Source organism: Mastomys coucha, unplaced genomic scaffold (genome assembly GCF_008632895.1).
Source record: "Mastomys coucha isolate ucsf_1 unplaced genomic scaffold, UCSF_Mcou_1 pScaffold15, whole genome shotgun sequence".
Lineage (NCBI taxonomy): Eukaryota > Metazoa > Chordata > Mammalia > Rodentia > Muridae > Mastomys > Mastomys coucha.
The window spans coordinates 14101021-14171559 of NW_022196897.1; the positions used below are offsets into that span (position 1 = coordinate 14101021).

At 52.9% G+C, this 70539-nt stretch overlaps 1 protein-coding gene across 1 annotated transcript; it reads right to left on the reverse strand.

The window, feature by feature from the left end:
• Positions 1-5372: 5372 nt before the first annotated feature.
• Positions 5373-52112, reverse strand: Notch1 (notch receptor 1). Its single transcript, XM_031369447.1, has 34 exons — positions 51801-52112; positions 50132-50210; positions 33175-33437; positions 32262-32600; positions 29560-29682; positions 28833-29066; positions 28122-28277; positions 27769-27954; positions 27343-27456; positions 26445-26558; positions 25914-26147; positions 25723-25833; positions 24739-24931; positions 24152-24297; positions 23884-23997; positions 21948-22067; positions 21509-21661; positions 20595-20823; positions 19881-20082; positions 18952-19105; positions 18625-18809; positions 18093-18225; positions 17610-17867; positions 17412-17524; positions 16040-16611; positions 15439-15840; positions 14280-14428; positions 13159-13375; positions 12858-12945; positions 12602-12767; positions 11271-11566; positions 9874-10021; positions 9670-9767; positions 5373-8451 (listed from the first exon to the last, which is right to left on the reverse strand). Exons 1-34 carry the CDS (start codon positions 51859-51861, stop codon positions 7006-7008), a joined length of 7596 nt encoding a protein of 2531 aa, XP_031225307.1. The 5' UTR covers positions 51862-52112; the 3' UTR covers positions 5373-7005.
• Between the last annotated feature and the right edge of the window lie 18427 nt (positions 52113-70539).

The following is a 70539-nucleotide window of genomic DNA, read 5'->3' on the forward strand; positions in this document are numbered from 1 at the left end:
TTCTGAAGTCTAGACCTTCCTGTCTGGAATGACATTTTGAGCCATGTGTGGCCTCCGAGCACCTTTAGCATGGCCACTCCAAGCCTGGGTTTCATCCACAGTGCAGATAATCGTAATGCAGGTGAGAAGGCTCAGTGGGTGAGGATGCCTGTTGCCAAGAGAGCAACCCAAGTTCAGTCCCTAGAACCCACATGGTAGAGGGAGAGACTGGCTCTTATCAGTTGTCCTCTGACCTCCACACATATGGCATGTGTTAGTACACATACACATAAACATAAACAAATAAATACAAGTAATAATACCAAGAATGTGAACTCTGTCTTTTTTCATACTTCGCTTATGTTGACTGCTAGTTAAGTGGTAACTATGGCTTCATTAGACAAACCAAGATGTAGTATTGAAATAAATTCACCTGCTCCTTTGTACTTTTTTGAAGGGTTATGAAGTATTTTGAATGACTTATGTGGCTTCAGTCATATTTCTGTTGGAATGGGCTTCTCTGGATGACCCCAAGAGGCTAAGGAAGCCCTTCTCTCTCAAAAGGATGGGCCCCCTGCATACGGAAGATATACACAGACAGCCAAACAAAGGACACTTGGGGGAGGAAGAGGACTAGCTCTTGGTTTGTTTTTGCTGTTATTTGGTTTGGCTTCAGTTTTTTGAGACAGGGTTTCTCCTTGTAGCCCTGGCTATCCTGAAACTCGCTCTGTAGACCAGGCTGGCCCCCTGCCTCCTGAGTGCTGGGATTAAGGGTATACAACACCACCACCACTACCAGGCTGTTCATGGATTATTTATATCTGGTTGTTTGTTAGTTTTGAAACAGAGGCTAAATATGTAACTCAGGCTGGCCTTGAACTTGTGGCAGTCCTTCTGCCTCAGCCTCTAGAATGTTGGATTTACCATGCTTGCCTGGAACTACTTATATACTTTGAATGTTGAAAAGTAGGACTTAAAGTCAAGCCTGATGGGGCATACCTGCAATCCCAGAACTCAGGAGACTGAGGCAGAAAGATCACAAAGTCTATCCAGCCAGAGGACATAGTGTGCCCCTGCTTACTCACGTATTGCCTAACTCACTGCCCTCTAGTAGTATATACATAATAACTATTCTTCTAAATTGAAAATAAACAACAGTACAAGATGACAGGGGATACTTGGGGAGGGGTGGTGTCTTAGTCAGGGTTTTAATTGCCGTGATGAAACACCATGACCAAAAAATAAGTTGGAGGGGAAAGGAGTTCTTAGGCTTACACTTGACAATACTGTTCATCACTGAAGAAAGTCAGGCCAGGAACTCAAACAGGGCAGGATCCTAGAGGCAGAAGCTGGTATAGACAGAGGTCATGGAGGGGTGCTGCTTATTGACTTATTTCCCATGGCTTGCTCAGCCTACTTTCTTATAGAACCCAGGACCACAAGCTGGCCCTCCCCCATCAATCACTAATTAAGAAAATGTCTTACAGCCAGATCTGCAGAGGCATTTTCTCAATTATGGCTTCCTCCTTTCAGATAACTTTAGTTTGTGTGTCAAGTTGATGTACAACTAGCCAGCACAGGTGGCATTTCATGATGGGGGAAAGGCAGTAGTTCCCTGTGTCCCTGAGAGATTCTGGCATCCAAGAGGTGACCTGAACCTCACCAAGAGGTGATTGAGACTGGATCAATCTATCCAGGTTGCTGTATAGACAGCCCCACACCATTGGCTTTCACGGGAATTTCCTTGTCCTGGAGGCTGATGTCTGTGACCAGGTGCCATAGGGCAAGTTGCTCCAAGACCACTCAGTTGCCTCTGCTCCCATGTCTGTATATGGCCATCTTTTGTGTATGTGTGACACAGGGCTCATCTCCATAACTCTATGCTTGGGATTTGGACCTGGGATATTTCTAATGAGAGACAGCAGGGCCCACTGTCCTGTATTCCCCCTAAACAAAGGAAAGCTGAGGCTACAAGACTCTTTTCTCTCTGGGCTGTCTAGCTGCTGGGTGATCAATTTAGTCCTTACACTGTGTGTGTGTGTGTGTGTGTGTGTGTGTGTGTGTGTGTGTGTGTGCTTGTGTGCATGCGTGAGCTTGTATGTTTAGTTTGTTTTTGAGACAGAGACTATTAGCCCTGGGCCTCTGCCTCCCAAATGTTGGGGTTAAACATGTGCCACAATGCCTGACTCCATCCTGTTTTTTGGGGCTGGGTGTGTCTCACTGGACCTAGTGCTTGACTGATCATTGGCTAGGCAAGTGGTGCTCCAGGATCTTGTCTCCCTCTCCACCCAAGCACAGGGTTACAGATGTGTAGTCATGCCATCCTTCTCCAATGTGGATGCTGGAGATTCCAAACTCAGGGCTTTGTGCTAGTGCAGTAGGAATTTTTACTATTTGAGCCATCTCCCCAGTCTTCGCTCTTTGTGTTTTTAGTTTTTGAGACAGGATCTCTCACTGGGACCTGGGACTCAATGATTAGGCAAGGCTAAGTAGGAATCCACGAATCTCCACCTCCCCACCTCACTGATGCTGGGATTATAGCATGTGATCACACCCAACTTTTTTACGTGACTCAAAATGAGATGCGCAGGTTTATAGAGCAAGAAATTTATTGAAGGCTGTCTCCCAAGCCAATTTATTGATTATTTTATTTGGTCCTGGAGATGAAATCCAGAGCCTTGTGCAGAGTAAACAAACCGTCTACTACTAGGCTACATCTTTAGCCTTTTAAAAGTATTGTTTTATATTTTTTATTTATTTCCAGTGACTTTAGGGGCAGATAGATGCTACTTAAGAGTACTAGGTTTAACTGAGTGTGATGGTAGACATCTGGAATCCCAACACTTGGGATATTGAGGCAGGAGGATGAGGCCAACCTGAGATACCCAGCAAGATCCTGTCACAAAATAAACAAGAACTTGTTGTATCCTTGGGACAAATTTCTGAAAGTTCTCATTTTGCTTGGATTTCTTTGCTAGTTTTAGTAGACTCACAGATTGTGGAATTCTAGCATTGACAGGTCTGGTGCCTTCACAGTGCCATGCAGCCTCTGCCGTAGACAGACAGAGTGCTGGGCTATCCATGCAAAGTCAAACGTGTAGGCATTGTCAGTCATTCCCATTTCCCAGGAACGGCCACTCTGTACCCATTTCCCTGGACCCAGGAATGGCCACTCTGTTCTCTGCCTTTGTGGTTTTACTCACTGAGGACATTTCATAAAGATGAAACCACAGTGGTCACTTGTGAGAAATCTTTCACTGATCCCAATGTCCTCTGAGCTTTGTTCCTTTTAATGGCTGAAAAAATTCCACTGGATGTTTATTAGGGTATATACAAAGAAAGATTGTCTATATAGAGAGAGGTTGTGGGGTTGGTAAGTCCCCAGAGCTGTACCTGGCAAGCTGGAGGCCCCCAAAACAGGGCAGTCTTTCAGTGGGAGTCTGAAGGTGGGAGAGAATGCATATTCTGCCACAGTAGGCAGGATCGATCCCCTCTTCTCTGACCTTTTGCAGTCTAGTCTCTCACTGGAGAAGATTTGCCCACATGGGTAGGCCCTTGCTTTGGTCTGCAAATGTAAATGTTTTTTTTTTTTTTTACACCAAACCAAGTCCAAAAGTGTTCTCAGTGGTCCAGCCATCACAGTTGTGGAGACTGGGCTGCACATGCCATTGTGGATGATGCTCCAGAGAACACCCAGGCATATGGGCCTGCTAAGCCCTTTCTGAGCCATCATTTCCATTCCAGATGGAATTTTGGGGGTGCTAGATCTCTGAGCAGAATTCAGGCTCAGACCTTCCCCTTGAGGGCAAGAATGAGACAAGTTATCACAATTCTGTATGTAAGCACCCCTTCTGGGACCCTGAGCCCCCTTTGCTTTCACAATGTGCAACACTGGGCCAGGCAAGACATCTGAACTAGATGGATTCACACTTGTCCTCAGATGCCAGGCTCAGAGAAGGTATCACATTCCCCATTGTCACTTTGGTTAGAGACTCCTGCTGTGCTCAGAGGTGTGGGCCAAGCAGAGAGGCCCAGGCAGGCAGAGGGAGATCCACCCCTGTGCTAGGATTTCTTCTTAGGGCTAAGATGCCTTTGTAACTGCTGGGCTCTCTGACTAGAAGAATGCTGCTAAAATTCCTTTCCAGGGAGAGAAAACACTTACCCCTTCTCTTAAGGTCCTAGGCACCAAAGTTGACTGGGGCACCAATGAATTTAATGGGCTGACGAGAAGGGTTACTTACTGAGTCAAAAAAGTCCACATTGGGACTCTTTACCTTTGTATTACAAATGTTAATTATGTTTCCCAAAACTGCACAGGAAGGTCTACACATAGCTTTTGGGAGCCTGTCCCCAGTGGGTTCTGATTGGTAAGTAAAGATGCCAATAGCCAATAGCTGGGGAGGACAGACAAAAGTGAACTTTTAGGATTCCAGGGCTGGGGACTTGGGAGAAAGGAAAAGAGGGAGATCCACCATGCCGGGAGAGTAGGGGAGAAGAAAGACACCATGCTTGAGAAAAGTGCAGGACAGAGAGGCATGGCCACCATAGGAAGGAGCTGGGAGAGCACTGCCCAGAGGGCTGCCCCTAGATCAGCCAAGATAGAACATAGAGTTAGTAAGTAATAACTCAGAATTATCGGCAGGAGGTAGATTCTAGCAGCATGGAGACTAGGCAGCTGCAGAGTTATTGTGCTGAATAAGACATAGTAAAATATAAAGACTGTGTGTGTGTGTGTGTGTCTTTCATTCAGGAACATAAACCATTGAGTCGCATAGTAACCTGCTGCCGGGATTTCTTAAATAAATATTAACACAACATTTACCCAGCAGGGATAAGCTTCCCTCACAGCCACATATATCAAGAGTCTCTCTCTCCACTAGTCTCCCTAGACTATACCCTAGTACCTCCCTGAGGTCATGCACAATTAGAGCAGGATTGCATACAACAGGCATCATGGAGTGACTGGATCATCAGGCGAGGGTCCTTTGAGTCCCATGACCTTCCCAACTCTTTGACAGGGAATATAAGCAGTCAACAAGCACAGCTGGGATGACCTCTTGCAAGAAGGCATGGCTGAACTTGAAGAGGTTGGAGGTTATTGGGCTCAGAGGATAGTCATCTATGACAACATAAGGTGCTTTGACTCCTCTGCTGCTCACAGACATGGAGCTGACATCAAATCCACATCCCTCTAAGAGGACTGCATCAACTCTTCTGGAAACGGCCTGCCCACCTTGCTGCCCTGTGCTGTGCAGCTTCTGAGAATGCTATGTCTCCATGAGCAACCTCTCTGTGTAACTGTGGAAGAGAGGGTTTGGATTTGGTTATTTCAGTGCTGGGTGGCCCTTTCTCTGCCATACTCCCCAAAAAGTAAACCAAACCACACTCCCAAGTTTAGCAAAATGTGGACAACCATCAGTATCATTTTTATTGCAAATTAGTTAACAAAAAAAGATGAAAAAATACATCATTTTCATTACCTACAGTTTTGCATGTAGATAATTTTTTTAAGTTTTTTTTCTGTAAACTATATTTTATAAAACACGGTAAGAATTAACATCTTAGGATGTGTCTGGTCATATCTATTAGGCATGGCACAGACACTGCCCGCCCCCCAAAGGCCAGGAGAAGCTGCCCTGAGGAGGTGGGCAGCTACCCCCAAAAGCTCCCAGCACACAGTGTCTGGGAAAGGGCTTGGTGGCAGCAGATGGGCCATTCTGGGTTGTGCTCTTAGGAGCTACTGGTTCGGCAGCTGCAGGTCACAAGGCCTGAGTCACACTGAGCTGAGCCCTAGTCTGACATTCCTCATCAGCTTGACACAGGACAGACTTGTTCCTTTAGATTTTTTAAACAAAATCCATCTCTAAACATGTATTTACAGATACTTATTCTGCCACAGGCGTATACTTGAAACTGCAAGAATCTGCTGTGAGCACTGCCCTGACCCAGGAGGGGTGGCCCAGAAGCAGGCTCCACTCATATTCCAGCACACTCCAGGCAAGTCCCCACCCAGGCCAGTTTGGGGACCAGAGGCCACACAGCTTATATTTTCTTGAGGTCTCAATGCAGGTTATTCTGGAGAGTCCACAATGCACATTGGAGCCCTTTGGCAGTCAGGTGTTAGGAGCCCAGGCCCAGGCAGGGACAGTCCATCCTCAGTTGAATTTGGATGATGCTGTTCAAGGAGGGGTGCACAGAACCGTCCAGGCAGTGTCTTTCTCCAAGAGGCACCACACCCTGCATGGCTTACTGGCTCAAGATGTCAGGAAGGGGACAGTGGGGCAGGGCGGGGGAGAAGTACTCCAAGGCCCATAAACACTACTACAGAGCACTGGAGGCTGCAGATTCATGACTGGTCCTGGGTAATACACTCTGCACATGCTGAGGATGTCTTTAAGCCCACACTGGTGGTTACAGAAAATGCACAAACCACATCATTTGACTTGTTTAGATAAAAAAAAAATAATCCATGTACCCAAAGTTCAAGGTCTTGGCCTGTTTCTAAACACATCTGCAAATCCCAGGTGACACTGGGAAGAGGGGCAGTGCATGTGGGGTGGCGGCATCTGGGGAGAGGGGGGATTCTGGCCAGGGCACTTTCCAGCCTCCTTTCTCCTGGCATGTTTTTTTTTTTTTTTTCGATTTTGGAAAGAAGCAATCAATAAATAAACAGCATTTACAAATCATGAATCCTTGTTCATATTTTACAGACACACAGGGAACTCACCCTGACCAGGAAAATCAAGGCTCTGAGAACTAGTTTATTTTCTTGGAACAGATATGTTTTTCCCTAGTGCCATAGAAAACAATACATATAAATAAAAAGGCAGTGTTTCTGTGGAAAATAAAAGTACATAAATAAATACTAAAAAAAAAAAAAAAAAATGGAAATTCTTGTCCTCTTACTTTGTATAAAAACATTTTTTTTAAAGGCTCCTTTGGTCGCCGCAGCATCCTGAAGCACTGGAAAGGACTCCCAACAGGGCTTGGGAACGGAAGTTGGGGTCCTGTATCCCACATCTCTGTTTATTTAAATGCCTCTGGAATGTGGGTGATCTGGGACGGCATGCTGGTGGGAGGGCTGGAGATGCCCTCAGACCAATCAGAGATGTTGGAATGCGGGGAGGAGCTGGACCACTGGTCAGGAGACTCGGGAGATGGGGTGAGGAAGGGGTGCTCTGGCACCTGCAGCTGGTGGCTGGGGGTGTTGTCCACAGGGGAGGATGAGTAGCTGTGCTGGGAAGGAGGGGTCAGGAACTGGGTAGTGGTCATGGGTGGGACCATGGAGGATGGCAGTGATGTGGGCAGGGCCTGGCTTTCCTGGGGCAGAATGGTGTGCACAGGCAGACTGCTGGGGCCCAGTGGCTGCACATCCGCCTGGCTGGGCTCCCCACTCAGGAAGCTCCGGCCCAGGTGCCCATTGGCTGCTGAGCTCACACTGAGGTGTGGCTGCGATGGTGGCTGCAGGTTCTGAGGCTGGATTTGTAAGTTCTGTGGCTGCACCTGCTGGGTCTGCACCAGGTGGGGCTGTGTAGCCAGCCTTGTGTTGGGCAGGCCCTGGTAGATAATCGGGGACAAGGTACTGGTGGAGAGGCTGCTGTGCAGTGGGCCCATCATGCCATGCTGGAGGCCAGCTGCCTGTGTGCTCAGCGTGCCCGGCGTCACACTCGGCCGTAGTGGGTTGTACTGGCTGGGCACTATGCCATTCTGGAGCCGGGGAAGCCACTCACACTGGCCATTCAAGCTTGCTGGTACACCCACGGTGAAATTCATAGCCCCTGTGCCATTGGTACTCAGCACTGTGCTGGCACTGGAGGCTACAGGCAGGTGGGAGAGGCGTGGCGGGGGTGGCTCAAAGGCCAACCGGCTGCCTCCAGCCAGTGCTGCCATTTCAGGCTTGGCTGCCACATTCAAGTGGCTGATGCCCAGGTGGGTGTCAGGCATACCAGGCAGGTGGCTGAGAGGCATGGATGGAGACTGCTGGAATGGGGAGGGAAGCAGGGGTGGTGAGGCCACATCTGACAAGTAGCCGTGGGGTGACTCGAGGGAGTCCACAGGTGACAGCATGCTCGAGCTGTCCAACAGGCAGCCCTTGCCATCCTGGGACTTTTTCCTCCGTGCCTTGAGGTCCTTAGCCTCCTTGCTACCACAAGCCAGCCCTTTGGTGCTGGGCTTGCGGGCCTTCTTGCCCTGTGTGGCAGACTTGAGGTTGCCCAGGTAGCCGTTGGGCGAGCAGAGTGTGGGAGATAGAGTGGGTGTGCCACCCAGGGCCGTGCCATGCAGCTGTGGGCTGCGCACCAGGTTGTACTCATCCAAAAGCCGCACGATATCATGGTGCATACGCTCCTGTGCAATGTCCCGAGGCAACCGGTCCATGTGATCCGTGATGTCCCGATTGGCAAAGTGGTCCAGCAACACTTTGGCAGTCTCATAGCTACCCTCCCGGGCGGCCAGGAACAAGGGAGTCTCCTCCTGTAGGACATGGACAGGAGGCACATGAGGGAGCTGGGCCTGGTGTAGAACTTGCTGAGTCATCTATGATGGATGGCATGGGGGGGAGGGGCTCTTTGTCTTCTCACATCTGGAGAGACCTATCTAGACCCAAGCATCCTAGACAACAGGCTCGGAAAGAAGAGGATTTATAGTGGGGCCTTCCTATGTTACCCAAAGTGGCTAGGAACACAGCATCATCCTGCCTCAGCTTCCTGGGGCTAGGAAGCACACCTAGCTGGTCCAGAGTCCTTTTTTAGAGACCCTAGATTTAACACCTCACACCCCCCAGAGAAGGTCTGTGGGGTAAATTCATTGGGCTTCCCCTGTGTGGGGTCAGACTGCCAAAAACATAATGAGCTGTGTGCCCTTTACTCTCCTCCCCAAAATGCAGGTACAAATACTGCAGACCTGGGATTCAGGAACCTTTAAGACAAATAAATGGACGTGGGGAAGGTACTTCCTGTCTAAAGGGTCACCAGTGGTGAAGGCATCTCAGCTCCTTCCAGGTCTGTTCTGCCCAGTAGACATAATCGTATACCTCTCTGTGAGGAGTGCGAAGGGCCTAGGAGCCTACAGCACTGTTCACCAGGCTTGGATTGCCTACAGCACTGTTCACCAGGCTTGGATTCTCTTTATATAACCACTGGCACACCCTGTCCAACAGCAACTCCTGGTTCCTGACTCCCGCTCCATTTCCCAGCTTGCAGTGGAGCTAGTAAGAGGCACAAACTCTGCACTTCTGAGCAACTAAGCAGAGACCTGAAGAAGCCACTAGCCCTGCACAAATAGAGACACTGGGAGGCGAGGGGGAGAGATGCAGCCAGCTCAGCAGAGTCACCTCATCCCAAAGGAGGGAGGACGGTAGTGGTGGGCCAAACCAGGGGCCTTGCAGGCCACCCCATCCCTGCCCCTTGGCCAATCCTGAACCCCTAGGGTCACCACACCCACCAGGGACAGAAGGAGACAGAAGTAATTCAAGTATTCAAGTAACAGTGACATAACAGTGACATAGGACAGCTGCTGCTGCCTCAACTCATCTCCAGCAAGAGCATGGGTTGGTTATTTTATCTGCTGCAGTCCCCACATGTGGGAGGAGTCAGAAAAATTCGCTGAGTCCCAGACACTCTAAGTGGTCAATGTATGGGTGCACCGGAGTCCCCATCATGCCCCTGTGGGTAAGGCAGCCCCTCTGCTTACCTTGTTGTTCTGCATGTCTTTGTTGGCCCCGTTCTTCAGGAGCACAACGGCAGCATCCACATTGTTCACGGCAGCTGCCCAATGCAAAGCCGACTTGCCTGGAAAGGAAGCAAGGAGAGCAGGATGGCTTAGGGCTGAGCAGATCTCACTCACGGCCGTGAGCTCAGTGGCTGATGTCCTCAGCAGCTGGGCTGTTGGGCCTACCTAGGTCATCCACAGCGTTGACATCAGCATGTGAGTTGATGAGGTCCTCTAGCATGCCCTCCACGGCCAGGCGCGCAGCCAGGATCAGTGGGGTTGTGCCATCATGCATTCGGGCATCCAGATCTGTGGCTCTGTTCCGGAGCAGGATCTGGAAGGCAGGGATGGATTCAGGCAGAGTGATCTAAATGCAAGCCCATATCTCCAGGAACCAGTGCCTGGACTGGGATCAGCTGTTCCCATGACTCAGATGAACCCCGGAGGAAGACAGGAGCTACATTCCTGGTGTAAGAGAGGCTTGGATTCTTACTCCAGTCCCTAGCGACAATCGGACCCACTGGGACCACAGGTGGCCTCATCTTTTGGTCATGGCTGCCAGACCTCCAGGTTGAGGAAATCAAACTGCATAGCATGGGTGACAGAGGGGAGGGTAACAGGGACGGGAATCCTTCCTGCTCACGGCCCACAGCCGTACTTGGAACTGCTACAGTGGGAGGAGTGGGGTGGTGACCTGGGTAAGGATTCACAGCACTGCCTGGGTTCCTACAAAAAGGTACACACATCTGTCTATGCAAGCAAAGCAGGCCATGTGGAGAGCAGTCAACTTAGCCTGTGGCTGATCTCAACCTCTCTTTGCTATTTTGGAATAGGGTCTTTCTATGAAGACAAGGCTAGCCTTATGTTCACAATCCTCTCAGATTCTCGAGTGCTGGAATAACAGGTATACATTGCCCTGTCCTGTTTAATTTCTTCTGCAGACCGACAAAGTGTGGTTCAAGAAAGAAATGACTAATCGACAAGCTTTTTGATGCCTGGCCTATTCCCCATTGGAGCCTGCTCCAGGGCCGCCTAGAGGATGGGTCTGGTAGCAGGGGTCATTGGCTGGCAACACGCAGGAGCAACTACGAGGGATGGTCCCTGCAGACCCAGGCAGCTAAATCCTTAAATCCACCCTGGCTGGCTCCAGGCTTCTAGGCAAAGCCAGGAGATAGGTTTGCAGGCCAGGACCAGCAGCCTCTAAAGCTCTCCTTTCTGTCGCCACGGGCTATGCCTGCAGTCACAGCTGAATGGGGTGGGGCTAGGCTGCAAAGATTATAGTACTGGGGTGGAGACCTCAAGTTAAGGCCATAGCCTTGAGACTGGAGGGTCTTACTGAGGGCAGGGAGGCCCTGCCTCACCCTGTAGGTTCCTCAAGACCATCTCCAGCCAGCCTGCTCAGAGAACACAAGTGGAGCTTGACGCCCTCTGTAACCTGGACTTTCTTCAGAATGCAGTGTGGAGGTGCTAGCTATCCCTGCCCAGTCACACTCGGAATTAGAGACTGTAGGACCACTGTCCTGGTCTGACTGGCTACAGACCACAGACAAGGTCACTGGCCCCAAGGATGCAGTGCTGCGTACCTGGAAGACACCCTGAGCATCTGCAGAAACTGCTGCGTGTAATGGGGTGCGGCCCATGTTGTCCTGGATGTTAGCGTCTGCGCTAGCCTCCAGCAAGCGCTTGGCAGCATCTGAACGAGAGTATCGAGCAGCCAGGTGCAGGGCGGTCTCCCCTGTGCGGTCCGTCTGGTTGTGTAAGCTGGCACCCTGATAGATGAAGTCAGAGATGACAGCAGGTGCATCTTCTTCTTCTTCGCTGTTGCCTGTCTCAAGGCCCCCTCCGCTGCAGGAGGCAATCATGAGGGGTGTGAAGCCATCTGCCGAGAGGAACAGAAACGGGTAGGTGTGGGAAGGGTGGTGTCAGCCTCAGGGAGGGCCAACATTCAGCCGTAGCCCTGGCAGTCCTGCTACAGCCTTCAGTTTAAGGGACCCCAGACGAGGTCCCTGAGGATGCAGTGCTGCCTCCCTGGAAGACACCCCGGGACCAACATAGTAGGAGAGAACCCACTCATACAAGCTGTCCTCTGATCTCCACGTGTGCACTATGGTACATGTGTGCCCCTTGCACTCAAATGAAAAAAATGCTTTAAAACATAAAATAAGGGTTGGAGAGATAGCTCAGTGGTTAAGAGCACTGGCTGCTCTTCCAAAGGACCCGAGTTCTGCTCACAACCATCTGTAACTCCAGTTTCAGGGGATCCAATGGCCTTTTCAGGCTCCCCACAGGCACTGGGCATGCACATGATACACAGACATATATGTAGGCAGAACCATGCACATAAAATAAAACACATATGTATATATTTTATATACACCTGTATGTGTATAATTTTAAAAGTCAACACTTTAGCTGGGCATGGGGCCACATCTATAATCCCAGCATACTAAAAACTGAGACAAAAAAAAAATCATAGTTGGGCAGTGGTGGTGCATGCCTTTAATCCCAGCACTTGGGAGGCAGAGGCAGGCAGATTTCTGTGTTCGAGGCCAGCCTAGTCTATGCAGTGAGTTCCAGGACAGCCAGGGCTATACAGAGAAACCCTGTCTCAACACATCACACACACACACACACACACACCCTAAACAAACAAATTTGGTGCCAGCCTGTTCTATAGAGTAAGACCTTGCCTCAAAAAAAAAAAAAAAAAAAAAAGGGAAAAAAATTAATACTTTGACTATTGCAAAACAGCATTCATGAAAAAGTATACTGTAGGGGCAGCGGGAGCCAGATGATGAGCCCAGTAGAGGATGCTGCTCTGGCACAGCCATTCAGTGACCTAGCCCTCCTCAAGTCCTCCTGGCCTCCTAAGTCTAGGCTACAAGGTGTGTGCATGTGTGTCCAGTGGCCTTACCTGGTCCTCGAACATTGACATCAATGCAGTCAGCATCCACCTCACCCTGAGGTGGTGTTGGGGCCATGGCAGACATGCGCAGGTCAGCAGCGTCCAGGTGCTGCTGGGTCCACTGCCGGTGGTCAGTCTGATCATTCAGGTCAGGAAGAACCACTGGCTCCTCAAACTGAGTTTGGACAGAGTAAGCAGAGCCTTATCACTTGGGGCCAAAGTGGGAGGTGCCACCCAGGGAGTCTTGGGAGCCTACTGGACTCACCCGGAACTTCTTGGTCTCCAGGTCTTCGTCCCCCCACTCGTTCTGATTGTCGTCCATCAGGGCACCGTCTGAGGCATTCTTCAGGGGCCTGGGTGTGGGGGTAGGGAGACTGAGCAGGTACTCCAGGAAATGCCCTGAAGCCACGACTCATGTGGGCATCCTCTATATGCAGATGGGCTTAGGCTAACGGACAGGGATGGATGGGCCCATGGGCCTGCAGGAGCTGAGCACCCCCACCACCCGTGCCACTCACCCACCCACCCACCCACACACACACACAGTGGGAGCAGCGTCCACTCACTTGAGGCCGACTGAATCCTCCCCGAGGGGCTCTCTCCGCTTCTTCTTGCTGGCCTCTGACACTTTGAAACCCTCAGGGAACCAGAGCTGGCCATGCTGCCGCCGGCGCTTGCGGGACAGCAGCACCCCACAGCCCACAAAGAACAGGAGCACGAAGGCAGCTGCTGCTACATACATGAGGTGCAGCTGCGAGGGCAGCGGAGGCTCCACCGTCTCACCTGCGGGCAGGGGCGGCAGGCAAGCACCCCACGTCAGGCGTGGTGATGCTGTGGGCTGGTGGGGGGCGGAGGACTGGCTCCACGGCCAGTGTCTCCTCACCCACTCTCCTCCATCCCACCCCCCAAAATAAGGTCATTTTCTCCGTGATTAATCAGAATTGCAAACTATCGCTAAATTCTCTCCTGCACCAGCTGATCTGTCTGGAGACAGTGCTCACTTCTCCCCTTTCGAGAAGGAGGATTAGCGAACTTCAAATCACTGCGCTCGCATTGAGCTGTTAAGACAAAGGATTTAGGGGGATTTTCAAGATACAAACTTCAACACTTCACATGACACCGATCAATTCTCCTCTCTCTTAAAAAAAAAACACACACACACAAAAAAAAACCCTAGTAATGATTTTGAAATAATATCCAACAAAGAAAAATCAGGGCTAAAGAATGAGGAGAGGAAAAAAGGCTCCCCCAGAATTTCTGGTATATGTATATGTCTTAGGGGACAGCTTTGACTTATGGCTGCCACTATCCACAGGGAGGCAAGGCCATAGAAAAGATTCCAGAAAAGCGCTTCCTGAGTTAGGAATGGCAGCTGGCACAAGGAGTGAGAGACAGCCTGCCTGTGACCCTCCCAGATAGATTGTCCCTAAAGAGGCAGGGTTGGCAGGGGTAGGGAACTCATTTAAAAAAAAATTTTAATGTGTATGGGTGTTTTGCCTGCATGTATGTCGGGACCCTGTGTACGCTTAGTGCCTGCAGAGATCAGAAAGTGTTGGATGCCCTGGAATTAGAGTTACAGATAGTTGTAAGATGCTGCATGGGTGCTAGGATTTGAACCCTGGTCTTCTGCAAAGAGCAGCCAGTGCTCTTGACCACTGAGCCATCCCTCCAGCCCCTGATCACTCACTCTTTACGGCCTCTATCTTGTAGGGAATATTGAGGCTGCCAAGTGAGGCAAGAGCGCCTAGGAAGGCAGCCACGTCGGTGGCACTCTGGAAGCATTGTGAGGATGACTGTACACATTGCCGGTTGTCGATCTCCAGGTAGACAATGGAGCTGAGAACACACACAGCACAGTGAGATCAGTATGCTGCCTGCACACCAGCTCTGACTCCCTAATCTATCACCTTGACCCAGAGGGCATATCAGACAACAGTCCTGCAATGGGACAGTCTCCCTGCAGCCCCAGTTTTAGCACTCAGCAGGGGCTCATTCTACTGTCCATCCTTGCCCCTTGGGCCCAGAGCACCCCTTTCTTCACTTCAGAGAATAAACGGTCTTTAGGCATCCAATGCCCTCTTGAGAGCAGTGCCCAGTGCCCCACTGAACTGCAGGGAAGCAGTTGGAACTCCTCGCTAGGGTGTAGCTTGAGGCAACAGCAGGCTCAGATGCCAGAGAGCCAGCTCTCTCATGCCAACCAAGTCACCAACTCTCAGTCACTGGCCTCTCAGACACAGGGTTCTAACACAGCCTCCAGGGAACAATTCATTTGTGACCTTCACCACAGTCTCATGCCAAGAAAACCAGGACTAGGAACCACTGAGGTCAGGAGACACTAAGGTGCCACCAGGCAGATTCCCAACAGCTCAGGCTCCTGGGACCTCCAAATGCCTGGCTGGTGCTTCCCTGCCCATCCCCAGGTGGTTCTGTGCAGCACCCAGGAGATGCTCTTATCTGTGCCACCTCACTGCCACCCTCGGCTCCTCAGCCTTCAAGGCTCAGTAAGAGTGCCCCTCTACACCCATCACTGCCTCCTCTGTAGTGTGGATAAGGACTGTAGTGACGGAGGTACAAGATTGGTCCAGGATGACTTAGCCCCAGGGGACACCCTGGAGGCTTTAATCAGCTTGGTCTCCAATACCTGGTACACAGTGGGGGGCCTGAAAACCACATCTAGGCATCTGAAGTCTGCCAGGTACCAGCAGAGGGATGCCCTCATCTTCCCAGGTGCTTTCTGATCATAATACTACCTCCCCTGAGGTTGCACCTCCAGGGTTGAGCTGGTTAGAGAACCCAGGGATACACTGGGAAATGACCCACAACAGCAGGAGCTGGAGCTCACTCACCCACGGATGTCCATGGGGTCCAGCTCCCTGCGCTGGCGCCCACTACTGGTGCCAGGAAGCAGTGAAGAGGTGGCCCAACCCACTGTAGAGCGCTTGATCGGGTGCTTGCGCAGCTCTTCCTCATGGCCATAGTAGGGGAAGATCATCTGCTGGCCTTGCGAATCACGCTTGAAGACCACATTGGTGTGCAGCACGTGGCTGAGCTCCCGCAGGAAGTGGAAGGAATTGTTCCGTAGCTGGTCGGGTGGAAGCAGCACCACCAGCACCAGGGTGCCGGCTGCCAGCCGTTCAGGTACGTGCTCAGCACAGTCTAGGCCATCCCACTCACATTCGGCACTGTTACAGCCCTGGTCGCAGTGGCCATCACTGAAGTGGTCCTTGCAGTACTGGTCATACAGGGGGCTGAGGAGGTATAGGATACACTCAGTCCCATCCCAGCCTGTGGACCTCAAATCCACCTTGAATGGGCCAGACCTGGGAAATGTGCTTGGTGACCCCCTATGAGCAGGGATAGACACTGGCTTCATGAGCCTGGTGTTTGGTTTGGTCTTCCCATAGCATCCTGAGCCCTGGGACGCTGAAGAAACTCAGCCTTACTTACTTGCATTGTCCCTCGGTGAGCTGGCAGTCGAAGCCATCAAAGAGGCAGCCGGCCGAGTTGCACTGGCTGTCACAGTGGCCGTCACTAAAATACTTCCAGCACTGCAGGGACTGCGTGCAGTTCTTCCAAGGGTCATTGAAGTTGAGGGAGCAGTCACCGCCATCCCAGCCACATGCGTGATTATTACACTGCAGGTTGCAGACCTTATTGCCTGCATCCTCCTGGCACTCAGGCAGCTCGCAGGCCTCCTCAATCTGCGGTGGGGGAATGTCACGCCCAGCGCCACCTGTGAAGCTGTAGTCTAGGATGTGGCACAGCAACCCGTTGAATTTGGCCGGGCATAGGCAGCGGTAGAAAGGGCGTTCAGATGTAGGCTCACAGGTGCCTTGATTGTAGCAGGGGTTGCTACCCACACAGGGGCTGCTGGCTGGGAACTGACACTCAGGGCCAGTGAAGGACCCCAGGCATAGGCAGGTGGGACTACGTGGGCCTGAGATGCACGTACCACCGTTGAGGCAGCGCAAGCTGCCACAAGTGCGGGCATCATTCTCACATGTGGCACCCTCGAAGCCCTGTGGTGGAAAGAGAATTGTGCATTTGATCAGGGTTCATGGATTCAGGAACACCATGCACATCTCAGCCAAGGCCTGGCCACAGTCTGTGACCTGTGAAAGTTGTCCATGGCCCTGCCCCAGTAACAAGGGCCTTGAAACATCCTCACCATAGGAAGGTCAGGATTGCCAAGGGCTTCAAATTGGAGGGATATCTGAATAGGAGAGAACCCTAGGAGTTTTTTAGAGCCATGAAACCCAAGGCTGACTCTGGTACATTTTATGTGTACAGATCCCTATGTGTCAACACCCAGAGCAAATACTGCACATTAGTGCCATTTCAGAGTGTGACTCTCAACACCTTCCATGCAAGGCAGCAACCGTAGGTAATGGCCCTCCTGCTAAGTTCTCATTGCAAACCTAAAACTGCTCTAAAATGAACATCTATTTAAGAATGTTGGGCAAACACTTGCCCAGCATGAGAAAGGTTCTCAACATAGCACAGCAGGAAATAAACATTTTAAACAGGGTCTCGTCCTGTAGCCTAAGGTACCTCAAATACAAGGCAGTCTTTCAGCCTCAAGCTCCAGAGTACTGGGACCACAGACATGTATGGATCATGCCCACCCAAGTTTTATGAACAAGCTGGGGAGTGGACATGAGGAAGCATGTGACTTGGACCCTAGCCTCTGCTAGAAGTCTTCAGGCTGACTACTCAGAGCGAGAGTGAGTGGGGGACAGATCCACTCAACGTAAGAGTTGGGGTTCAGGCACCCTCAGACCTGGCACCCTTGCAGCCACACAGGACCAGGGATACCTACCGCAGGGCACCTACAGATGAAACCACGGGCGGTGTTGGAAGCCACGGCACAGACACCCCCATTCTTGCATGGTTTGCCTCTGCAGCCATTGATGACTGACTCACAGCGGCGTCCTGTGTGAAGGGACAGTAAGGAGCCAAGCCAGCCCTGTTGACCCTGCCCATCCACCCACTTGAACCACCTGCCCAAGGCACGCACCAGTGTGGCCAGCCCGGCACTCGCAGTGGAAGTCATTAACATGTTGCACGCAGTTCTGGGTGCCACGTGGGTCGCAGGGATTGGAGAGACACTCATTGACATCGCCCTCACACCGTTCCCCGACGAAGCCTGGTGGGCAGGTGCAGGTATAGCCACCCACCTGGTCCACACAGGTGCCATTGTTGAAGCACTTGGGGCTTCGGGAGGCAGGGTCAAGCGGGGGATGGCAGTCATCAACATTGATCTCACAGTGTACACCTGTAGAGTCAGCACAGACACCGTCAGATGATACTAACTGTCCAGTGTGGACCAGTACAGCAGTCAGTTTGGACCTGAGACCCAGGGAAGGTAGCACAGTGCCACTGGAGCCTATCTTCCTACTAAGATTCCCATTCTGTGGTCAGCTCTGAATCATCTTGGCTTCACAAGACAAGACTGAGTGATGTCTGGCTGGATCCTGCACATCCAGGTCCCTACGCTTACCCTGTGTGCCCCTGGGGCAGGAGCACTTGTAGGTGTTGGTTAGATCAATGCAGGTACCCCCATTCTGGCAGGGCTGGGACAGGCACTCGTTGATCTCCTCGGAGCAGTTAGACCCATGGTAGCCAGCCACACACTACAGAAATGGCACAGGTCACAGATTAGCTGGGATTGTGGTGTCATGTCCCCCACCCACCACACAGGCCAGACACCCAGTTAGAATACACTGTCCCGCCCTGCAGAAAGGGCTCCACCCCGCAGACCCCAGGCAGGACCTCAGTAAGTTAAAGTAAGTGTCCAAGGTGGGGAGGGGACAACACCTAGTCTTGGAGCAGGTGTTAGGTACCATGAAACCATATAGGAAAGGGGTACCCTAAGCTACTACTTGGCATATTTCTCCCCCTCCAGCACATCTATAATGTGACCGGATCCTGCACAGGTGTGTACTCAGTCTGCCAGGATGCACTAGCTCCCAGTCAAAAGCCCTCCTGCAGCAACACCCATGCCCTCCCCGCCACTCCAGGACGGCCCACACCTTGCAGGAAAAGCCACCGAGATAGTCGGTGCAGGTAGCTCCGTTCTGGCAAGGGTTAGGCGAGCACTCGTCCACCTCGTCCTCACAGTAGCTGCCCGTGTAGCCTGCCTGGCAGTGGCAGTAATGTTTGTCTTCCTCATCCACACAGAGCCCTCCATGCTGGCATAGGAGAGTGACATCGATGCCTGTGGGGACAAGATGGAAAGGAGCTGAGGCCTGGGCTTCAACTCTTGGTACTACTACCCACTCTTTCCTGACCTGGTAGGTACGAGGGCGTTCCTGGCCTAAGCTGAGCCAGAGCAAGGACAGATGGGCCTGGCCGGTTACCTCGCTTTTGTGCAGCCACCTCACAGGACACACTGAGCACGTCACAGTTGAAGCCAGTCCAGCCGCTGCGGCACTCGCAGTGGTACTGTGTGTTGGTCTGCCAGCACTTGCCACCGTTCTTGCAGGGAGCCGAGTCGCACCAGCGCACAAGGTTCTGAGGAGACAGGCGCTGCTCAGCCTCTCCCTGACCAACTCTGACTGCCAGGGCACCCTCCTGTCCTGGTCCTGGCTGGCTCTGAGTAGCACAGTGGTTCTCAACCTTCCTAATGCTGTGATCTTTTAATACAGCTCCTCATGTTGTGGTGACCTCCAACCACAAAATTATTTCATTGCTTCTTCATAACTGTAATTTTGCTACTGTAATGTAAATATCTGATATGGATATTGGGATATCTGATATACAACCCCTATTGGGATCATGACCCACAGGCTGAGCACCACTGAAATAGGGCATTCTATGCCCTGACTCCCCCATTCCCACCCCTACCATCTCAGGAAGAAGGTCACCTAAGAACTCTCAGACACAGGACTCACAAACACCTCCCGCCCTGGGAATAACATGGGCCTGGGCTCCATGTCTCCCTTGCTCTCTTTCAAGCTCTCTACAGTCCACTGGCTGCCCTTCCTTAGACATCCTCCACCAGGAGTGAGCACTGCCCCAGGCTGCTTCAGAGATGGCCACATAATGCACTCCACAGAAGTAAGAGCCTGGCTGGTATCCATGCCCACCTGTCTCCCTCAGAAGCACCTAACTTGGCATTTTCCCAGAAGATATGGGTTCACTCTGGCTCCATCAACCAATGATGACACCAGGGAGCCCTCTCTGCTTCTATGTCCCTGGCCCTCTGAAGGTCGTGTGGCCCAGGGCTGGGCAATGGGCAGCAGAGAGTCCTAAGCCTTCTGGGTCACACCCTGTAACCTCTGCTTACCTGGCAGTTGAGGCCAGTGTAGCCCTGTGGGCAGGTACACTTATAGGTACCATAGCTGTCTTGGCAGGTGCCACCATGCAGACAGGGCCGTGAATCACACTCATTGACATCATACTGGCAGTAGCTGCCCGTGAAGCCAGGTGGACACAGACAGGTGAAGGAGTTGATACCATCCACACAGGTGCCACCATTGAAGCAGGAGCTGGAGGCAGACGAGAAGCAGGGAAGAGTGAGGAGGACCCTAAGGTCCTTGCCAGGAGAGACAACTCTATGCCGACCTGCCTGCAACACCCAAATCACGAGCAGAGATTTTATAGCATATGGATGCATGGTGGTTGAAAAAAAAAAATCAAGGGCAAAATAAGAACACTATAGGAAACACATCACAAATCAGGCTCAAGACTGATATTTAACTCTAAGCTGCCTGGCAACCAGGGCAAAAGGGGAACTAAGATGGATTACAAAGCTCTTGTTTGATAGGAGGCTAGTTCCCCAATTCCTCTGGATAAACTTCCTTGTTCTAAGTCACTGGAGGTCACAAAGGTCCCTTTAGAAGGGATACTACTACATAATGAACAATGCTGGATTCAGCTCAATTAGTGCTAAATGCCCACTGGGTCTGGGCAAGACACCCACTTGAGATGCCCTGCTGTCAAGGCTTTGTGTCCTCCACTGTCCATTGCTTTCCCTGTCTCAGCTAAGACTGTGACCCACCTCTCAGTACAGTCAGGTGTGTTGTTCTCGCAGTGGATGCCATTGAAGCCCGCGGGGCAGGTGCATGTGTAGCTGTCCACACAGTCGGTGCAATTGGCACCATTTCGGCAGGGATTGCTGGCACATTCATTGATGTCCTCTTCACAGAAGGCACCCTGGAAGCCGGGCAGGCAGTCGCAGAAGGCCGTGTTGATGCCATCGGTGCAGGAACCCCCATTGTGACACGGGTCTGGAGGGACAGAAGGATGAGCCTTAGGTTGGTCACTGGCCATGCTACGGGGAGCTGAGGCTGAGAAGGTGGTGTGGGGTGGCAAGAGCTCACAGCAAACCTCAATGATACTAGTTGATGGGGCCACTCACTTCAGGCTGATCCCAGCACTGAGCCTGGGATCTGCTCTGCATATGCTCCTTCTCTCAGGCCCAAGGCAGTGGCTTCCCAGAGCAGTCATGGGGAAGCCCATTCCCCTACACACACACTGATGGTGCCAGGCAGAACCTCCCTCAATCTCTCTCTGTCTTTAGCATCTCCAAAGCCCTACACAACTCAGTGGGTCCTGCCAAGTGCCAAGTGTCAAGGTTGAATACAGCTAGGCCCCATGCCATCATTTTGAAGTGCCTGGGGCCTCTGCTCCATTATCACTCAACTGGGTTTGGAAATCTAGCAGCAAAGCCCATGTGAAGCACACACTGATAATTCTCAACAGGCACCTCCTGGCCTGTCTCTAGCCTCTGACCTGTCTCTTTTCAGGCACAGGCAAGCGGACTGAGCTGAGGGCACGGCTAACCCACAAGTCATTCATGACTATCAGGCACCAGGACTATACCCCACTCCAGACTCTCAGCAGCTCCCTGCCATGTGTGCTTAGGGATAGAGGCACCCGAATATAGGATAGACAGAGCTGGGTACCACTTACTGGGTCGGCAGTCATCAATGTCACTCTCACAGTTGCGACCCGTGTAGCCAGCCTGGCAGAGGCAGCGGTAGCTGCCGTTGGTGTTCTGGCAGGAGGCACCATGGCGACATGGGCTTTTCACACACTCATTGATGTCAATCTCGCAGGTTTGACCTGTGAGGACAAAACTCATTTGGTTACCTGCCCCCGCCCTCTGAGCTTCTGTCCTAGCTGGCCTGTCTATCTCCAGTGCCTCTCCCCTGACCTCTGGGGAGCAGAAGGCTATGGAGTTAGAATGGGAAGGGCCATCCAAGGTCATCTCCTGTTCCTAGAGCTTCCCAGAGCAGGTGGCTCAGCACTGATGGGCTCATCTCTGGAGACTGTCCCACAGGTTGGCTGGGGCCCCTGACTTCCCACCCATCATCCTTGTCCCAGTCTGGTGGGACCAGGCAAGTCTCACCTTGCCAGCCTGTGGGACAGACACAGGAAAAGCTCTCGTAGTCCTCAGACTCCTTGCATACCCCGCTGTTTTTGCAGGGGCTGGTGGCACATGGGGCCAACACCACCTCACATGTGGCTCCTAGAAAGAAAGGTATGTAGTAGATAGAACCCAGTGAGCCTGGCCCATAGCATCTTCTGTGTGTGTGTGGGGGGGGGGGGGGAATACAGGAGATGCTGCATGATTGGCCAGCTAGACTGATCCTGGGAGGAATGACGATTATGGACAGGAAGTTAGAGATAAAGCAGAATCAAGTTTCTCTCTGAAGCCACTTTTTTAAAAAAAGTGTATAGTATAGACATGTGGGTGTGTAAGAGTGTATGCAGAAGGAGAGACGGGTATCAGGTGTCCTCTACCAACCCTGCACCTTACTCCTTTTGAGACTGAGTCTCACTGAATCAGAAGCTTTGCCATTTTAGCTAGGCTGGCCACCCAGTGAGCTCTCAAGATGTCTCTGCTTCCAAATGTTGGGGTTATGGGCATTTAGTGGTACCCTGTTTTCATGTAACAGGCCTTATGTTTCCACAACAAGCACGCTTTCTCCACAAGCCATTTATGTAGTCCTGGAAGCCATCTCTCATCTCCCAAATACTGCAAGATGAAGCCTGGGCCTTGCCCAACCAGAAAACCTCAAAACAAGACCCTACTATAACAGGTGGTTGAGCCTGGAGGACCCTGGCCTGCTCCCCGTTCCAGGAAAAACCTTGAGATGATCCTGAAGCTTCAGGTCACAGGAGGCTCACTCCTAAGACAGAGCTACTGTGGCTACCCCAAGCATATCCTACTTGTTGGGGAGCTTGGGGTGCAGCCTCACACTAGGGCAGTGAAGTCTGGTAACCGCCGGGGGGAGCCATGTGTAACCCAGCTGACTCTCCTTGGAATCCCAGCTAGCTTTCCTGTTTGTGGCCATGGTTGGCCTGGCCGCAGGAAGCCTTATCTCCCTTGTCCCCCACCATGTCCCCAGCCCGATGGTGAGAGTCTCTAGGGCCTCCCTCTCTATCGGTTTCCACGGTGACCTGGGCAGACAGGAACTTTGACAGAGTTTCCGACAATTGTGCAAAGGGAAGCAGGAAGCAGGCCAGCAGGAAGCTGGTCAGCACTGCTTGACTCCTCCCGCTAGCCCCGATAGCAGCAAGACCAAAAGGAACATGGGGTGTGCCTGACTGCTGACAGTTTCCTTACTGACCAACACAGGAGACAAAATCCAGGCCCTTTAACTTTGTCAAAGAAAACAGCATCCTGGTCACTAGCTGCCAGGCATCATAGGAACACTGGAAGGGCCTCCACCTTCACAGACCCACTTGCTATGTCCAGAAACCAGCAGCAGCAGTAGCGGGCGGCAGCAGCAGCATGAAGCCACCAGTAGTATTCAGTGGCAGTATTGGGAGCTGCAGGGGTTGGGGGCAATGTGGCCACGGCTTTCATGTTCAATGCACATCTCTCCTGCAGGGGGTCTACTTCTTGCCATTCCGCAGGCAGTGCCCATGGTAGGAGCTGCCTCTGTTCATCTGAACAGAGGGCTCCTTGTCTCCTTACACAAAGAAGCTGCCATCAAAGGAATCCCAGGCCCAGCCAGCAGAGGAGGGCAGCCAGGGCCCAGAGGCACAGGCAAAGTGGACACTGATCCATGCAGTATCTACCAGCTAGCCTCCTGGACGTTCTCTGGAGAAGTCCAGTGCTCACCTCACTCCAGACATGCCAGATAAACACCCGGATACACACACCCTGGAGCTTCCTCCCAGGCACCCTCTGTGTTTGCTCATCTGGTGACTAGGCCCAGGCCCAGGCCCAAGTGCTGCAGGATCTAAGAGCCTCAGCAAGGAACAGAACCTTCTTCAATGCCTGGCAGCCATACTAGCTACTACCAGAGCTGATTACAGTCCCTGGCTGCTCGTACCTGTATAGGGCAGAGGACAGTTGCACTTGTATCCAGCGACATCATCGATGCAGGTTCCCTGATTCAGGCAGGGGTTGGAGGCACATTCGTTGATGTTGGTCTGGCAGTTAGGGCCTATAGGAAGATGAGCAAGAAGGGGTGGGCCTGAGCCTCTGCCTTTTCTGTACTCAGGAGAGCCAGGAGCCCAGCCTGAGAAATGCTAGCTCATTAGGTGGACCAAGAGGCCACCAGGGAGGACCTATTCTGCTGTGTCACCCACCACACTCACCACTGAAGCCTTCTCGGCAGGTGCATACGTAGCCACTGGTCATGTCCTTGCAGGTGCCACCGTTGACACAAGGGTTGGACTCACACTCGTTGTTGTTGATGTCACAGTTTGTTCCACTCCACCCAGGGGCACAGTCACACTTGTACCTACAGGGAGGCCTGGGCTATAGCCAGGGCTCAGAGCCCTCCTGCTAAACTACAGTTCTGGTCTGAGGACAAGGACACATCATCTACTGGGCTGGAGGTACCCACCTGGCCCAAGACTGTGCAAGGGTTCCAGACTGGGACAATGCAGCCTTGACAATGTACTGACCCTCTGTATAAAACTTTAATAGTTTTAATGAATACTTTAGTAATTCCCCCTCCACCCCCACACACTGACAAAGGGCTGCTGACACCACAAGTATCAGACAACTGTTTCAGCAGCCACAGTGTGCTTAAAGTCTATATCCTGAGCTGATGCTAGCCAATGAGGACACAGCCCAGGGGTGCTGACCTCAGACCACTGGTCTCACAGGAGCACCCATTCAACCAGCCTGTGTCTGCCCCAGGCTTCTAGTTGGTACCTCCCAGGCCAGTCTGCCATACCCATTGAGGCCATCCCGGCAAGCTCCATGGATGCAGGGGTTACTGTTGCACTCGTTGACCTCAGACAGGCATGTGGGGTCATGGTAGCCCTCCGGGCAGCGGCAAGTGAAGCCCGCGATGCCATCTTCACAAGTACCCCCGTTGTGGCAGGGGCTGCCCGCACATTCATCAATGTTGACATTGCACATGCTTCCTGTGGGTGGGAAGGGGCTCAGATACCAGGCCTGCCACCCAGAGTCCACCCCTCCTGGAGCTAGACCTAGCTGGGCCTAAAGTTTTCCCTTGTGCTAATCTATGAAATTTTGAGCTATGGTAAAGTGCCTTATGTAGCAATGAGTTACACGACTGTAGTGCCAGTAGCTTCAGGTCTTCATGTGTTCCAGTCTGGCCACGAACTCACACGTAGCTGAGAATGACCTAAACTTTTGATCCTCTTGTTTTCAATGTCAGAGTGCTAGGGTTACAATATATGCCACTGCATCTGGTTTATATGGCAATAGAACTGAACCCAGGGCTTTGCGCATGCTAGGGCAACACCTTACCAACCAAGTCATTCTTCAGCCAAGCTTTACTACAGCTTTGAGACCCATTCTCTTCTGCCCTCCTAGGGTACCTCTGGAACAGAGGTACCACTATCTGTCTGGTGGACAAGGTCCCCAGGGCTCAGAGAAGCTATGGATCTTATCAGATCTAAACACATGTCCAAAAGCCTGGCCTCAGAGCTCTGGCCACCCCACTTCAGACTACTGGGTCATTAAGTATGACATGGCCAGGGCTGACACTGACCAGGGAAAGAAGGCATGTGGAGGCCATCCAGTCTTTATGACAGATACCTGTACCAGTTGACAGACCAAGATCTGGGTAGTGGACACCTAGCTTGTGTCACCCAGTCCTTGGACCCCTGCTAACCCCACAGTCCCTCCCAGACCTCATTCATCTAATGACTTTAAGATTGACCTTGACCTCCTGACTTCAGCCACTCACCCGTGTAGCCTGGTTCGCAGGCACATTCGTAGCCATCGATCTTGTCCAGACATGTGCCAGAGTCGCAGGGGTTACTAGCACAATCATCCAGGTTGATTTCACAGTTGGGTCCTTAGGGGCAGTGTGACATGTGATCAGCTTCCAAGCCTGGTCTCACCCTTTCCCACCCAGTCCCAGCTCTGGCCAGTCACCTGTGGTTCCCTTGAGGCATAAGCAGAGGTAGAAATTGTCACGGTCCTGGCAGGTGCCCCCATGGCGGCACGGTTGGCTGTGGCACTCATTAATGTTGGTCTCACAGTGATGGCCTGTGTAGCCTGGCTGGCACAGGCAGGTAAAGGTGGCCACACCATCCTTGCAGGAACCATAGTGACAGGGGTCAGGGTCGCACTCGTCAATGTCCACCTCACAGTGCGTCCCCGTGTAACCTAGATGGCAGGAAAGGTGGGCATTGGTGGGCTTCAGGGCCAGTTACTCCCTCAACACTCAGTTGGCCAAACCTTGGCAAACCAACTGAGCAGGCCCAGGGTCAGGTCACTGATGGATGTGGGGGTATCACATACCCTGGGATGTTCTCATCATCCTGCCTGGAGTCAAAGCAGAGTTAAGTTCCTGACTCTCAGATTATGGGGCCCTGAACTAAGGCCTCCCAGTTTCCTGTCCCCTTCTCACCATCTTCTAGCCCCAAGAGTCCCCTCCCTCAGATCCTGCACTGCCTCTTGTACCTTCTGTGCACACGCAGGTGTAGGTGTTGGGCCCATCCAGGCACTTGGCACCATTCTTGCATGGTGTGCTGGCGCACTCATCCACATCATACTGACACAGGTGCCCGCTGAAGCCTGTGGCCAGGGGAGACAAGATGATTATATCTGACAGTATCCTAGTCCCGTGGTTGCTATCCACAAAAGTTAGTTGAATGCCTGCTAACATGGGCTCCTTAGAGGGTACTTTGGCACCAGGGGCCACTGACCTCCAGGCTTCCACCTGCCCTTGTATCCTGCCCCCTGCCCCCTGTCCCTCTGATCAGCTCCTTGTTTAGTGCTGCTCAGTGGCAGCCTCCCTGGCCCAACAGAGGGGCCTTTTTTCTAAATAGCCTCTGGTTGCTATGGTTACAGCCGCACTAGGCTGTGAATGGGACTCCCCTAGCTTGACCAAGTCTAGGACTGCTGATTTACATCTCAGAAGGCCCAAGGCCTGGTCCAGCCCTGGGGTAGGCAAGAGACACCTTCCTGGGGCTTGCGTCCCCTCCTTAGTTCCTCCAAGTCCTTCCCAGCCATACAAGTCAGATCCTCACCACTATGCCCTTACTCCTATGACCATCAAGAGGAGGACAGAGCCAAGCAGGTGGAGCACTGCAGCTCCTGTTCATCCTTCCCTCCTCTAGTGAAGGGCTTCTGGTGCTAGGCTCCCTAGGATGCCCACTGCTCACGTGCGACTTTACCTTTTGAGGAAAGCCTGCAAACATCCTAGTCAACTCACAAGGCAGAGTCCTCCCTCAAAGGAGTCTGGGAAGAGATCATGCCTGCAAACATCCTAGTCCACTCACAAGGCAGAGTCCTCCCTCAAAGGAGTCTGGGAAGAGATCAGGAGGACACAGGACCTGTGATAAGTAGGTGGTCTCACCTTTGGGGCACTGACACAGGAACTCATTGATCTTGTCAATGCAGTGACCATTGTGCAGACAGGGGCTGCTGGCACACTCGTCCGTGTTGATCTCACAGTATACACCTTCATAACCTGTGGACGGGAGATGGTGAGACTGAGGATGGCTTTGGTAGGTACTTCTAGAGCCCCAGCTGAAATCCCGGGAGAGAAATGACTCTCCCTCATACAGGCCTAGTGTGCCTACTGTGGTTCATGTCTATATCTGCTCTGGGTCTATGTGCCCAACTCTGGATACATTCTCTACTTTGTCCTGTTATCCTAGCCTCAGTTTCCCAGATGATGCCAACTGTGACAGAAATCTTATTTGAAGATATGCAGCCTTAACACATTCTCCTACTCTCTGCTCTTGGCAGCCCCCATAGTGGGAAGTGGCATAAGACATACCTGGCATACATATACATTGGAACTCCCCAATCTGGTCCAGGCAAGTGGCATCATTCTGACATGGGTTGGAGATGCACTCATTGACATCGATCTCACAGCGGGGCCCCGTGTAGCCTTGTAGACACTGGCACTCAAAAGAACCCAGTGTGTTGAGGCACTTGCCTGCGTGCTCACAAGGGTTGGCACCTGGTGAGAGAGGCACAGATGAGGGCTTATCTGGCCTTCTGACCTCCAGACCACCCACAATGCCCCAGCCCATGCCATCAAACTGGTGGTTCTCCAGGACAGGTCACATCTCCCATACGTGACAGCCAGTCTGTTCCTGCTGCCTCTGCTATTGCATCTGCACTTACCCAGAGCACACTCATCCACATCCTGGCTGCAGGCTGGCCCCGTGTACCCTGAGGGGCAGGTGCAGATGGCCTTGCCGTTGACAGGGTTGGTGTCGCAGTTGGAGCCCTCGTTGCAGGGGTTGCTGATGCACGCATCGTTGAGGTGGCACAGCAGACCTAGACAAGGCAGCTGCTGTGAGTGGGTGCTGCTTTTCCCTATCCCGGGATTAACAGGTTGTTGCAGCTGGGCCATCCTCACCCAACACCCTGGAATGAATCTCTGCGACTCACTCAAGCATCCCACAAGGTTCAGATCACCAGGATGCCTCTGTCCAGCAAGGCTTACTGGGTCATTGCTGGAGGGGCCAAAGAGACACAGCTTTATCTCTCCCCACCTCCTTCCTAAAACAGGGTGTCACATACTCCAGGCTGGACTCAAGTTTGCTATATAGCTAAAGATGGCCTTGAACTTTGGATCCACTCTTCCCTGGGTGTTGGCTTGACAGGCATGTGCCTCTACCCACAGTTTATGTGGCACTAGGGACTGAATCCAGTACCCTGTGCATGCTACGCAGCCACTCTATCAACTGAGCTGCATGCCCAGCCCTGGACCTCTATCTGAGGGAAGCCAGTCCGTCCCTCTCACCTCACTCATGGTGCCCAGGCATTTCCACCAGGGGTGGTGAGCCAATCAAGTTTTCCTTCTCCTGGGAGATTCCTTCATTCACTCACCTGTGCGCCCGTGCGGACACTCGCAGTAGAAGGAAGCCACTCGGTCATGGCAAGTGGCACCCTGGAAACAGGCAGCACTGGCACAGTCATCAATGTTCTCACTGCAGTCTTCGCCAGTCCAGCCATTGACACACACGCAGTTGTAGCCACCGTGGGTGTTGTGGCAGGTTCCACCATTTTGGCAGGCGTTGGGCATGAGCTGACACTCGTCCACATCCTCTGTGCAGTACTGACCTGTGAGGGGGCCACAGGGCCATCAACCTCAGCTACAGGATGAGCTCCCTGTTCTGGGCTGTGGGACTGAAAGCCACTCTCTCCAGGGAGTCTTCCTAGATGACTTGTGCAGCCAGCATGTTACCACATTCTCCAGCTCAAAGGGCTGTCATCTCATGGCTGACCTGGCTATCATTAACCAGTGAGCCTCCTGAACACAACCTTGTATTCATCCCTGGAAGTTTGCCCAGAATGCTAGACTCCTGAATGGCTCAGTGCCGGGACCTGATTCTGGATAAGAGCTGCTAATAGCTCACAAGAACCATCTGATGCTGAGCTGTGTTGACTCCAACTGGAAGCACAGGAGCTGTCCCATGCTACCAGGCTCCTGAGCCATCCTGGCTCTTACAGCATGGGCTTCAGTAGCATGGAACAGAGTTCAGTCCTCCCTACCACTCCGTTGTGTACAGTTTAGTTAGTAGATGGCTGCTGCATGCAAGTCCCATGTATATACCTGTCCATTCCGGTGGGCAGCGGCAATTGTAGGTATTCACGCCGTCCACACAGGCACCCCCATTCTTGCAGTTGTTTCCTGGACAGTCATCCACATTTTCTTCACAGTTCTGTCCAGCAAAACCTGTGGGACAGGGGCCAGCAGGTTAGCTTGACCTTAGGAGTCTGCCAAGGAGCCCCGCTCGGGTGGGCTCTGGCATCTTCAGATTCTGGATGGACCTGCAATGTTCTGCTCTGGACAACGCATCTAATCTATCCTTCCATGGCATCCCTACTCCTGTGTCCAGAGGTGACAGCTCCTCTCTAGAAAGTTGCTATGTAAAGAGCTGACTTAACAGACAGGGATCCAGGAACATAGTGTTCTTGAAGGTTCTGCCACAAAACCCATTAACAGACTTTCTGGTGATTGCACACTGGGTTGTCTACATTGGACCAGTGGGGCAGCCACGAATACCTAAAAACTGTTGAAGCTAAAACTGGGGCTTGGGAGCACTAAGTTGGAAACCAGAGTGGTGGGATCCAGGCAGGCCTGCTCAGTCAGAACGTGTGATTTCCTCAGGGCACAGCTAGGGCAACCATCTCTCCTCCACAGGCTAAGGCAGCCCATCTAGCCTGGGGCTGGGCCCCAAGGTGTGGCCTGCAGCGTGGCCTTCATGAGGGCCTCCTCAGCAGCCAGTTAGCTATTAATCTCAACTCCCGCCAGTTCAATGATCAACTCAGAAAGGCGAGTCTGGCAACAGCCAAACCTGCAGCCGGTTACTAATTAACACCATCTCTGGGGATGCCTTTGAACCCCTCCTGCCCTTGGAGAACCCACCTGTTTGCCTCCTCCTCAGAGATGCCCCTCCACCCCACCATCTTGCACCATGGCAAGAAGCTGGAGGCTTGGAAAAGGCTTATCTGGGTGAGGGGGGAACCAACTTGATGGGTCAGCAAGACCAAATAGCTTGTCTCCCTGCCTGTGCAGAGATTTATTCTAGCACAGGGCAAGCTTCCAGGAAGAAGCAAGCCTGGAGGGGCCCTGAGCAGGTGTAGAGGATTTCAATGGGGCAGAGGAGAAAGGATCATAGGTCCTACGTGGAGCCTGGCCAAAGCCTTCTCTGCCTTACAGCATCCTCCGGGGAAACTGGGCTTGTGGGAGTCTGAGGGGACCAGGTGTAGCTCAGCAGGATACACAGGAGCCAGTCACTTCACTTCTCAGTCAGTGCTCTCAGGGTTAAGTTCTGTCCCGATCTTAGCGCCTTACATCGCCTTAGTTTATACAGTCTTCAGGAAACCTGGTACATAGCTACCTGAGAACCCAAACGGTGGGTATAACTGTGCCCAGACGGGATTCCCTTCAACAGCAATTTGGGTGGACAATTTTCACCTCTCCCTGCTCTGAAACAGCCCGTCTACACACAGGGTAGTGTGTGTTCCATCTTTAGGGGTGACCCAGCCACTACACATGGGATCCACCAGCTATGGTAATCGGACCCCACCCAGCCCTTGCTTCCCTCCTGCCCACCTCTTAGCACTTTGAGTTGACTCACCCCACCCTGCCTAAGGTGGATTCATGGCAGCACAAGCTCCTTAAACATGGCTGCTTTCTCTCAGTCTGCATGACAGACCCAGTCTAGTCTCTCAACACAGGTTCTAAAACCTGAGGTCTTACGCGGTCACCAAGACAGATCTGAACCCACAGCTCTGGGGCCCTACTGAGCATGAGGATCCTGTCCCAGCCCTCCGGAGAGGCTGAGGAGTGTGTAGGCAGTTGTCTATTACCTCTAAGCTTGCCCAATGACTTTCAGGAAATGCATAAGCCAGCGTCTGCACGCAGAAGTCTTGAGGCTGGCTCTGCAAGCTTGGGGCAGAAGGGAACTTCCCTTTTTCAGGGTGTAGGGTGGCTCTGGGGTTGCAAGGGGGAGTGGTCTGAGGTCACCCCCAGCAACCAAATCTATTCCTATTTCCTGAGCCCACTCCTCCTTCCTCTCAACTGCCTGGTATGTTGACCCATCCCACCCTTGCCGACTCAAATCTCTGAGTTACCTTCGTTAGAGCAACAGAAAGGACTAGGGCTGTGCCTGCAGGCCCCACCCCTGCAGAAACATCAGACCCAGTGGGAAGAGCACTGCAGAGGAAGTAATGAACAACATGAGGCCCCTAAGGCCCTCAAGGCCCTGTTATCCAATTACCATCCCCAGGGACAGGGGAAACCCCAGGGACTGCCCACGACAGGGTGCTCCCCTAACATACAGAGACTCACATATGGATGCCAAACAGCTCATGAGCATCTATAAAGGCAGGCTGGTTCCCCGTCCTGAGAGGCTTAGGATATTGAGACAGTGGCTATTAGCTGGCTATGGGTCAGAGTAGGCCCAGCATGAAGAAAACACCAAGGGAAGGCACTCTTATCAGCAGAAAGAAGGCTTGGGGGTTATGCACCAAGCTATCTGGATCTCAGCAGATGGCCCAGACAGAAACAGACCAGTGGGACCTGACATACGTGTGTGGTGCCACTGAGAGTGTCACCTGACCTACCCCTATCCTGACCTGCTCTTACACCACACCCAAGGCTCCACAGCTGCTGCCCTTCTCTAAGCTTCTTTCTGGGCTCTCTCCAATGGGCATTAACTCTTTTTCTGCATCCTGCAGGCTTGACAGTGGAACATGCATAAACACGGACATCCAGGCTAGAGGCCAGCACACTGAGACGGAACCTACCTGGCAAGCAGGCACACTCGTGGGTGGTGTCTCCCGTAGGGCGGCAGGTGCCTCCATTCTGGCAGGGTGAGGGGCTGCAGGGCACGTAGGGCAGTTCACAGTGGGGACCAGTATGGGTGGCACGGCAGGCACAGCGATAGGAGCCGATCTCATTGTGGCAGGTGCCTCCGTGGCGACACAGCCCAGGGTTCTGGCTGCACTCATTAACATCTTGCCTGCAGGTGGGGCCATGGAAGCCGGGTGGGCAGCCACAGATGTATGAAGACTCAAAGGGCAGGCACTGGCCACCATTGGCACAGGGGTTGGAGGCACAGGGGTCGGCCTGCTGACATGATTTTCCTGGGGGGGCAGGGAAGAGGGTCAGCTGTTGCCAGGGCCTCCCTATAAGCCCATGGCAGATTTGGACATTATGGAGGTACCAACCAGGGATAGATCTAAAGTGTTATCTTCATGATTCTCAGTACCTGTTGCAAAATGTGGCCATCTTTCTGCATACAGAGGACTAGAAGTCACAAGAGACCAAGTGACTATTCAAAAAAGTCGGAATGGCGGTCTAAAATGTGTACCTAGCTGTCTTCTGGACCCCACATATATAAGCACTGGCAACTCGAGGCACCCTGACAGGGAGATGGGAAGACCAGGGCTACATGAGGACCTCATTCTTTACTCACAAACACAGTGAGAGTTTGGGGCCCTGGAACAGGGCAGCCAAAAATCAGATAGTTTAGGGCTTGGAAAGGACTGGAGTTCCCGAGGAACCCCCAAGATTTTTTCTGGATAGGAGATCCCAGCTTAACTGAGCCAGGAGAGGATAAAGTCTGGCGTACCAGTGTACCTCAAGTCAACAAGGGTAGGGTAGGCCCGGGCCCAAGGGTCCAAGCCAGGAAGTTCTCAGCCTTCCTACAGCCCTTACCTGACCACCCTGGTGGGCAGCGGCACTTGTATTCTGTGAGAGTGAGCAGGTCACAGGTGCCCCCATTGCGGCAGGGGTTGGCCAGGCAGGCGTTGTCTAGAGGTGTCAGGCAGAGGGGCCCAGAGAAACCCAGGGGGCAGCTGCAGGCATAATCCACAGTGCCGCCATGGTCCACAACGTGGCATGTTCCAGCATTCTTACACGGCGTGCTGAGGCAAGGATTGGGGTCCTGGCATCGTTGGCCCACAAAGGCCCCGCTGCAGCTGTTGATAGACATGTAGGGAGGGCTGTTAGCTCCCTAGCCCACTTTTCTCATGGCCACAGCTACCCCACCCTGGGCAGCAGGTGCAACTGGAATCAGGCTCTAGAGTGGAGGTGCAGTGGCTGCTTCGTGGGCAGAGGTTTCTGGGATGATGCAAGCTCTGGCGCATGCATCAGCGCCACGGAGGTGCTCACTTTAAAGTGGTTACTTTCACATACTAAGTGAACTTCACCTCAATAAAAAAGAAATAATAACGACTGTTAATTGGGGCCAGGCTAGAGACAAGACCAGTCTGAATTTCAAACCAGGCAGATTTCAAACCTGGGTCTATACTCAAAGTGAGCCATGGAGAAGGGGCCCCTGCAGGCCCAGCAGAGTCCCCCCACCCCACCCTGTGGGGGGATGTCCACACGACAGGACTCTGTGAAACTCTCATTTAGGAGGCTGATCTGCTTTTCTCTCCCAGCTTCTGTCATGAATATGCATCATCTGGGTAATAAAAGAATTCACGGTTCCTTCCACTTTCAAACATCAATGGCACAGTGAGCGGGAAGCAGGGCAGACTGGAGACTGTGTATGCTTTCTCTCTATTCAGTTCCCGCCCTGTAGCAAGGGGGCTATGCCAGGATGCAGGCTGGTGCCCACTCTCTACAACTCAGCTCTCAGACACAGCTTCCTCATATCATACCCCCAACCAAAATGGCACCCCCCCAGGGACAAATAAAAGCAGACACAAGTTCTCCGTACCACACACCCAGCAGCAGCAGCACCACCCTCTGAGGACACGATACACTGAGGGCTGAAAGCCTGACCCACCTCCAGACAGGTGAGGGGTTTCCTGTCTCCAGGCTTAGACTCACTGGGTCCCTGCTGGAGCAAGCTCAACGCTCACTACTGTCCCAGCCTCAGTAGCCTCCTCAGCCACCTGCTTGCCTAGCTCCCAGAGCCTGGGCCATAAATCCCTGACCCCACTCCTGCCCCACCTCTTGGCCCCACACTCCCACAGAAGGCTCTGGGAGCCGCCAAGCCAAGCTCTTCCCAGAGGCAAAGGCTCTGAGGCAGAACGTGCTAGCTGACGGGGCAGCCTCTATGGCAGGGTCACAGCCAGGTGCTGGGTAGACACAGCCCCTGTCAACAGCCATCCTGATTTCCAGAGCCTGCTCAGTGGCATGCAGAAGGCTCCTTGACCACCACCACCAAGCACCCAAAGCTATGGCTGTAACTTGCCTCAATCCCTACCTCTAGCCAACCTGTTAGTCTCCATTAGCTTCTGAACAGCTATTTATAATCAACACCCCCACCCACCCCGTGTGAAGGCGGCCCCAGGAGAGGCCTCCCCATTAAGAGCTGCTGGAGGCAGTGTGGGGCCTGGGGTCAGGTATCTCAGTACAAGTACTGGGAGGCATCTGTCCTCTCTGAAGCCTTTCATCTGTGTCTACCGCTTGGGTATGGAAGACACAAAATGGCCACTCTGGTGACCATCTGTTGCCAGAAGCCAAAAGTCTCAAACCAACTGGCTTAAAGAAAACAAATCCCAACCCCACCCCCTGGGGAGTTAACTCAAGCCTTTGCAATGGTTCCTGTCCAGCATGGGAAGTGTGTGTTTGGTGTGGGGGGTGGGGTAGGGATGGGGGACATCTGGCCCCTCCTGCATGGAGGGTAGGTAGCCCTGGAGGGCACCTCCCCACTAGTGTGGCCAGCCACTGAGATCCACACCTGCTTCTCTGGAGCACCTAGGCTCTGGTAGAATAAACCTTGGGGAGGCTGGGAGGCAGTCTTTGCCTTTTCTTCACGTGGATCCAGTTACTAGCCCGCTGGAGAGGCTGCTGGGAGCCTGGGATCCGCCCGCTGAGGCTGGCCCCTAGGAGCAGCCCTCCTCTCTGGATCAATGCCCCTTTGTCGAGCAGCGTTGGCCTCGGCCCACTTGGAGAAAAGGTTTTTTTTTCTTTCCCAGCCATTGGTGAAGTCACGGGGGGGGGGGGGGTGTTAAGGGACAGAGGGAGCTTCATCTTCAAAGCCAAATGGAGCTGCCGTCCACCCATTCCTGCAGGCTAAGGGAGTTGGGGGAGCTCAAGGCCAGAGAGACTGGGGCTCCAAGAGGCGGGAAGATTTCCCTGGGTGGGAAAAATGGGGCAAGCCCATGGCACTAGGTCTCCAGTCCTTAAGCAAACCCTGCTAGGTCTCTTAGGGTAAAGACACTGAATGTAACCAAAGGCTCCAAACTTGCTCACATTCCTCTTCTCCTCTGGCATGTGTTCCCTACAGCACCCTGAATAGGAACCAAAATGAGAAGACTGGGGTAACCCGCCTAGATTGGATGCACACTTGCCAACACTGCTGTGTTCTGCTGGACCAGCAAGGGGGAAAATATGGCCAATAAATCAGGCGCCTGCAGCATGGACAAAGGGCAGCAGGGAGCAGGTGCATCTGTGGAGGGGACAGCTGCTCCTGCAGGGCGCGGCCAGACGCCAACACCAGCGGGTGGGGCAGGAGCTGGGAAGCTGGTGGCCAGGGAAGCTCCTCCGTGGGGGAATGCGGTGGCTGAGAAGTTCCACTGTCCACCCCACTGCCACCCTGGGCTTGGGGACACCATAGTGCAGGCATGTTGCTTAGCTGGGCCCACCACCATGGGTGAGGCCGCCATCCACCACCAGCATTCCCTAGCTGGAGGTCCAGCAGGGACACTTGGATGGGACCATTCCTCAGATGCCTGGAGCCAAGTGGCAGGGTCTAGGTCTAGGGCAGAGGGCTGGGGGACAGACAACAACAGCTCAAAAGCCCTCTCCTCTGCCTGTGGCCTATGTCTGACCTCTGTATCACCTGGCCATATTCTCTCATAGCATTCAAATGTCCCTAAGAAGGCCACAGCTGAGCTACAATTCCCTAGTGTCAGTGGATGTGAGCAACATAGAGGCATGGAAGCCCTACATGGGAAGCTTCACTTACTGGCGAGTGCCTGAGCCTCCCCTAGGGACCCTGGATGTCTTCTGCTTCCTGAGTCACCGCCTGTCTAGGTAGGGAAAGACCCTTTCAGAACTGAAAGGTGGGACTTCCTCAGGATGAAAGCCCGAACCATCAATGAGATGAGAACCATCTCTGCTCTGCAATGCTCTCCTCTGGCACTCCGCAGTGGGAACCCAGCCATGGCAGGTGTGCCCTCTCCTTACTTCCTTCTTAGAGCTCCTTAGGGCACCTACTTCTTCACTTTGTCTCTTCTGCACCACATACTCCATTGCCTGGGGTGTGACCCGTCCCACTGTGGCTGGCTGCAGGTGAGTAACAGGCAGGCTGAGGCCCCAGGAAGGGGGTGGCTTCCGCAGATGCAGAGGAGTACAAATGGCCCCTGTGCCTGTCATCCCACAACTGCTGCCTGAGCTTTGTTGGCGGCTTCAGCATTTCCACTGTGCTGCCTCCCACCTCCCTGGCAGCGCCACTCCATGGAAATGTGACTCCCCAAAGCATCCACAGGCAGATGTTGCTGTGGCCTCTCACCCGGGACTAATTCTAAATAGTGCTGTTTTCCTTTCTAAACTACATGGCCATCTGCTGCCCCCAGGGGACAGATGACAGCTCCCTCCACCCTAAAATGAGGAGAGGGCAGAGGGACTGTAGTGGGAGTTCCTTAGCTCCTGCCCTTGGTGGGTTTATGACCAAGTAGGGCTAGGGAAAGTAGTAGAGAAGGTTTACTAGACTTGAGATAGCTGGGGTGGGTGGGGGTGGGCTGTCAACACTGGAGCCCCTTCACTGGCTTCCCAGAACCCAGTGGCTAGAGGAACTTGTGAGAGAAAGCACTTCCAGAAGGGGGGGACGTCTTGTGGGACCATCCCAGCTCTGCTTCAGCTACTACATGGTGAGATGGAACTCTCAGTTTGGCCACAGAAAGAAAGAAAGCTGTGTTGTGTTTGTTTGTGTGTGTGTCCGGGGGGGGAGGGGGTTGGGGGTTGAAGAGAGGTCCTTGCAGCAGACACGAGAAGATCCAAGGTGCTGAGGGATTCTCGCTCTGGGCATGGTTAGGTTGGAGTCACAAAGGTACAGTCCTGTTCCTCAAGGAATGTATTCCTTGCACAGGTAAAAGCACCCACCTGAGGACTGGAGGCACCACAGGCCCCTAGCTGAGTAGCAAGGCTCTTGCTTATTCTTCTCTAGGACCAGGGGCCTGCACGGAGGCATCTGAGCTCCTAGGGTCCAGAGTACAGACCAGATCTATGATCCAGAGGCAGAGGGTGGCTCAGTGTATGACTGCATACCTCAGGCCCGGGCACACCCAGAGTATCTGCCACCAGGTGATGGTGGTGGAGAGAGCTCGTCTTCTTTAGTCTGCTCTACCTGTGTCTGCAGCCACCCGAGAATAGCCAAAGCCCTTGTTCTGCAAGCTCCCACTCAACAAATGGTGACCATTCTCTTGTACCCAAGGGATGGTTTGATGCAAATCCCTACCCCAGCCTGACTTTCTTCTATTCAGTGAAAATACAGTAAAGCTGGCTGCCTGCCACCCAACCTTCGCTCACACAATGGGTCCCAAACCAGAGCCACCTCTCACTCAAAGCTCACCTTGTAGGGTTTTCACAGGATTAACAATCCCAGCTCCATCCATGGCAAAGGCTTCTGGGGGCAGGTGAGAGGTTCTGGGACCTCAGCCCTGGGCCCTGAGCAGAGGCCAGCCCAAGGCCCCTAAATCCTAGCCTCGCTGTAGGAAGGTGCTCACAACAGGCTGAGTGACTCCCTGGTATTCTCCCTTGTTCAGAACAGTTAATTCGAAGTCCAAAAGTCAGGGGACCCCTACAGATCACAGTTCCACTCCTCCTCTTCCCCAAAGACCTCAAGGCAAAGAACATACTAGCTTTCCTGCTAAACCTGCCTGGGTCCAAACACTTGTCTGAAGATCATCTAGAACATGGGGGTGAGAAGAGCCCTCTTCAACCTCTTGGTCTCCTGCCTTCCTGACCAAGCTTCCTGCCCCACTGGCTAGCTGAGATTCACAAGCATGTGGGTAGCTGCCCATGCACTACCAGCACTGTTCCCAGAGGGAAGAGCAACACTGCTGCTTACAGCCAGCATCTGTGCCTCACCTGTGCCAGCAGGGAAGGCAGACAGGAATAACTGAACTGTGGTCTCCTCCCAGCCTCTGACGCCTTAGGGACCCTGGTTCCCACAGCAGCAGGAAGCCGAGAAGACAGACAGTTAGGGTTGTGGAAGGTTAAGACTCCCCTGCACCAGACAGCTACGGGTCAGACTAGGACAGTAATGGACAGAGCAGGAACGTGGGTCACAGCTAGGGCAGGTGTAGCATGTCTACAGGTGGCTGCAGGGCAGGATTGAAGCAGGGTCCACGCTTTGCAGCTCAAAGAACCACTCACAGCACACTCAGCTCTTTTGTCTTCAAATCTTTCCCCCCAGTTGCATCCTTGGGTGGTTTAAAATATGCTGAAAAAGGAAGCTCGGGAAAAGCAGGGGCTTCCTGGCCTGGCTCAGGGAAGCCCTTTGTGTGGGAGACAGTTGAGCTTGGAACCTGCCCTCCAGGGAAGCCACCTTTTCCCACCAGAGGGAAAACAATACCCTCCTCCCCCCTGCTGCCTGTGAAGGCCCCTCTGAGGGGGCAAAAAGGCTCCTGGGGGTGGGGAGGTCATTAAACAATTTCCTGAAGTTGGTCTGTGGGAAGTGGTGACCCCACGGGAGCAGGGGTGGGAGACTCCACCCAATCTGCCCCTTCCACCATTGGTGAAAGCACCGTCCAGCAAGCTGCAAGCTGGGGTCACCAGGAAGCAGGGGTCACTGTTAGGGTGTGAAAAACACCTGTTTAAGCTCCTGCCTCCACTAGGGACAGCTTCCTGCTTGATCATCCCAAAACACAGACAACCCTAAGTGCAAACAAGGCTGGAATGGGTCTTCCTGTGGCACTCCACAAAGCCTGCCAGCCACTCTAAGTGGGACTCCTGGGGACAAGGCTCTGGGCAGCAGTACCAAGGAAGGTTAGGAATGGCCACAGTGGACAACTATAGGCCTCTCTGGCCTGTGTAGGGTAGAACTCAGCCCTGGACCTGAAGCTACTCCAACTAAGCAGAGGGAAAAGCTTTGTCCAGAGAGAGATTAAGCCAGACACCTCACACTGAGATTTACATGAAAGCCAAAAGCAGTATGGCACCTGCCCATCTTTGTGAAGATGGCGAGTGGGATCTGTCCAGATACTCCTCTGTCCCCCTTTTCTCTCCCCCCATCAAAGTCCAAAAGAGCAGACATGTTCCCGCTTAGCTAAACTGGTCCTTGAATGCCAGAAGCTTCACCTCACTAGACCCTTACTACAGTCCTGGAGGTGGGCTAGGCCCATTTTACAGATAGGAAGACAGAGGCTTGGCAGGTTCTGCATACACATTCCAGATTCTGTAGTGCTTAATTCCTGTCGCCCACAGTGGAGCAGCCTTGGTTCAGAGAACAGTCATAGGCAAGACAGAGTAGCAGAGGCTCCCTGGGAATGTGAGAAGTTCCCTGTATCCCAAACTGCCTCATCTCCTTGGTCACCTGATTTCCCCCACCACCACCAGGGGTAGGGGCGAGAAGGTGGCAGGGTTCTCAGTGAGGGACCCAGGAACTGGGAAGCCCCTGCCACTGCAAGGGAAACCTCAAAACTCCCAGCTTCTCCAAACCCCTCAAGACCCTCCTAGCAGAAGTGTCACCTGTCACCATCCCTGTGGCTATCCTTTCCAACTGGTGGCACTGAAGCTATGCTAATGAAGCCCATGTCCAGCTACCCACTGGGGCAGAGCCACATGGCCGCTGGGCCGACAAAGTGACACAGACCGTGGCGCATTCTTCCAGGGCCCCCTAGGAAACCGCTTTCAATGCATCCTTTGGATGATTTGCTGAAAGTGCAGACTGCAGCTTTGGTGGGGGCCCCAGAGGTTGCCCCCACCCCTCAAAACTCAGCAGCCCCCACTCCAATCAAATGTTTTCCAATAAAGAAGGTCCCCGCCGGGCAGTGGTGGTGCACACCTTTAATCCCAGCACTTGGGAGGCAGAGACAGGCAGATTTCTGAGTTCGAGGCCAGCCTGGTCTACAGAGTGAGTTCGAGGCCACTCTTGGAGAGGAGGAGGAGGAGGAGGAGGAGGAGGAGGAGGAGGAGGAGGTCCCCATACCCCAGCAGATAGCTAGGTCCCCATCCCAATCCTGGTCACAAATTGTCTCACAGTGTACTGGCTCATCCATAAGAATCTTCCATTCTGCCTTAGGGCACAGGAGAGTTGAGAAGAGGAGAACCAGTTGAATGTACCCTGCTCTAGAATGGGTCCAGGAAAGAGGAGGTGCGCTGGGGAGGGAGCTGTATAGGACCCAGGGTGTCCCAGGCCAGTGGGTCTAGGACAAGCTTTAAGCTTACAGGTCCTGGCCCCTCAGACCCTGTGGACACTGATGTCCCATGCTTGGCCTCTTTTCAAGTATCAATTCACTGGCATCTGGTGAACTCTCCAATCCTCAGCTGAGACTGAGCATAATGAAAAGGTCATCACCAGGTCTGAGCTGCCCAAGGTCAGCCAGGCACTTTCTGCAGCCTCATGGTAACACGCAGGGCTCTCAAAGTGAGACCCCCCAGCTCCCAAGGACAAATGAAGCCCATAAACCAGCAGTAAAGCCAGCCAGCACCTTTAGCTACAGTGGTCGCATGGGATCCTCCATTCACCCCAAGCAGATGGGTCCTGTCATATGAAGAGGAAGTGTGAGACTAGCTGCAGCCCCAGCTCCGGAGGAAGTATCCTTTATCTGAGCTTGACTAGGCACAGCCTAATGGAACAGGGTGCTAGAGGGGAACAAGCTTGGCTCAGAGGCCAAGTCCAGAGTATACTATGAGGGAGGGGATCCAGTCTTCACTGTGGTCTCTGAAAACTATAAGCCAGGTCTACCCACCTGCCCCCAGGCCTGTCCCAGTCCATCTGACCAGACCAGCTTAGCACAGCTGCCAATACCACAGAGTAGGCCAGACTCTGAGCCATGAAGATAGGATGCAGCCATGGCCTGACCTGTCATATCACTGTCCCACAAACCAGTGCCCCACCTGGTTTCCACTATTAGGCTCTGAGACAGAGTTGAGGTCACCCTTGTCTGACCCTTAGAAGAGGAAGTAAGGAAGGAAAGCCCCACCTCGCAGGATCAACCTCTAGAAGCCATGGTCAACCAGATGCAGAGAAGAGCCAGAGCAGCAGAGGGTCAAACACAGGCAGCATCTGCCCCTACCCCAGCCACCTCAGGCCAGGCACATGCACTGGAAGCCCCGCTTCCCCCCAAACCTCTCATTTCCAGTAACTGTACTGTTTCCGCTCACTCAGAACTGAAACAGAGAGGAAATGGTGGGAGGCTGAGCTGCTGCCATTCAGACCTGAGTGATCTTTCCAGCTTTTACCACCCACATTCCTCCCCGTGCAGAGCAATGGCTTTGGGAGCCTGGAGAGAACAAGTTAGGTCCCAGTGTGAGCTGCTTCCTCCCTCTCCCGGGTCTCTGTGGGATCTGGTCTACAGCAGGGGACACTGTGCACCAAGAACTCCACCTGCAAATCTGCTTGTAAAGTAAGGACACTAGCACACTGGCTCCGTCAGCCAAGTGTCTGCTGAGCAAGCACGAGGACCTAAAGGCCGTCCTCAGCATCCGCATGAGTCAGGAGCAACGGCACACATTTGTCATCCTAGTGTTGGGGAGGTGGAAGCAGGAGGATCCTTGAAACTCGCTAGCCAGCCACTCTAGCTGAAGCAGTGAGCTGCAGGTTCTGTGAGCGACCCTGTTATAAAAAATAAGATGGGGTGCAAAAAGAGGACACCCACTGTTGACTTCTGGGCCTCTACACACACACCAACATACAAGCATACATACATGAACACACCTACAGAAACACACACAAGATATTGACTCAATAGGCAAAGTACCTGCTGTGTAAGCACAAGGACCTAAGTTCAAACCTCCGGAACTCAGGTAAAACTCTGGGCATGTGGGCATGTAGCCCAGCCTTCCAGAAGAGAAGATAGGAGAAGGATCCCCGAAGCCCAATGGCTGGCTGTCTAGCTGAACGGACAGCTTCAGGTTCAGTGAGAGATCCTATCACAAAATATGAAGGTGGAACATGTGGAGGAAAGAAAGCCACTGCCAACCTTGCTTCCTCCCCTTCCTACGCACCTTACATGCACACACACACACACACACACACACACACACACACACACATCTAGGCCGTGGGAAAACCTGCTCCAAGGAGCAGGCTGCTGCCCAGCTTTCTTCCTGAACTTGATTAAACACAGATGTTTCTCTAGGAAAGTCAGTGGCCTCCATGTGGCCTGCGGCTCCCTGGCCTCCCTGTGGCTGGGCTGTGATTCATACAGGGTGACCCACATGTGGTGTTAAGGCAGCAGGCCCAGAGCCAAGCGATGGCCTCAGTGCCTGGGTATCATCTTGGTAGAAGGACAGTCCTTTGTCCTCTGGCTCCGATCTAAGAACTCTCAAAGGATAGACATGTCCACTTCTCAAAATCCTCAGCCAACTGCACAGAGCAAATTGCTCACACAAGACTGATAGTCCATGTGGCAGGACCTGTCTCCCCAGGCCTGTGCTGGGGCTTGGGTCAGGCTGGCCTCTGGCACTACCTGTGGTAGAATTTGTTCAGCAAATTAGCAGCGTCAACAGATGACAAGGGGCTCATTTACCTAGTTCAGAAGGGCAGCACTTCAGTCACATAGGGACACCAAGCCAGGTGATAGGATAAACCAACACAAGCCCAATGACAGCTCTTCTTACCTGCCTGTTAGGACAAGGCTGGAACCAGCTTTGGCCCTATTCCATAACTGGAGACAGTCATTGCTACCTGTGCCTCAGCAGTGGTTATAACTCACTTGGTGAGTACCAATCAAAGAAACTAGAGGGGAGGGGCAGGCAGAAGAAGGAGAATTAGCTTAGCTGATTCACTCTAGAGTGTAAATGGCAGGCGCACAGGGTAAAGTAGGGAGGCCTTCTACCCAGAGCACTTCAGTCCAGAGGGCTGCAACAAAAAGGCACAGTCTAGGGGCTGGAGAGATGACTCAGCGGGTAAGAGCTCTTCCAGAGGACCCAGGTTCAATCCCCAGCACCCACATGGCGGTTCACCACTGTCTGTAACTCCAGCTCCAGAAGATCCAACACACACACACACACACACACACACACACACACACACACACACGCGCGCGCGCGCGCGCGCGCAACATCAATCCTCACAAAATGAAAAATAAATCAATAATCAATTAAATAAAAGGCCTGAGCTAGAGGTAAAGTCCCTGGGGAAGGGGCTAGTCCTAGAATCCTGTAGCTCAGGAACACTGAGAAAGCAGCCCCTACATACCAAGTCCATCCAACCATCCCTACTCCCTCCACTGGGGACACCTGTGTTGGCTAGAGACAGTTCTGCAAGAGATACTACATCCCTCTGAACATCAGAGGCAACTGAAGGATAATCTCTACCTCTAAGATAAGGGCTAGGTTCTCTCATCTCACAGAGCCTGGTGCCCCTCCCAAGGAACAGCTATTCGTAGACTGGCAAACCTGTTCAAATCTCCTCGTCTGTGGAGGAAAAATCACAGCACAAGCCTATGCAAGGCAGGGCTAAAGCTTCCCTCCCTACTGCCCCTATATACTGCTCCTGCTGGCTAAAGCTCCCTGCCTGTACTCATCCAGTCTACTGTAGATGCCACCCTATAGTGGGCCTCATGCCAAGCTATGAAAAGCCTAGGGCACTCAGACACACGGTTCCCCAAGCTTTACTCTTTGGAAACCAAGGCTGACTCCAGTAGCCCATGTTCCCTAGCTTCCCATCTCCTCACAGCTGTGCTTAGGTGGGTTGGCTGCCTTGCCTTCCCTAGATCCTCGGCTCCCACTGTCCTGTACCCAGCACGTAGACTCCACTAGCTCTTCCTTCAGGTTGTAAAAGGCCAAGAGGCCAGATGGCTGTTGGAAGGCAAGACAAGGATGGCTGGCTATGAGTCTGCTGTGGGCACTGAGCACTGTGAGGCCCTGGGCACATTATCAGTGACCAACATGGGAGTACATCAGGTTCCACTCAAGGAGCCCTACATTCCCAGGGGGCAGCATGAGCCCAGAGATGTATATTCTGCCCACTTGGTGCTGTTGTCAGGACTCACAACAGGGCTCATCCTGATGGCAACACAAGCTGGAAATGATCCTAACAGGAGTGCAGAGCTGGCACCCACAGTGGCACAGCAAGACCCTGACATCATCCGTGCTCAGAAGGCAGCATTCAGTGGTCACAGACTGGGTAACTCCATTCACAGGAAATGGAACACCAAAGGCTCAGGGACAGAGGGCAGCTCAGTGGCTGCCGGGGAAGGGAGGGGGGCTGGCAAGCAGCTGCCTTTGGGCTGATTAAGGAGTCTGGAACTGGATAGGTGGGCTGGTTGTGCAATCCATGCCTCTACTAAGTACACTGCATTGTGCACTTTCCATGGCTCAGATGGCATATTTTACAAAGTGTGTAACCTACCACCCAAAAGCCCCATCTCCCAACTCAGTCCTCAGAATCCTGGACTCTGGTACAGCTAGATAGCATGGGGTAAGGCCACAGAAAGACATCCACTGCCCTCCCACCTGCCAATCACTCCCCTCTCCAGCAGGTTGTCCCCAACCTGAGGCCAAAATAGGCCCCAGCTTGCAGAACTGGCCCTGCCACATGGATAGTCCTAGGAGCAGCCACTCTCAACACCTGGAGGTTATCCCTCAACCCAGCCTAGATATAGCAGAGAGGAGGTTCCGGTGCCTTCTCATGCACAAGGGGTAAACTGAGATTAGAGTACAGCTCATCACAACCAGCTGGTCTGTGTCTTCCAGTCAGCAGGTGCCAGGGTGTGCCCTGCCTGGGAAACAAGGGGGATCAGACACGTCCTGACCTAGTCACATCGATGCCCTGAAGCCAGCCGCTCGTTAAAGCTGGTGATGATTCCCCCTCAGCCTCTGGGAAAGGTCTGGAAAGTTCTGGATACGCCTGCACATGACGGTGAAAGCTGATGCAAGCTGCCCTTAGGTCCCCCAACCCCCAGCCTCTTCACCCTTAGCCTCAGTTTTTCCCACCTATAAACTGGAGATGAAACAAGCAGGGTGGGCCAGGTCCTCTGGGAAAACCCAGCCCTCTGCCACCAAGTTTGCAGGGCTGATCACAGCCCTGTGAGAGCTGCTGCCTTCATGTTTTTGAGGAAAGCAACGTGGACGCCACTCAACTACAAAGCCACATCCTCTAACTATTTAGAGATGACACATGAAGCACATCCTTCCCAACACAAGAAAGCCCAACCCCCCCAGGCTAGCCTGCCTGTCCACTGGGCCCTGTCTGACCATAGTGTTTACTACCCTACCACAGGGGCCAGGAGTGAGGGCCAAAACCATCTTCCCCAGTGGAGCTTCCATCTTTGACCCTGGGCACGAAACCTCGTGGAGACCCCCTCTAGCACCCAGCTTCTGGGGATTCCAGTAACCAGCCCTGGTTATCTGTGTTGCATTCTGTGCAGCTCCTTGAAACAGGGCTCTCCTGTCTGCTCTACCCCACCCTCTTCCTGCTGAGGTCACAGCCTGTGCTCTGCCTCTCTGCTTTAGCTTTATTATTATTCCTTCAATGGAAAAACTGTTGGCTGCAGGCCAGAGGCAGGGCTGCCCACAGAGACACTTTCCTTCATGGAATATCTCACCTCTGCTCAGGTGTTCCAGTACCTGGACATCTCCCCCACAGGTTCTGTGACATGTGATGTTGTGAGCCTGTTTTTTGTTTTTTGTTTTTTTTAACCTGTTTTTCTAAGCTCGTGTCCTTGAAGGCCAGACACGGCACTATACAGACAAGTCTGCGACAGCCTTGGCTCTCCTACTGGGTTGGATGGGACCAACCCACGATGGCATGTGACTCAATGGAACAGTAGCAGGGCCAGGTGATGGAAGACATAGAGCGTTCTCTTGGGTCCCTCCTCAGCCCACCCATCACTTCCGGCCTCACTCCTCCTTCCTCACCAAGAGGGCAGGAAGTGATGGACCAGGGATGTGGCTATAACACGTACTCTGAAGGGAAGGAGGAAACGGCATCAGCTGAAACACTCCACTGCCAAGCATGGCTGACTTCTCTCCCCACGCCTGATCCTAGCAGATCTGCTGAGAGCCCTGTCAGGCCACAGTGGGGCAGGTCTACCATGTATGTAGATGTCACCTACATACTGGATGACTTTTACTCCTGAGTGGTCCTGACCCAGTTCTAGGCTATAGTTCTGGAGTGAAACACAGAGCACAGTAGTTGCTTGAAAGTGTCTGAGGGACCTGTGAGATGGCTCAGAAGGGAAAGACATGTACTACAGAAGCCTGACGACCTGATTTTGATCCCCAGACCTCTCACTCGACAGAATGGACTCGCAGAAGTTGTCCTGGGACTTCCATACATATGCCTGCTCTGAGTGCACAAACACAGAAATTCCAAAAAAGGAAACCAAAAAAGCTGACAACTGCAGCCACGTCCCAGGCTAGAACCCTCAGATCCAGCCAGCTCGTCCCTAAACAGTAACCCAAACAGACCCACCAGACAGCACTATTGGGATGGTGAATTAATTCATTACCCAGCTTAATATGGGAGAATGAAGCCCTTGAAACCAGTCCCACGAGCCCACCAGGAGAGTGTGAAAAGGACACGGATGTTCTACAGTGCCTACTCTCCAGAGCTCTTATTCAATCCTCATGTACCACCATGCACCACCACGATTATCAGTCCTGATTCTGCCCTGACTTAAAGATGGTGACGCTAAGGTCAGACCTCTCAAACACAGGGTGTCCCAAGATTACTGCCCACTGCCCTGAGTTTCTCTGGGCATGGTTCACCTGACTTCTAAACGCACTTAAAATGCATGTCCTCCTCACACCTGGCTTAGCTCCCAGTGAAGGTGGCCTCAGTCTCCCTAACACTATTCCTGAGCTCCCTCAGTTCAGAGCCTGCAGCCCCTTTTAAGCCCTTTTAATCAGTGAATTCATGTTTACCCAAGTGTAGAGGTCCTTCTGGCTCTTCGAATGACAGCCTTTTGTCAGCATTCTTTCTCAGCACACATTGGGCCCACAAGGAAGGCATGGTAGGCCCCAAATCTTCCCCCAAATGGCCTCTGATATCCCACAATGCACAGCAGCTGCCCAGACTCTTCTCCTGTCTACAGGGTGCAAAGCCAGGTCTCTCCTATATGATCACTGACTAGCTAAACCTCGGGGGTACTAGGACTTAAGACAAGGTGCTGGGTACCAAGAGGAATCACTTTGCAATCCTGAGCCCTGAAACTCCCTGCCCCACAGCTTTCGGGGCAGGTTCTCTGTTTGGGTAGAAGACACGATTTACAAGGCACCAACCCACTGTCCTAGAACTCCATGGTTCCCAGGCCCTTCTCAGAGTAGGCGGCACAAGAAGCTGAAAACCATTAGGATCATGGCGAGGTGTGACAGAGGTCTACAGGCTCCAAGCTTGCCCTTGAAGCTCCCTTGAGGAAAAGGAGAGCCACCTTTCCTCAGTCAGGAGGGGTGGATTCCTCTGTGTGTGCTCTGGCAAACCCTTGGGTAGGCCTCCTGAGGCCATGTGAAGACGTAGGCTGGAACTAGACACCACCACGGAACGGGTGGGACCCTCAAGCACCATGCCCGCACAGTGAGCTGGACCCCTCTATGGATTGGCTATAAAGTCCCCCAAACTACACAGTGAGCCCAGACCCGTGTCCATCACCAGCCAGGCCTGGCCATAGCCTTGGCCTCTAGCTCTGCTGACCAGAAGTAAGCATATCTCTTTCATCTCATTGGACTTACGGCATGAGCACAATGGGGCCTCTGTGGATAGAACTCAGTGGAACTCTGAGCCAAACTGAAGCAAGTCTTCTGCCAAGGAGGAAGGGCCGTAGGATCTAGTGCAAGACAGAAGGCCTGGCACCAAGATCCTTTCAGTGGCCTGGCTTGTACTGCAAGGAATTTGCAAGCAGCTTCCCCAAGTTTGGGAGGTGGGAAAGAAAGCACAGCACCATTGTGCCTTTGGCTTGAAAGGTCTTCACACAGATACTAAGACACAAGCTATTAGTGGGACTGCAGCAAATAGACTGTACCCCCATGCACAACTCTTCCAAGTGGCTGGCAGGCAGCAGACTAGGCTGCAATCCTTTCCTGGCGTGGCTAAGAAGAAACTACCCTCAATCTCCCCAGTCTGGCAGGACCCCTCCAAGTCCTGGGCAGGACTAAGAAGCCGATCAGCCCTGCCCTGCCAGTGAGGCAGGCAGAGCAAGGAGCGCAGTGGCGGGGGAAGGGGCTGTACATTCTGGGAAGCCACGCATAATTAATCACACAGCATTAATCGCCTCCCAACAATAGCTGCTGCCCTTCTACTGAATCCCAGCTGTCGGCCTCTGAATGGAAGGAAATAAGATTTAGGGCATCAAGCGTCCGTGAGGCTTCTGCAAGGGGGGAGAAAGGCCCCCCCCCCAAAAAAAAAGCAAAAAAAAAAAAAAAGTAGTGTGCATTCATTAGTGTCTGACAGAGGCACAATCGGCTTTGTCCAATAAACTGCTCACAGACCTGCTTAATTGGCTTCAGTACAGGGCGGGCCAGCCAGGGAGGTGGGGCTGCAGCCCACAGGCTGGGTACTGGAGGCAGCAGCACTGGTTGTCAAGGGGATGGGCCCTTCAGCAGTTGGAATGAGGGCACGCCATGCAGGCTGGAGCATTCTCTGTCTCCAGCCTCCAGGGGAGGCCTCAGCCTCTAGCACCTTTGCTAGTTTCATCAGGGAGGAACTCAAGTTGAAGGGCGCTAGCCCCAGCACCAGCAGAGACTTCCCTTGGCTGCCTAGTCCTTGCAGGCAACCTGGCAGGGATCCTTCCCAAAAGGACTTCCCAGCATGGATCAGACCTTCCCATCCCCAAGTCGTGCCCATTTCACAGCTTGTGACCTGAGGCCGAGGGCCCCTGGCATAGAGTCCAGAGGTGGGGCTGTGGCTGGCTGCCAAGACAGAAAACAGACTCCAGCACTTACACCCACCACCCAGACAGCAGTGCCAACAAGGACCATTCTAACTTCTCCCAACCTCTCCTCCAGGAGAGGTGGATCTTGTTTTAAAATAGGCACTTTCCACTGGACAGAGGTCTACATAATGAGTTTGAAGACAGCCAGAGCTTCATAGTGAGATCCTGTCTACAAAAAAAAAAAAACAAAAAACAAAAAACAAAAAACAAACAAACCAAAACAAAAAACAAAAACAAAAACAAAACACCACCAACAAAACCAGAACACAAACAAATGACAACTGTCAGTTTCCTGCCTAGTGCACTCCCCCTCAGAAAGAGGGATCCCAGGTGATAGGGTGTGGGGGTTCAGACTCTAGTAAGTGTCCCAGAACGCTCATCATCAAAACCAACTGTTTCTCAAGCATTTTAAATAAGAATTAGGGCACCATGGATTCCCAGGAGCCTGAGAGCCCACGAAGGAGTGTGCCAACCTCCAGGGGCCAGAGTAGCTCCACACGCGGCATAATTGCTGGTGATTAAGTAATTGCCAGACTTTGTCCAATAAAAGTCAGCACGTGACTGCACTCAGCCTCTGGGCTGTCTTCCGAAGACAATAGCCCAGTGTTCGGTCCCCAGAAGGCAGGGGCTCTGCTCTGACAAAAGCAACAGGTCCCCACAGGGGCGGTACTCACACACAGGCTTCAGTGCCGTTGGCCACTTCGCACCTCCCTCCATTCAAGCAGGTCCCACTTGGCTGGGAGCATCTGAAGCCTGGGGAAGGGTCAGAAGAGAGAGGTCAGCCTTGGTTCTGGGCACCTAACTCCTTATGGACCTGAGGTGGACAGAGACTAAAGCCAAGCTGCCTAGGCACTAGAATTGCTGGCAGTCCGAAGGCGGGGCGGGGCGGGCCGCGGGGGAGGGGGACGGCTTACGAATCAATGCTCTGCTCACAGTGTTGTAGTAAAAAACTAATGGAGAAGGGATGGGCTGGCTAGGTGGCAGGTGTGCAGCCCCACTCACAGTGAGGCAAAGTGGATGGCAACAGAAAAACTTCGGAAATTCTCCCAAACTTCTAACCACACAGCCAAAGTGGGAGTGGATTAAGGAGCCCAGCAAAGCCCCCGACCAGCCTCCACCCTTGCCTCAGTTCAAACACAAGATACGAGGGGGCCGCAGGAGGGAGGGGGTGGCCACACTCAGCTCCCCGGATCGTGGGAAAAAGCGACAGCTGCGGAGCCCGCCACCCCGCCCTCCAACAAAGCGCAGGCCCGGGAATCAGAGCGGCCCATTGTCGCGCCAGGGCCGCCTCCTGTGGCAGCGGGGCCGCACCCGGAGACCTGCCCCGCCTCCTCCGACACCCAATACCTGTTCGCAGGCATCTCCAGGGGTAGCCCCCGCCGCACCCAGGGAGGGGGTCTTAGAAACCTCACTTAGAAGGAATTCCACCCCATTCTCGGGAAGGGGCTATTAATCAAGCCCCTCCCACGCCATCTTAAGGAGCTCCAGAAATTAAGCCCTGATGTGGGGCTGAGCTCGAGCGTCACATAAAACCCCACTTTTAAGAAAGGGACAGGTAGTTCTCTCCTCCAATTACTGGGAGAAGAGTGCAGTTGGTTACTACGACAGGAGTCCCCCGTTCCGTGAAGCCCGCAAGGAAATAAGCGTCCCTCTCCCCGGCTTCGGTTCCAATCCGCACAGGATTTCCAAACTTCCAAAGTGAGTCAGCCCTACCCCTACCCAAGGCAGCAAGCCGCCTGCACATCGCCCCTCTTCGAAAGTTTGATTCCGGCTGGGGGACAGCGATCCCAAAACCCCATACTACGAGTCCTGGGCACGTCGTCTCCGCACCGCTCTAAGTAGGCAACGCAAGCGTAGCTCCCCTGACCTCACACTACACCCCAACATCCGCCTCAGCACGGGCCGGAGGCAAAGAAAAATGAAAATAAATGGTCCCAAGAAGCAACACAACAGGAAACCAAAACCGATTCGATTCAAATCGAAAAGTAGCAGGCGAAATAAGCATGTCCGCCCCCCGCGGCGAGCCCCAGGAGCGTCTACCCAAGTGCGAGCTAGGGTTGGGCCTCCGGGGCCCCAGAGCCCCGAAGCCCCAGAGCCCCATACCAAACTTCCAGCGTCTTTGGGCGCTATGAGAAAAGTGGGTCCCCCTGGAAGGAGGAGGGTTCTCCTCACACGCCAGGACACCACGTCCCCACCGTCCCATCCACGTCCCACCGTCCAATCCACCCGTTCCGGCTCCCAACTCTGGCAACTGGTCCCTTACTCCTATCTACCCAGAGCGTGCGCGGGGCGCAGCAGAAGTTTCCGAAGGGCGCCCGAAGTTGCGGGCTCGCGGGAGCCTACCTCTTGCGGCGAGCGCGGGCAGCAGCGTTAGGCAGAGCAAGGGCGCCAGGAGCCGCGGCATGCCTGCTCGCCAGCTGCCCGCAGCCCGGGCGGCGGCCTCTTGCGGTGGCCGGCGGGGATCGGACGTTCACGCGCACCACCGGCGGTCCCGCGGGCGTCCACCCGTTGCTGCCCTCTTTCCTGGCGGGTGGGCGGTGCTGGGCTCTCAGGGTCTCCGAGTCCTACCAGGTACCCAGGCTCGTTCCTTCACTGCGCTCGCACCCGCGCCCTGCGCCCCACGCCCCTGCGCTCCCTCCCTCGGCAGAGGGACTAGTGAGACTCAGGGCGGGCGGGCGCTCCGCCCCTATGGGAGCCCGCCCCTGCCCCGCCCCATCCCACGGTGCTCCGCCCCCGGTTCCTGCGCACCCTTACCCCCTTTGCACCCTGTCCCTCCCAGCGCTTTGGTGGGCTCTGCGCCTCCCCCGGCTAGGGAGAGCGTCCCGGAGCCAGGATTTTATGGTTCGCAAGACAAGGAGGCATGGAGGGGTGTAGGGAACGGGCACCTAGGAACTACTTCTTGTTCGAAAGTTTACAGAGACCAAAAGTTTGAGCTGGGGCTGCGGAAGAATCAGGCTTTGTGTGTAGCCGCCCTCGGCGACATTTGGCCAGAATTTGCATTTCAATAGTAGAGGAGGTGCCGGTCTTGTGGGAAAGACAAAGCTGCCCTAGGAACTAGCACCATCCTGGAGTTAAGTCTAGGGCCGTGGGCAAGAGCTGCTGAAGTCAAGTTTGGGGGAATCCCCAGGCAGAAGTTTAAATGTGGCGCCCTGGCAGAGTTGCGTGTGTCCTGTCCCTGGGGCTCCACTCTTGGGATTTGTTTGGTCTCGGCTATAGGCATCAGGAGGATTGAGGCCAGGCACTTTTAGCCATGACTTCCGGAACGCTTGACCTTAAAGGATGATGGCGTCGCGCCCGCAGCCTCTGCAGAAGGGAGCTCAGGGCTCCCCCAAGGGAACTCCCTAAGGACTAGTGCCTTGCTCGACAGATTGCACTCTCGTTTCTCAGCAGGAACCCGAGTCTAGACGTTCCATGGTCACCCTTCTCACTGGTCCCCGGCTCTGCCCGACTTAGGTGGCCCAGGAACGTGCAGAGAGAGTCCCAGGACAATGACTGCTAGCGCCAGCACAGCCTCTCATGTTTTATCTCCACCTTGATATTTGGTCATCCTGTGCAAAGCTGCTTAGCACTGGACGTCCAAGATTTGCATTTCCCTTTGCAGTCAAAGTTCAATGGAATCTGGACGGAACAACACCTCCCCTCCCCAAAACAGAATGGTGAGTTCAACACGGGATAAGGGCCCCAAATTATATTGTCCTAGGAGCCTCCCATCTCCCTTGACACACCTGTTTCTGAAAGGCACTAAAGGACCAGTGCCAACAGCTGTCCAGCCCCCCTCTCCTGCTCCTCTCAGAAGCTGGCCTCAAGCCTGGGGGTTAGCAGCATGGGGTCAGAACCCGAAAGAAAAAGCGCCCAATGCTACAGAAATATTTATTTAAGAGATCTGCAGCCCCAGGGAGCAGTTTCCATAGAAGGAACGTCTGGCTGCAAGTGCCTCTTCTTAGACGGCTTCTGAAGGCCTCTAGCTGCTTGGGTGTGTGGCAACTATGTATTCCAGCTTTGCCAGCAACAGCCTGACTTGGATACAAAGAAAGCCTCGTCCTTCTGGAGTTTGGGGGAGACTCTAGCTGGCCTGGCAACATCTGCCTACCTGCCATCCTGTCTGTCCATGGGTGTCTGTATCTCTTCCACTGTTTTTGTCCAGCAATGAGTATGCTGCTGAACACAGACACTTGTTGGCGCTTTTTATAGGCAGAGGCCAAGCATACAGGCAGGAGAAGTTAGCTGTAGAACCCTGGGACAGCTGAGCCAGAAAAAAGGTCTGGGTGGGGGCAGGGCTCAAGCAAGCTCTTGGCAAGTGGGTGTGAAGCTGTTTCACACAGAAGGCAGGAGATATTGAGCCTTCTAGTCCTGTGTCTACCAGGAAAAGGGCTTGTAGGGTAAAAAACAAAAACAAACCAAAAAACCAAAAAACAAAAACAACCAACAACAACAACACACACACACACCCCAAAACCAAAGCCTGACTAGCCACAAGAAAGGCCTTCTAGAGACCTAGTGGAAGCAAGGAAGAGGGTGCCTAGCAAGGCCACCTCAGTGAGAAGTCACTTTTCCTGCTGAATACTCAGCCTCAAATGCTTTGTTGCTGATAGACCTGAAACATTGTAACCACCTGCATCATGAATGCAGACCAGCATGGCCTGGCTGTCCTGGGGGGAGCAGGTCTGCATGCAGGTCTGATGGGCAGCATAGAGTCCCAGGAGTACCAGGGCCTCCCGAGCCTGGGCTACAGGTGCCTTTCCCTCCTGCAGGATCTCACCTTGGCACTTGTGCCCTCTGGGACCCAGAAGTTAGGGTGAAGGTAGAGTGAGACTACCCAGTTCTCAGGAGAGGCTCAGAGATGTCCCTAGGAGAATAACTCCAGGTCAAGCCAGCTCAGGGCACACAGTATGCTTGGTTAGAGTGACAATGGAGACAACACAGGGAAGGAGTATGAGCATGGCGTGGTCCATGGTGGTGAGTGTTCTGTCCTGAGTGGGGTGCCATCAGAACAGGCAGCTATGGGAACATTCCAGATCACCACCCTTGGAATCTCACTGCTTACAACACTTGGCCTTAGTGATTCAAGAAGTGTCCAAACTAGAGGGTGCTTCCTTCTGACCACTGTGTCCACCACAGCGTGTCTTTTCTATTGATTGGCCCCTGAGCTGGATTCCTGGACTCTGAATCAGAGCTACTAACTGACTGGCTTACTTTGGGCCCCTCAAGGCCCCAGGCCTCAGTTTTCCCTCTACTTAGTCTGAAGAAGCTTCCAGTTTACCCTTTTCACTTTAAGTACTGCTTTGAACATTTTTCAGATGTTTGACTATATCTCCATATGTGCTTTCAGTGGCCTGAACTGTTGTTCCAGACAGGCAGGCCAGGGCTGGCTCCCTTGTGACTGGTGTTGGTTACTCCAGCTGTGCCAGTGTAAAAGCACATTCCAGGGTCCCTGTCTTGCAAGATGCCCTCCCAGTTCTGGGCTTTCTTCCGAAAAACTCTTGTCAGCTAAGTCTTGGAGATACCTTGTCTGCTTTGGTCTCTGTGGAAGGGCCTGGTCCTGCTGGGTCTCAGTACCAAATACCCAGAAAGGTTTGCTGATTGACACATAACTCAGGGAGGCTGAAGGCAATATACATGGGCCAGCAGGCAAGGTTCACGGGTGCAGTTTCTTGGTGTAGTCTCCTGGCATCCCAAAGAACCACTAATGTATTGACCAGCCCTTCAGCAAGGGGTAGGACCTCCCTGAGCCATCAACAGGGTCAAGGGCCCTGTGAATGGCTGGAAGCCTGCCCAGGGCTTGCCAATGCCCAGGTAACCTAACAAGGAGCAAAAGCATCCCAGAGGCAGGCCCTGCTGTTCTCCTACTGTGGGGAGGTCCAAGAGTGTGCTGCCTGGGCAAGTCCCCCAGACAGGTACCTAGCTCCCAAGCAGGTGAGCTGCCAAGGCCCACATGATGTGCACTCAGGTTGTAGGCCTGGCCTACTGGGCAGGTTTGTTATTGTCATCCCAGAGATGGCCTCAGGCCCAGTGTGACCTGTACCCTACCCTCTGATGGGGGCCATCTATCTGCCTGTCTCCAGGAGTCCCCAAACTGCTCAAAGAACAGACTATGGGCTCTGGAAAGTTAGCAGGAGGCCCTGGGGATGTTCTAAGCAGTGCCTTACTGAAGTTTATCCAGGCCCTAGGGTCCCCTCAACTGCTCACACAGCCTAGGGTGGGTCTCTTGGGGAGTCACTAGTCACTTCTGTTGCTTCCCAAGAGACTCAGAGAAAAAAGGAAGGCCATGAGTGCCTGGCTGGGCATCTTGTGAGTTAGCATCTACTGAGAAGCTGAACAGCCCTGTTCAAATCAGGGGAGTTTAATAGAGGAGGAACCCCAGTAGAACCATGAGGCTGAACCCAGAAACTGCACCTCCAGGCAGGGGTTGGGCCCACAGGAAGTTGTCACAATGCTATCCTGCTTCTCCTGTGTCAGGGTTGTGGAGCCTGGCCAGGGTCTGCCCACACACCCTTAGAGTCCCAGGATCCTGGGGCCCAAGGACCCCTACAGAGCTGGGAAGAGGGGAGCCTCCACCCTGCCTGGCCCCCTGCCTACTCCAGCTCAGAACTTTCTCCAAAAAGAAAAGGCCTCAGGGGACGAAACTGTGAAGCTCCACCTCTTGGGCTCGGTACCAGCTCAGCCTGCACCAGCCTAGGGGCTGAGTCACTGGAAAAGACAACTCTCCTGCCCCTTCACTCCCCTTTCTTTCTTCCCTTTCTCTTCCTCTCCTTCCTTTCCTCTTCGTTCCTCTTTTCCTTTTTGGTGATAAAAATAGCTAGGAAATAGCCTTTTCAAAAAAAAAAAAAAAGGCCACTTTAGTTCTCCTGGGACTGGATGGACTTCCTACTCTAGTTGCCTGCCCTGGCAGGAATCTGTGAGGCCCTGCACCCTTTCTTTCTCCCTACTTCTGCCCTGGCCACAGTCCTAGAGACCCTCCCACACCGCCCCCACCCCCACAGTGCACCCCACCACAGGATGGCTTCTCGCTGGCCTGGGTTTCCTGGAATTTGCTCCAGACACATTTAGACATGTTTAGAGCTTCCGTCCTCTAGGCTTCCTTCCCACACAGCCCCCTCTGTAAAGGAAAATGGTCCTGGAAATCAGGGTTTGGGTTACAGGGAGAGCCTGGAGTTCTGGTGGTAAAGCAACAAGAGCTTGAACAATAGCAGGTACAGCACATCTGTGAGCTATTTCTGGGTCTCTAGAGAGAAGGGAAAAAAAAAACAGCAATCCTTAAGTAATACCAGAATTCTATATTTTTGCCTTGACAGATAAAGGAAAAAAAATTGCCCAAACCAGAGACACTGCCGAAGGTTGGCGTGGGAATGTTAGTTTAGTCAGTCTTGCTCAGGGCCATTTAAATAAAAACAGGCACAGCCAAATGTGCAAGCATGCTTGGTACTTCTGGGACAGGACCCAGGAAGGGGGTTCAAGATCTTAAGCTGCTTATCACAAAGACCATCTCACGGTGAACGTCTGTTGGAATAGTGAAAATCAGTAAAGACAGACCAGTCAGTCCTTCGTGTGGCCGCAAAGACGCTGCCTGAGCTGGACAGAGAGAGTTCTCAGAATTGCTTGGTGCTCAGCTCTGAGGCACTTGAGGTCTTTACAGCACATAAATCAGAGGAACTGTGGCAGAGGTGGAGGGGGCAGAGCCAACGGACTGTAGTAGGACTCCTATTCCCAGAGGTTCCCAGTGACAGGCAAGGCTTCTTAGCCTAGCCGGGGCACATAAAAACCCTGGGAACCAGGATGCCAGGGCTATGAATGTAGGACCAGGACTCGATCTGGTGAGCACGTGCCAGGCACCCGTTGTGTCAGGATAGGTGCTGACAGCATTCTGCAAGCTCCTTGTGGAAGGGCAGTCTCAGGGGCTTCTTATAATTTACTGGTTTTCCACTCTTCTCTTCTCACCAATGAAAAGAATGTGGCTTCCCATCCGCTGAGTGTGGGGGTATGTGTGGGGTGACAGCCACGGACCTTTTTGGTGAAGGCCAGTGTGTGAGAATGTGTGTGTGTGTGTGTGTGTGTGTGTGTGTGTGTGTGTTGGGGGGGGTTGGAAGTTTGCTTTTGTCATTCCTTGATGACATTGAGCTGGCTGGTAAGTCCTTCTAAGCTAGGGTGACACTTGGGGACAACGGGAAATGTGGATTGCTACAAAGAATCTGACCTGATCATATCCTCTTGTCCTCAGAGCCCACACTCCTAGGAGTACCTGACCTTTCCCCTCAAAGCAGGGGGTCCTGAGTTCAATCAGGACAACATCTGCTGCAAACTTAGAACAGCAAGTCAGAGAGCCCCCACCCCCAGAGAACAGTGAAGCAAAGCAGATGCTGTCTGTGCTGAGACCTCCTGTGCTCCTCCACATTCTGGGAGCCTGGGAAGCTTCAAGACCATGGTCAGTGGGGGCGAGAAGGGCTGAGCTGGGGGACTGGAGAGAGAGCTTGTTGGGTTTTGTGGTGCTGTAGGGGATCCCAGAGCCCAGGGAACCTGAATAAAGTATTCAGGAACCACAGCCAGCTATGGGCAGGCCATAGTAGCTTGTCCCTTACATTGCTCCATCTGCCATCTCTTGGTCAGTGTATTTGAGTCCCTCAGTCTAGAGCTGTTTTCCCAGATCCAGTGGTTGCAGACCTTTTGCCTGGGTCCAAAGGTCTCTTACTGAATCTGAGGAAAAGATCCAGCAGACAACTATTATCCAAGGGCTTGAGACCTGGGAGGGAGACATAAAGAAAGTCAGAGCACCTCGGGTTTAATAAGATCCAAATGGAGGAAGGTTGGCCTTAAAGAAGAAACAGGGCCTTAGAGTGTAGAGCTGGTGTTCTGTAGGTTCAGAGCCTGGTTTTTGCATCTCTTCCTGCTGAGCAGGGTTTTTGGGTTCTGTGACTGAGATAGAAACCCTTATTGGTAGAGCTCCTAGAATGAGGAAGACAGAAAGCAGGTGTTTCCAGGGTGAAAGGGAGTATGAAGATTTAGGATTGGGATGGGGTGAGGGATGGAGTACTGGGTACCACTTAGGGTAGTTGGCCCTAAAGAAGCACTGTGTGAATGGAGAACCAAGCAGGTGAGGGCAGGGGGTGCATACAGTTCTCTGCTGTCCTGGACCCCCTCTGTATACAGAAGGGGTGGTCCTCCAAGTCTGGAGGGACTGAAAGCAGTAAACGCTTGAGGGGACATGAGACTGGCCAGTCTGGACCCTACAGGATGGCCCTCAAAGCTTCTCTCCCCTAGCTCTGCTTTGGTTCTTCCCACCAGAATCCAGTTCCTGCACCGTCCCTCATCATGGGGTGTTATGAGTTGAGGCGTGTCCCCAAGAGGTAGGTTGATAGGCTACCCTGGAATCTGTGCAGTTGTATTTGGAAGAAAAGTCTTTGCAGATGTAATCGATTAAAATAAGGTCCTCATACATCAGAGTGGCCCCCTGCTAAGCCTGGAGCCCTAGGGGAAGAGGGAGAGAAGGCTTCATGGAGAGGGGTAGGGAGGAAGAGTATAAAGGTACTTCCGTGCAGAAGGAAGAGGCACACTAGAGCCTGCAGGAACATTCTGCAGAAGGGTTGAGGCCCCGCCTCACCTCCAGGGAGGCTATTGGTCCAGCCAGAATCCCAGCACTCGATCGAGGCAAGGATCAATAGCTGGCTCTTATCCTTGATTTTGTTAGAAAAAGAGAGGCCAGCCTCAGAAATAAGGAACTGTAGGGAGAGGAGCCTGTCTCAGTGAGGGACTAAATGAATAATGCTCTAGCCTCCAGAACTGAGAGAACATACATGGTTTTAGGCTGCCGAGTTTCCAGGTCAAACTTACCATGCTGGAAGCAGATGTATTTCCGTGCTGACAAAGGTAGTCTTGACTGTCACAGCTTTGTCCAAGGCTCATAGGAGTGTGGACTCCATGGAGGTGAACAAGGCCTTCCTGAAACTGCCAGGTAGGTGCCTGTGTCATCTACACCTGCGGCATGGACTTTACATGAAACAGCATGAAATGTCTTAGTGTCTGTAAATCACCCAGCAGGGTGACATGCCCCAAGGCCTGGGTTTCCAAAGGCAAGAGCACTTGGATCCTGGGCCCCGTGGCTTTCTGAAGACACACCGAACTAAGTGGCAGACTTATCTTCAGTTACTGTACTGATCTGGCCAATCTTAGCCTAGGAAACAATAAGACAACCAGACAGGACTGGTTTGGGTCACAAACATCCTGAGGTGGCTTTAAAGGTGGGAAAGGTAGGACCCAAGCCCTCTAGGCTTCTGTGCCTACCTCTTCTCTTTGAAAAAGCCACGGGGGTTAGGGGGAGTGGGGATTTATGTTTATTGGTTACATATATATATATATATATATGTGTGTGTGTGTGTGTGTGTGTGTGTGTGTGTGTGTGTATGAAATGGCTTTTCCATTCATTATTAAAAATTCAACAGAACAAATTGTATGGAGAGCAGCTGCTTAGGGTCCTCCAGGGAGCTGAGGTAGCCCTTCCCTCCTTCAGGTCAAGGAATGTGCTGAGGTGGGGCATCCTCCTCCCTCCTAACAGCCGGCACTGCTGGGCCTGTCAGTAAGGTTCAAAGCAGTTATTTTTGTAGGTTTTTATCCAATATTTACCCGTTGGAGGTGGGACTCACAGAACAGCAGAAGTGCTGGACCCACCCTGCCTCATACAAAGCAGGCACTCCCCCATGGATGGAAGAGCAGGTCTGGCAGGGCCCTCTGTGCCAGCACAGGGTCGTGTGTCCTTCGTCCTGCCATGGCTGTCCCTGGCACCCCATGGTCACAGTCTTCCAGAGAGCTTATCCCTTGCCACTGAGAGTCCTTGCTTTCAAGAGAAGCTTGGGTCCTGCGTGGTCTTGGACTACCAAGGACATCTCAGTTTGATGGGACAAAATTTAAGCCAAGATGAACTGTAGTCCACAAAAGACTTGAGTGTCTCAGGAACACCCTTTGACTTTCAGTGCTAGGTCAAGATCACTACGGTTAAGTAGCTATGGTTACGGTAACGCATCTTTTGGCTTTGATGTGTGTCCGACCCCATGGAATAGGGAGCCTGCTGTAACCGATGGCTTTGTGGCAAGGTGGACTCGAAGGCACTCTGGATAGGCGTCTGCCCTTCCCTGGACCCTACGTCTCCATTTGAGCTTCTTGGGTAGCTAGACTCCTTAGAAGAAGAGAGACGACTCCTGAGGGAGCTTGCTCACAGAACAGTATGGAGAGGACTGGGAGCTCAGGTTTGTAGATCATCTCTGTGAAGCCCAGCTGACTCCCTAGTTCCCATTCCATTAACTATGTACTCACATTTTAGAACCTTAGTGTAAGGACTGGAGAGATAGCTCGGTACTTAAGAACACTTCCTGCATAACCAGGAGTCCCTATGAGGATCCAATAGTGATGGCCAGAGACCTCTGACCAGACCAGCGAACATTTGCAAGCGAAGATGTGTGGACAGAGGAATATCCTATGGGACACACTGTGACATAGCACAGGATCCACGATGACATGTTTTTCTGTGCTTTGCTTTTGTTTGTTTGTGTGTACATGTGTGAACGTGTGTGTGTGTGTGTGTGTGTGTGTGTGTGTATGTTTTATTTTGGGGAAGAAGTTACAAGAGCAAAAGGTGGATACGAGGAGAGGGATTGAATGGGATTGAATGGAACTGGAGTGCATGATGTGAAATCACAAAGAATCGATATAAAATTTAAAAAACCACTTTCTGCTTTTGCAGAGAACACTGGTTCAGGTCCTAGCACTCCTGTGGAGGCTCACAACAGTTCCATGGGATGTGATGCCTTCTTTTGGCCTCCATAGGTGCAGAATATCTGTAGTACCCCAGGCTCCCACTGTGGGATGCATCTGCTTTTGGCACTGTGGGTAACTGTGATAACTGAACCCTCAGTGGACTGCCGCCCTGATGCATCTATGGTCAGTATTTTCAATGGACAGCTGTGAACCTAATGTCCGCCTTCTCTACCTCTGTCCAGACTGTGTCTGGGGTGAGCCAGGCTGGCCAGCGCAAGGACCAGGATGTTTTCCACAGCCATAATTCCGTCAGAGTATATGGAAAAGGCCTTGGCCCAAAGTCTGTCACAACAGTACTGTGTCCACACCCTTCCTTGCCAAACTACTGAGGGTAGTCCTCAGCCTGCCACAATGGCTGCCTCAGGACCATGAGCCCCCTCCCCACCTAGCCAAGTGATACTCCCTCTCCAGTTGAGGACATTTACCCACCCCTTGCCCACTTCCTCAATCCAACCAGCTGTAGTTGTGGCTGTGGTTGGTGGCTCCTTAGGGAAACGGCCGCGCAGTGTTCTCCCACATGTTGAACTGTGTCTGCTGCCAGCGTCCTAGGGCCAACAGGTGTTTCCGCACACCCAGGCACTTGGGAGGACTCAGGGCCTCAACATGGGGTCAGAGGTGCTGGGGGCCCCACAGCCAAACTGCAAGTTTTGTTTGCTCTTGGAAGAAGAAAGCTTCCTCTTGGGGGTGTGGGGTGAACCTGCCCTGTGGTGACTCTACCACCTGTCCCTGCTTGCCCGAGACCCTGAACTTTTAGAGAGCACCAGCTCAGAGCTTAAAACAGAGAGAAGGTTCCAGGTTACTATGACAATCAAGGCACAGAGGTATGCAGAGAATAGGTACAGAGAGATCCAGTGGATTGCCTGGATGAAGGCTGGGCTTCAGGCAGTGGGACTCTGTCCAGATGTGGACAGTGACCATCTGTGAAAGAGTGTGGCAAGGGGTTCCACCATGTTGGGTATAAAGCTTAGAATCTGTAGTGTCATCCCGAGGACAGTGAGTCCCAGAATGCCCTGCTTCTGCAGCTGCAGTCACACTTGCCTAGGGCACACAGCCAGCTCTGGGGGAGTCCCTTGGGTCCCTAACCTCCAGCCCTCCTTCCTCACTCATCCTAGGAAGGTGGGCACCGTTTCCAAGGGCATCTTGTTTCCTTTGTACTGTAGGAAGGAAGGCTTTTCTTCCTACAGTACAAGGATGCCAGACTCAGTCAGGAAGGGCAAACCTGAGTAGAAAAGGGAGTGGTGGAGACTGTCCCCCACCTCACTAACAGGAGAAGCCGGGGTCCTAGGCCTGCCAGTTTCTCCAGGAGGCAGATTTTGTGGACACTCCCTAAGTGCTCATGGAAACAGGGTCTATACTTTCTTTCTCCTGTGCCTTTCCATGCATGGACCAAGAATATAAACTACAATGTATGTGTGTGTTTGCCAGGCATGGTGGAACACACATTTAGTCCCAGCATTTGGAAGCAGAGGCAGGCCGATCTCTGAGTTCAAAGATAGCCTGGTCTACAGAGTGAGTTCCAGGACAGCCAAGGCCACACAGACAATGTGGTTAAAAGTGTAGGCTGGATATGGGACTCAGTGGGTAGAGGGTAGGGTGACTGCCTAGGAAGCACAATGGCCTCTCGGTCCCTAGCGCTGCATAAACTCTAAACTGACCATGGTGGCACATGCCTGCACTCACAGCTCTCACAGGGTAAAGGCAAAAAGAGCCAAAAATCAAGGCCATCCTGAGCTACATAGTGAGTTCACAATCAGCTTGAGACATGAGATTCTGTCTAAAAAATTAAAATAAAATATAAAGGAAAGTTGAGATTATTCCAGCCATGTTATCTGGTCACACCTGCTTGGGAAACATTGGATGAATCTGAGCTGGACTTGTGGTAATTCACAGAGTAAAGCAGGTACTTCACTGTTTGTACTTCCAAGTTCACCAAACCCTTTTCCTGATAGACTCTGAGTCCTGACCTCTGGGTGGCTTCTCTCCCCAGTTCCTACTTGCCTACCCGCAGTTTGCTATTGGGTGGCCCTGGGATAGGGGATAGACAGCCCTCCTGACTTCTAGGTATAGGAAAAGTAGACTCTTCCTATACCTACTTCCCGAAAATCGCCAAATGAGATGATAGTCTGAGGGTGTGTGAGTGTGGGGAATCTCACAGTCCCCTAACGAGGCCCTGCTCAAGGCCCTGGTTCTGAGCACCAGTCCAGGAGTCACACTGCTCAAGGGCCTGCAGAGGTGGCTAAGAATGTAGATTTTGGTGGTGAGCACCCATGATATACTGTTTCTTTGATTCCTCAAGCTTGGGAGCAGCTTCCTATAGGAGGAACAGCCAAGATGGGCTGGGTTGCTGAAGAGGCCTGGGCCTTTAAGCCAGGGTCCAGAGTAGAGTCAGAGCCAGCTGTGAGATGTCAGAGGTAGATGTCAGAGCTTACCTCTGCCAGCCCTATTGCCCATTAGTGCTGTGACCTATTGTGAATGGGATGGCAATGAATTCTAACAACCAGCCCCAACCATTCAGATCGAGGCTGGCTTCTGAGACACAGTAAACAGGAAAGCCCACAGAGGCTGGAGGTCCTGAGAGAAAGGAAGGAGCAGGCCAGAGGCATTATAGAACATGTGAAATCAGCAGGAAACTGTGACTTCCCTGTGCTGTGTGGACTACCTGGCTGTACCAGCTTTCAGGCCAGCACAATAACTGCCCAAGTGGATATGGAACCCAGGGCCTGGGTTGCAGAACAGGACTGGCTCAATATCCCAGACAAAGGCCGAATCCCCGGCCAGCCCCCCCAGGCTCTGGGGCCTGGTCTCTCAGTATATAGCCTTCCCTCTATGTGGTCCCAGCATGATTCCTTCAGCATGTGCTGGAACTCTAGTCAACGCTGCTGCCCCAGCCCCTAACTAGAGATGTATAGGGAAACTGAGGCCCAGTAGGAAAGGTAGGCCAAAGTCACCCTGACATTGTTGTCTCTGATTGGAGCCTGCTATGAATGAAACTCCAGGAGGGGTGGGACTGGGGCTCAGTGGTAGAGCCTATTATGAACAAGGCCCTGAGTTACATCTCCAGCAGCAACACTGAACAAACAAAAAGCCCTGGGACATTTTAAGCAGACCCTGAAGACCCAAATTGTCCACCAAAAACTGTGAACTTTTCATGTGGGTCTCATAGCACGAGAACTCCTTAGAATTGTGTAAGTTGAGCAGTGTGAGTCCTGAGGAGATGGTCGATCCTGAGCAACTGAGGTCCCCACTGCAGCAAGGGCCTGGCATTTTTCTCTTTTCTCTCAGCTGGTTCCCAGATTCGCTCCAGCGACCATGGGTAACGAGAGCATTAGAGTCCTAGTGGCTCCACCTCTGGGAGTTCCTCCTGAGAAAGCATCGTGGGAGCCAGAAAACCGGCCACCGCGGGGACCCCTGGATATGTTATTTATAACCCCAGACCTGGAAGGGGACCAAATGTGTGGAGTGGGGCGGCGCCATCTGACTAAGCAGTGGGCTGCTGACAGTAACCAGTGCCGCCTGCAAAACCACGGAAAGTCCGACAGCGTGGGAAAGGCTCACAGTGATGGACCTGGAAGGGAAGAGGCCAGGACTGAAGCAGGCAGAAAGCTGAGCTCCGTGTTGCTCCAGCCAAGGAGAGCAATGGAGTCTGCATTCCAGCTTGTGCCTGAACACACAGGAGGGAGATCACCCAGCCATGCGGGTGGGAAGCTGCAGCCTTCTGCTCTGGTTGGATTCCGGGTCTGTCTCTGGGTCACTGAGTGGGCTGGGGTGAGTAGGTAGCAGGGCAGAGGTCAGGGTCATATCTGGACTGACCAATCTGCAGCCCTTGGGCAGAGACACCCCTAGTCTTGCCCCAGTTCCTAGAGGATGCAGAGCCAGATGTGCTTCAGGCGGGGCAGAGAGTGGGGGCGGGGGTGGCATTCTGAACTGCTCCCACCATATCCCTCAGCCCTCCAGCCCTCATTGTCTGTCCCTCCTGCTCCCTGTATATTAGCTGAGAACCTGTGGCATTCTCTCATCTAGGCACAAGCCTAATGGTCAATTCCTGAGAATAGAGGTAGGTTACTGACCCCAAAGGTGGGGTGGGAACTCCCAGGAGTATGATGGTATCCCCATAACCATGGAAACTACACTAGGAATGGGGAGGGTGGGGACAAGACCCTCAACACCTGGAGACCAGATGGCTGAAGGGACTACTGATCCAGCCTGGGGACCGACAGCCTCAGGAACCATGCCTTGGCCAGACGCAGCAGGGCCTGGCAGGCCTGGAAGGCTGTCATGAGCAATGCCAAGATAGCTCAGCTATCTCTACTTGCCTCCTTCTAGCCAAGTTGGACAGAGGATGTATACTTCACCCCAGGGCCAGTTGCGGAGGTAGGTTCAGTGCCTGCTCTGGCCCACACTGTGGACCTGAGCTAGACTGGTGCTCTCCTGGTCAGGGTATTTTCATGCATAGGGGTGATTAGCCCTAGCTCACATTCACTGGTGGTCCTCAGGCCCTAGACTGAGGAGATCAGCCACTTACTTTTCCTGATGCATTATCATCACCCTGTGAGGCTTGCTTTAAGAATGGGGAAACTGGCTGGGCAGTGGTGGCGCATGCCTTTAATCCCAGCACTTGAAAGGCAGAGGCAGGTGGATTTCTGAGTCGGAGGCCAGCCTGGTCTACAGAGTGAGCTCCAGGACAGCCAGGGGTATACAGAGAAACCCTGTCTCGAAAAAAAAAATATGGTGAAACTGAGGCAAGGGCAGGTGGATTTCTGGGTTTGAGGCCAGCCTGGTCTACAGAGTAAGTTCCAGGATAGCCAGGACTATACAGAAAAACCCTGTCTCGAAACTCCCCACACCCCCACACCCCCAAAAAAGAATGGGGAAACTGGGGCTGGAGAGATGGCTCAGTGGCTAGGGCACTGACTGCTTTTCTAGAGGTCCTGAGTTCAATTCCCAGCAACCATATGGTGGCTAACAACCATCTGTAATGGGATCCAGTACCCTCTTCTGGTATGTCTGAAGGCAGCAACAGTGTACTCACACATATAAAGTAAATAAATCTTTAAAAAAAAGAATAGGGAAACTGAAGCCAGGCATGCTGGCAAACAGGAAGCAGAGGAGGCAGAACCTGAGGCCAGCCTGATGTATGTAGTGAGTTCTGGGACAGCCAGGGCTACATAGTAAGACGCTGTCTTGAAAACAAAATAAAACAAAAGAATGGGGAAACCTAGTCAACATAGATACAAAGACAGAGATAAACCAGCAGCTACTTTGGCCCAGCCCAGAGGAGTGGTTCTCAACTTATGGCTCTTGACCCCTTTGGGGATCGAACCACCCTTTCACAGGAATTGCCCAAGACAATTAGAAAACGTAGATATTTTTACATTATGATTCACAACACTAGCAAAGTTACAGTTATGAAGTCACAACAAAAATGTTATGGTTGGTGTGGGGGTGGGTCACCACACGTAAGGAACCACTGGCTCAGAGGTTCTGAGGATACCCTGGGGGTTCCTGCAACTTTGACAGTCTGAATCTCTCCCAGGCCCTCTGAGATACACAATGTGTAGAGCCTCCTGGTATCCTGTGGGGGCCCAGACCCTCCTAGATCTGCCATTCTGGCCTCTGCCTAAGCTGAGGAGCTGGGAATGGACACATCTCCTCCTGAGAGTCCCAGTGTCCTGGACACCAGCCTAGAGCTTTGCTGGTGTAGGAGGGGATAGGCAGGGAGCTTGGGGGTCATTTGGGAAGCAGCTGCACCAGAATTCAGTACATTCCAGCTTCACGGATGATCTAGAACAAAGGGGAGATGACTAGGCTTCTGGGAAAACATGCTGCAGCCCAGTGGTGTCCCGCCAGAATTAATCACATCCATTCTCCAGAAGCAATCACTAGGATTGCTGGGGCAGTTATCTCCTGTCCTTGCTGGGCAAGCCTCCCTTAGGCTGCCGGGATGCCCAGGTAGTGTGCTGTGGGGAAGATTCCTACATCTCTTTCCTGAAAGCCTCCATACCCCTACTCAGAGTCACATTAGACATCCTGCTGGGTGCTCAGTCCCTACCTGGAGGGTCAGAGGGGACTCTCCAACCCTACACCCTCCCATGGAGGTCTCAGAGACTTCAGTGAAGTCCCTGTCACCTCCTGGCCTGAGTTCTCTCATGGAAACATTGGAGTGGTACTTCTTTCCTTCCCAGCAGGGTGAGGAGGGCACCAGAGCAGTGACCATCCCAGGGCTCCCTTCCCCTCACTGTCTCCCAGTGGTTCTAGGGAACTGGAGCCAGGGCCACCCAGGGGAGGCCTAGCAGACCTGAGTCATAGTCCTAGCTGATCTGGGACACTATTAACACAGAGATGCCTCCCATGAGCACCCATTCCCTATGGGTTTCTCACAGCATGCATGGAAAGCCATCGGTACCATGGTCTGTGGATATCTGAAGCCTAGGGCCAACTCTAGGGAGGTAAGCTCTCCAAACTAACACACCACTAGCTTTGGAGAGTGGACGCTGGTTTTTTCTTTAGGATACTCAGAAGTTCCCAGCCTGTGGCGGATAGAAAGCTCAGAGCAGCCTTTGAATGCTCCGAGTAACTAGTACAGACCAGACCCTGCTTGGGAGGATCCTTGGGCCCAAAGTATGGGAGGTAGGTGTGTGGCCATGTTATCTCCCTAGCCACACTCACTTCTGCCAGTCATGTCGGCCCAGGCAGTCACCAATGCTGCTCTGCACATCTATCTCTGTGGCCTGTGGTGGCAGGCATCCTCACACTGGCCATCAGCTTTCACCTCCGGACATATGGCCCAGAGGCAGCCAAGGCTCAGAAGACTACCATGAATGCCTGCTGGTAGGCACAGCTCTTTTCCAGGCCTTGCTGTCCCTCTCCCTCTGTCCTCTTCAATATTACAGCTCCATCCTGGGAAGTCCCTACTACCTCCACATCTTGCTTTTCCTCCCTTATAAACAGAGCCTGCTGTCCCAGCCCTGAGGATGTCACCTGTGGCCTGCCTTTGGCCATATGCTCACCCAGCCTGCTGCCTATAATCAGACTCAGAGTTCACACCTCAGCCTTGACATATGGACAGCCACCAAACCCATCTTACAGATGGGAAAACTTAGTCTGAAAGCAGAGACCAACTGGTCAAACATCACACTCACACACTAGGAACATGTGGCTGGGCAGGGACTAGAATCAGAAATCTTATCTGCTATGGGTGTAGAGTGCTCACATTCTCTTGAGGCAGACAAGAATAAGCTCCTCTGTCCATCCCCTAGAGGGGCCAGCATCACTCTACATGGAGAAGAGGAGCATCCAGCCAAGCACGGGTCTAGGCTAGCCCCTGTCATTGTCTGGGAGGATCTGGACGCTAGACTGGAGAAGGTCAAAGCCCGGCCCTCTTTACCCTAGCGCCCATGTCTTCTACAGAGCAACTGTTCCCAGGACAGAGTGAAGTCATGGAGAGGAGTAGGCACACTGAGCCTCAGCTCCTTTTTTTTCTCTTTGCGGCAGGGTTTCTCTGTGTAGCCCTGGCTGTCCTGGAACTCACTCTGTAGACCAGGCTGGCCTCGAACTCAGAAATCGCCTGCCTCTGCCTCCCAAGTGTTGGGACTAAAGGTGTGCACCACCATTGCCCGGCAAGCCTGGGCTCCTTATTGCCCCCACAGCCTCTAGCCTTTCCACTCCCCAAGTCTCTCCTCCGCCTCATCCTCAGCATACTCCTGTGACCTGCCTGTCCCCTATCCTGTGGTCACCCCGTGCAGCTCCCAGACTCCTGAGTGCTGCCCCACGCCCACTGCACTAAGCCTGGGGCCAGTGTCTAGCAATCTGGCTGCTCTCCTTAGAATTGGCTCTGGGCCTCTCTGCCTGAAATTTCACTGGCTCTTCTGATCCAGGAGCATAACAGTGTACCCCTATGCCCAGTGTCACAAGTAAAGACAGAAGCTGTAAATCCATATTCAAACTGTGCCCTGAAGTAGGATCAGCAGAGCCAATCTTGGGGTGCTATAGGGTGATGGGCCTCAGTGTGCAGCCAGCCCTATAAGAGTTGGAGTACTAAGGTGAGGCAAAGTTGTGCCCTGGGGTCAACCTTAGGCTTTGTTGCCTGCAGTCACCTTGGTTTCTGGGCTCTTGATACTTGGTGCCTTCCTACCATCCTTGGGGATGAACTGAACTGAAGCTCGAGAGCTTCAGCCTATCCATAGCTTGCCCACAAGAAGAAAGTAGTAAGATAGAACCCATAACTCACAAGACCATCACCAGATACACAAGAACACTACTTGCTCATCCCCAGAGGGAAGGTTCTCTTCCATCTCCTCGTCTCCCTCCACCCCTTACACCTTGGACTGAAACCTGATGCCGCTCAGGTGGGGGTCTATTATCCATTTTACAGATGCAATCACTGAGGCAACAAAGCTGCTAGGAGCTGCTCAGTGTATCATCTGGACCACTGTGCTCAGTAGGCCTCAGTCTCTCCTTGGTGTGTGAACTTCCCCATCTCCTCTCCTGGCAGGCATGAGTAATGAGGAGATTCAGAAGTTGGGAAGGCTGTACACTGCTGGACCAGCCAGTGCTGAGGAGACCCTGTGGTAGGGGGCCAGGCAGTCCCAATGGCTCTGGCAACATTCATGGGGTACTTGTGCCCCATACAGTAAGACACTAAGTATGCAGGCACTCTGGCCATGTAATCATCACCACCAGCCTGGCTATGCAGACTCCACCTCAGCTCCGTAGGGCCAGGGAACTCTCCTCAGTACAAGTGGGCCTACCAGGGACCAGCCTTTGCCCCGCTCTTCCCTGTCTCTGCATCTAGCTCAGCACAGCAGGCTACACCAAGGTTTGTCACAGCTCACTTGTGACTTGTCACAGCTCACCTGTGACTTGTCACTGCACCATCTGCTAAACCTGAGTTTGAGAAGACAAGGCTCCCCTGGGCAGGTCCTAGAAGCACTGTATTCTGTCCTGTGACTGGCTATGACTGCCACTTTCTTTCCCAATGATGGAGTATCAAACAAAGAAAGTGCTTCCTTTCGTTCTTGCATCTGCCTTTGGAATGTTCCAGAGTGGCCTGCATAGCCTATGCAAGGTACTTTCCTGTAATGGACCTGATGTCAGGATGCCTTCCTAAGATGAGGTCAAAGGGTGTGCATGGGTAATATGGGGACAATCCCCCAAATCACTGAAGAGACACAAGCATGGCAACAGTGTGTGAGCCTCGGCACCTCCCACTGCTGTGGCCTTGAAGCAGACCCTGCCAATCTGATATATTAGCACAGCTTTAATTTGCATTTCTCTCAAAGCATTG

What these genes read in the sequence shown, in the direction of transcription:
- Notch1 (XM_031369447.1), bottom strand. Translation starts at nt 51,861, where the DNA reads ATGCCGCGGCTCCTGGCGCCCTTGCTCTGCCTAACGCTGCTGCCCGCG. An exon ending in TGTGGATGAGTGTGCTCTGG is followed by an intron (nt 27,955 to 28,121) that starts GTAAGTGCAGAT and finishes CTCTCTCACCAG; the next exon opens with GTGCCAACCCTTGTGAGCAC. An exon ending in TCGGTGGCTTTTCCTGCAAG is followed by an intron (nt 18,226 to 18,624) that starts GTGTGGGCCGTC and finishes CCATTTCTGTAG; the next exon opens with TGTGTGGCTGGCTACCATGG.